This window comes from Cornus florida, unplaced genomic scaffold (assembly GCF_030987335.1).
Source record: "Cornus florida cultivar Cherokee Brave unplaced genomic scaffold, ASM3098733v1 CherokeeBrave_3.0.0_Hap2_Chr11, whole genome shotgun sequence".
Lineage (NCBI taxonomy): Eukaryota > Viridiplantae > Streptophyta > Magnoliopsida > Cornales > Cornaceae > Cornus > Cornus florida.
In genome coordinates, this window is record NW_026775581.1 from 74,038,061 (window position 1) to 74,091,440 (window position 53,380).

Sequence of the window (53,380 nt, forward strand, 5' to 3'; positions counted from 1 at the left end):
CGATAAAATGGTTTTTTTTTTTTTTTTTTTTTTTTTTTTTTTTTTTTCTTTCTTACCATTAGACAACCATCACACCTTTTATTATTATTATTTTTTTCCAACAAACAAACTTAGTAAAATAAGGCAAACACTGTCACAAAATTTTTCAGGTGGTGGAAACCAACCGAGGAAGGAGAAAATAGTCACTGTGGTGGAAGAATGAAGAATGAGGTCGTAAGCATGAGAGAGGTGTCACCGACGTTGACTATAAGTAAAGCAAAGGAAGCCTCTACAACCAAAGGCGAATTCGGAGATGACGCCGGATATTTGCTAAACTGAACGGCAGCGAAGCGCGTAAAAACGTGGAGAGTGGCAACCAAGGACTCGGCTGGTGATAACATAACTCACAACGACTAAAACATAAACAACCTCTTTTTAACCAGGAATTGGAACGATGGTGAGTTGGTCACCGCTTCGGAGGGTTGACTACTGTCGATGAAAGAGGAGCGCGTGGGCATGTGTAGCGCAAGTAAATCTATTCGCAGAAGCGTACGACGCATGTAGCACGAATCAAATCCGTGGGAAGTGATGCGCGAGTCAGATCTACTTCACAGGAGCATTTCCGCGTGACGGTGCGGGATGTCGCTTGGAAACAAAGAGAGATCTGAATCAGAAATGGATCAGATTAGATTGGTCTTCTTCTTCACTACTTTCTGCAATCAGTAAAAGAAAGGGAAATAAAAATGGCAGAGCTTCAAATAGAGCCATAGAAAAGACAACGTAAAAATTGGTGCAAACAATCTAGGATCGTTGCTCTGATACCATGTTAAATTTAGGATGCGAAAATATAAGATGTAAAATAGAAAGATGGAGAATACAACATATACATGGTTCGGCACTAAGGCCTACATCCATCGATCAAGAGCCACTGAGGCTACATTTCTCTTATTGCTTGTATTTCTTGATATGTTTACATTGTATTGATACACAATATATAGGAAATAAAGTTGCAGACAAAATGAATAAATCAAGGAGGAAAGAAGGGAAACAAAAAGAATAAATCAAGAAGGAAAGAAAGGAAACAAATATAATATATATGTATAATATATTATATATATATTATACATATATAAAACATCAGGATACCCTATGCTCCCTGGATGTTTTATAATAGGTTCTGTAAATTAGTCCTAAGGGTTGAGATCCAGGGAGTATAGGGTATCCTGATGTTTAATATATTATATATTAAGAATATATAATATATATATATGTATGATATATTATATATATATTATACATATATATGATATATATATTAATATTCTCCTGCAAACTCAAGATGGGTTTCTCGAAGCCAACTTGAGTTTGGAGAAGAAATCTTGAAAACGGTGGTGGAGTGAAAAACATTCGAAAGGTCGGAACAACGCCGAAAAATAGCCAAAACAACGCCGAGAAATGGGTCGGAATAAAGCTGATAAATTGGCCAGAGCAACACTGGGAAACATCCGGGTGATTCATCTGAGAAATGAAAAAGATCTGGAATAAAGCCGGAAAATGCCGAAACAAAGCCGAAAAATGGGTCGGAACAAAGCCGAGAAAATGGGTCGGAACGAAGTCGATAAAATGGGCGTTTTTTTTTCTTCTTCTTACCATCAGACAACAATCACACTTTTTTTTAAAACAAACGAACCTAGTAAAATAAGGCAAACACTGCCCCAAAATTTTTCAGGTGGTGGAAACCAACCAAGGAAGGAGAAAATAGTCGCTGTGGTGGAAGAATGAATAATGAGGTCACTAGCATGAGAGATGTGTCATCGACGTCGACTGTAAGTAAAGCAAAGGAAGCCTCTGCAACCAAAGGCGAATTCGGAGATGACGCCGAATATTTGCCAAACTGAACTATGGCGAAGTGCGTAAAAATGTGGAGAGTGGCAGTGAAGGACTCGGCCGGTGATAACACACCTCACAACGGTTAGAACATAAACAACTTCTCTCAAACCAGGAACTGAAACGATGGTGAGTCGATCACCGTTTCGGAGGGTTGACTACTGTCGATGAAGGAGGAAAGCGTGGGCGTGTGTAGATCAAGTGAGATTTACTTGCAGGGGCATGCGGCGCGTGTAGTGCCAATCAAATCTGTAGGCAGTGATGCGTGAGTCAGATCTACTTCCCAGGAGAGTTGACGGGTGACGGTGTAGGACGTCGCTTGGAAGCAAAGAGAGATTTAAACTAGAAACGGATAAGATTTTACTGGTCTTCTCCTTCACTGCTCTCCTCAATCAGTGAAGGAAAGGGAAATAAAAATGGCAGAGCTCCAAATAGAGCCACAGAGAAGACAACATAAAAATTGGTGCAAACGATTTAGGATCGTTGCTCTTATATCATGTTAAATTTAGGATGCGAAAATATAATATGTAAAATAGAAAGATAAAGAACACAACATATACATAGTTCGGCAGTAAATCAAGATGGAAATAAAGGAAAACGAATATAATATATATGTATAATATATATAATATGTATTTTAATAAACTAACAAACCCAAATTTGACAAATCCAACTCAAACATCATGTCACCGGTGGTATCACACCAACAAATACAAATACGCATATAGTGAGAGAATGTTGAGAGAAGGAGATTGAGAATTGGAGTTACGGTGAAACCCATGAGTTGAGTTGTGCCAATAGAGAGAAAAACAGTTTGAAATCTAGATCGCCTTCTTCCCCGTCACCGTCCTCCTTCTCAAACTGATTCACTTCGTCGACTTTCTCATCTTTGCCAGCAACTTCGTGGAATTCCTCATTCTATCCATAGTTGGTCGCCAAGTGTACAACACAAGAACTAAGTCGGTGAAAGGTATACAAGGGTCTCTAGATTTTGACTTGTTGAAATCATATAAAAAAAATGGAATAGAAGAACTGAAACAGGATTTGAAAATTAAAGTTGCAAAAATCAGAGAGAATTATATATGTATTGAAACTATTCGTCTCATCCTTTCAAAATAAATCCATCATCCCATGTTCACTCTCTCTGCATATATATATGGAAAATGATATTTTTGACGATAATTTTTAACCCGACTTATAACCGACCTACGTGGAAAACTTATGTGGCCAGACGCCTATTCTCCCATCCTCTTTCTCATTGTCCTCTCCCATCTCTAATTTTATCACAAAATTTGCCCTAACCTGGGTCACAAACCCCCTTTATCTTCCTCGTCATTCTCTCCATTTTTCTTCTTCATTCATTTTTTCCCACTCTATTCCCAAGTTTATCGCAGAATTTTGGAGTTCTCTTCCCTTCGAGACCCTGGCATCATTCTCAAGTTCCTCCAATTCGTCGCCGGGTCACCGTCAATCCTGACCTCTAAGGTACACTATTGTTCATTATCTTCCTCTCACCTCTAATCTAAATCTTCCAGAAAACTGAATCAATTAATATATGTGTTTGTATATGTGCGTGTGACCTTTTCCATCACGTTGTGTGAAGGATTTGTTGTGGATGTATTGGTTTATTTGGTTTCTGAGAAATGGAGTGAGAAATGGAGGGAGGAACAGTAAAGAAAAAATTAGGGATGGGAAAAAAGATCACATGCACACATACAAACACATATATTGAATTCCTGCCTCTGTAGAGATTTGTTGTGGATTGATTGGTTTGTTTGGTTTCTGAGAGATGGAGGGAGGAAAAGTAAAGAAAAAATTAGGGATGGGGAAAAAGATCACACGCACACATACAAACACATATATTGAATTCCTGCCTTGTAGAGATTTGTTGTGGATGTATTGGTTTGTTTGGTTTCTAAGAGATGGAGGGAGAAAAAGTAAAGAAAAAATTAGGGATGGGAAAAAAGATCACACGCACACATACAAATACATATATTGTGCCTCTGTAGAGATTTGTTGTGGATGTATTGGTTTGTTTGGTTTCTGAGAGATGGAGGGAGGAAAAGTAAAGAAAAAATTAGGGATGGGGAAAAAGATCACACGCACACATACAAACACATATATTGAATTCCTGCCTCTGTAGAGAGATTTTGCAGAATCTGAAGGGGAGCTCCCCCTATTACGAAATTCAATTCCTGAATTCAGATCACAACATCTTCAATTTCTCATTTTCTTGCATTTCAATACTTGTTCAACACTATATATGTTTCTTTTGGACTTGTAATTTATTGACTCTCTTACCTATTCATTGTTGGTAAATAGTGTTTTTATATTTTCTTAAGCTAATCACAAGAAAAGAGTGAATAATATTTTTTAAAATGAAAATTATTAGTATTGTATCAATATATTTAATGTGAGATGCCTGAATTTAGCGATTTCGCTTTAGGCATTAAAGTGCATTAAGCCTGCTCTGGCCAGAAGGTTTTTGTGTTAAAGCTTGCTGCTATAATAATAGTACTTTTCAGAATTTCAAAATTGTTTGTGTGTGGTCTTAGACTGTAAACGGGCTTAATGTTTTGTTGCTTTGATATGTAACAGTGTGGTATCAGTTCTCTTTCAACATTCATTAAAAGAGCCAGAGGATCAAAGAGTGCAACATTGGATCATATAGACCAATGAAAATAATTAGCCATTCAACTGATGTTGACAGTGCACTAGCTTTTAGAGTTTTGGAAGGATGTTGTCTGCTCCACAGAGAGAGCACCATTTTTGGCCCATATTTACAAGGCGATTCAGGTTTGTTTTTCTACCTCATATGAGCTCTCGTTTGTGACTATTTGAATTATGTAATATTTTTTCGGAACCTATAAACTAACGAGAATTATTTACAAAGAATGATGAAAATATATTGGATTTTAGTACAAGTTGAAACTGAAAGTGGAAAATATTTATTCCAAAAACTTGACATTCGAATGAATAATGTTGATGATCCCCATAAATTGTATGTAATGGAATCCTATAAAATTGATGTAAGCCTTGACAATTCCCACCCTTTATTCAGCCATGTAAAATTATCAATGATCTTCTTTCAATAGAAATCACATTGATGCAAAAAAATTTAATCTTCACATTAATCAGTGCAATAAGATTTTTCTTTTTTTTTAATGCATTTCTTAACTCCAAGCAAGAAGAATTTTTTATTTGTATAGGGGGACATGCAATGCTATGACAGTGTTTTATAACACCAGTAACACTTATGAAATCATTCGGTTAATATCACAGAACTTCTAATATGACATTTAACAATATTTGTTGGCCATTGAGGGGTTTTATATATATATATATATATATATACACTTCAATGACTGAAAAAATGGAGATGGAGTCAAAGTGTCTCCTTTTCTTAACTTTATATTATTTATTTGTATGCAATTATTTAATTCTTGAGATCATATTTTTATTTGTCAAATCATTTTTCTGTAACAAGCAGGTTGTTACTAGTATGAATTCAAAGTTTTGTTCACTTTCTGATTTTTTAACTTTTGAGATCACATTCTTATTTTCCTATTTCTTTGATACTTTTTAGTTAAGTTGCAGTTTAATACTCGACATTATCAAGTGCTAAACTTGGTTGCTTATTAAGCCATTTCATTACGTGGTTTAATTGTTTGTTGGGATTTTTTTTTTATTCTGCTGCTTGAATCTATTAAATATTGTTTGTAGGAATGGCATATTTGTGTTAGTTACGGAGCTATGGCTGGGTACTTGGTTTCAATGGCATCTTTTGGATTTGTAGTCTTGTAAGGTGGGAGGATCGTGTTAATGAAGACTAATCAGCAAGGAGAAGTCATCAAATTGGAGGAATTGTGAACTCTACACTAATTGTTGGCCTATAGGAGCATGAATTTGGCCATGTTTAGCTTCAATTTTTTTTTCCATGTCCTTGTTTTAAAGCTGTAAATTTTACTTAGATTGGTTTTATGTGACAAAACGTTTATGGTGAATGGAAAGATTCATTGGATATATATATTTGAACCAAAAGAGCTTAGACATTGGTCTATAGCACATTCCACTTCTAATATGTAATACAAACTAGTACAAGCCATTGTATTATTCACAATTTTTTTCCTAAGTAAGATGTCATTGAACCTAAATATACCGTCTCTAGGACCTAAAAATGATCAAAAATAATAAAAGTTAACACAAATACAATTAGCCGGCCTAGCAATACAAATTGGACAAAACCAGCACAGTCACTACCAACATTCTGTTGACAAAGATCAGAACACAGAAAAAAAAAAAAGAAAAAAGAAAAGAAAAGAAAAGAGACTATCATCATCAACAAATGGCAATCAGGCATGGAATGTATGAATATGAGTTGAGTCCCACCAATATCATCGGTTCCTAGAATTCTTTCATCAATAAGTGCACTCAGGCATTCAAAAAATAGATGATCAACACCTTAAGTAAATATTCAAAAAACAGGTGATCAACACCTTAAGTAAATAAAAAATTGGTATCATTTAAACACCATCCAGAAATAGTACATGGAAAACAAGGGCATTCCCTTGAGCAAACAAATGAAAAGCAGAACGTCACCCGAACGTAAACACCTAAGGCTTCCACACTACAAGAGTCAACAACTGTAACATATCAAAAGGCAACATAGTAAGTGTGATACCCCCGGATTTCCGGATGCGGGTTGGCCAGGCCCATGCCCGATAACCCGAGGATATCAAATCAATTAGCAATTTAACGAACACAGAATACAATATAGGAAACAGGAATAAATAAAATTTTGCTGAAAAGAACTAAAATGAAAATCCTTTAATGGAAAAAAAACCCCCGAATAAACTTTATATGCAAGAACTAGTTTGAATACACCAACTTCTCCTTTACTTCTAATACAACTCGGGAATCCATCTCGTGGACCCCTACTAAAAATATTCCAATACTGAACATGAACAACTGCAAAGAAAACCAACGATCATAATGAGAAGAAAACACTCCTACGTCGTCGGTGGAGTGAATAACTGTATCTGCTCAGCACGATCAAGCTCTAAGCCTGGAACTGACGAACATCTGTAAAAATAAGAGTGGGTCAGGCCCACATGCAAGTTCTACCCTAATTGCAATCCAGATAGTGACCCGATACGCAGATACACCATAGATATCTCAGCAATAGCTATCTAGTCCATACATATATAAATATCCACACTAAGGGACATTCACTGGACTATGTAGGGGGTCTCAACCTGAATAGAAAGCAACATGCAAAAACGCACCCAAAGGTGGGCATGAGTACCTAGACCTAACAGGGTACACCTCAACCTACTATAACCGGCTACGCATCCACTGCATATACACACCCTAACCAACGAGTCTGAGACTCAAGCTCAACTTGTGGTACCATAAACATATATATAAAGTCCGTCCAAATCCAGGGTATGCAGTTCAACTATTTATTAAACTGACACACAATAAACCAACTAGTTAGTCACTCAATTTACTCAGTTGATATGACTTAACTACCATCCGTTAATCCAGGAAGTCATCCAACTTGGTTATAGCTGATCTGACTTAGTCACAATTAGGATTCGATATCGTTCAATCCATTCCATTAATCCATTAGGTTAGGTTTATGCATTTTGAGCTAAACCGTCCCTAGTATGTCACCGTCCCATACCAGTACATACAATCCTCCATATCCATATAAATTACAACATATATAACAGTTCAATAATTTACAGACCCAAAAACCACCATCCAAATAATTGCAGAAAAATATTTAAAGCTTCAGCAATTTAAATCCAAGCATTTAACCATATAGTTGCAGGAGACGATTTAATAAATCAACAACTAACATCCAGAGCATGCATAGACCAAATTTAATATGTCAGGGACTCCATCATGCATGTGAATAGGTTAAATAATCCTATTATTATCCAATAAATTGCTAAAACAATTTCAGAAGATTGTTTAATATTTCAGCAAATTTAAATCCAAGCATTAACCATATAGTTGCAGGAAACGATTTAATAATTCAGCAACTAGCCTCCTAAGCATGCATAGATCAAAATTAATAATTAAATGACCTTATCATGCACTTGAATGCATTCTAAAACAAGTTTTATAAACACATTATATTCCATCAAATTGTTGAAATTTAATTCAACAATTAATTTATCTTCCATTTGTTAACAACCTAGGGAGTGTCTTAATTTTTACACTGTTTGTCCCGACAATTTAGAATTAAACCCTAATCAATTTAGGGTCCTAATAACACCCAAATTCAGCCTTCTAAACTCTTTGTGGAACCCCAGACCCAACAGATTTAAAACCCATGCTCCAATAGTAAGCATAGTACGTAGAAAATAAAAATAAAAATTAAAACAAATCGTAAAATAAAAAGGGAGCCTGCTCCAAATTTTGGAGCAGACTCTTTTTTCAGCCTAGAGCCGACTCTAGGACTCCTTAGAGCAGGCTCTACTTGTTGTGGGAGCCGGCTCCCATTTCTATGGAGCCGGCTCTCACCTCCTTTGAGAGCCTTCAGTCCCCGGTGCTTCGTTTCAGTCTGTTTGCTCTGTCTCTGGACCATTCCTACCACTTTGTTGATTTCTAAAACTCATCTTAAAAGTCTTATAACACCCTAGTAACATTCCCATGATTCGTTTACAGAAGTTGAAATCAAATTAAAACTAAATTTGTTACCGAAACGAAACATGCTTTAGGAACAAAACTGAAACTATTTTGCAATATCAATTCCATTCCAATCCCCTCTGTTCCTCTTCACTACTGAACTTAGGAGTCTTATCTAATCCCAGTAGCATCCCAATTATTTGTTTACAGTTGTTGAAAAAAAATACAGTAACTAAAATTCCAATAGAATTTACATGCTTTAAGAAAACAAAACTAAACAGACTTGCACGAATTGTAACGGATTTAATTTCAACAACGAACAGCCATCAATATAGCATATATTAACCATGTAAATTCCAGTTCCTGATTAATTAAACCCTAGAGACTATCTAGGTGCACAGAACACAAGCCAAAGGGAAGGAGGAAAGAAAGAACTTGCCTTTCGGTTTCGGTTTGAAACCTTTCAACGTCGTCTTCTTCCTAGACTTTTCGGCGATCGTGATTGCCGTCAAGGATTCCTCTACTCCGGTTCTAACCCTCAAACAACCCTCAAGCTTCCTCCTTAGTCTGGCTTACAATCTTTGGCTCAAACCCTACCTTCCTCTCCTTCAGTTTTTTCCCTTAAACTCTCTGTTTCACTCTCTGTATTTTCACTATTCGTGGATAAGGTTTGTGCTTACAACCCTAAGCAGACCCTTATTATTTTATTTATAGGCTTAGGAAAAGATATTAACCCTAATTCTACTTTAATCGTAGAGACGGAAATCAACAATTCCTTACATCTCTAAGGCGGCTTAATTAAACAAGGCGGCTTTATTCAAACGTGACAGTAAAGAGACAAAACCCTAATAATTTAACCTATTTAATTAAATAAAATAAAAAACACAATTAACCAATTAATTAAAACCACAATTAAATTACATAAAATAATTAACCAACAAAAAAATTCAAAAACAACCTAAATGACACTTAAATTAATTAAAGACTAAACAATTAAATCAAATAAAGAACGAACAAATAATTTAATCAATTAAACCTAAACACATAAAACACTTAAAATAAATAGTAAAATCTCAATTATATCCTTTTTAATTTTAGGGGTATTACAGTAAGAGTCACCCGAAGCAACCCAGAACTGTTGGCAACAATAGAATCTAGAACACCAACAACCCGAGTGGTAGATTACAACAAAAGAATCATCTACTTCTCCGGTCCCAATGTATCAACGCTGTTGTGTCCGTATCCATCCCAAAAAGAACCTGCAAACAAAATAAAATAAATAACTTCGTATACGTTCAATATTTTGATCAATTGCGTACTTTGTCTTAATTAGATCCAATACCTTCATTAATAATCTTAGGTTCAAGATTTTTTTCACTAGGAAAAGAACCATTCATTGAATTGTTGGAACCAACTCTTTCATTGTTCTGCTACATTACATTCAATTAGCATTGAATAAATTTTTCTAAAATATGGCATAAATATACAAAAAAAAAAAAAAAAAAAAATTACAATCAAAATGAATATCAACCTATAGAAGATGGCTGAAGTAATCATATTGCCCGGAGGGGTTGCTCATTGACATGTAGTGTTGTGGGTACACCTATCATCATTATAAAAGAATCACAAAAGTAAGAAATAATGTCTTGTAATGCCATACATCAAATTCCCAAAGTCTTGAACAACGAGTAATACTGTTTTTGACTGTTGATGAGGCAAAATCAAGCTATAATTTGAATCAGGAATACTTCAAAGCGACACATCGTATCCAACATTTTGGTTATGACATATATGTCCGACACTTTTGGTTGAACACACACTTAAAACCCAGGTCCAATAATTTAATTTTATTATATTATTGCTTTAAAATGAATATAAGATGCTCTGGGAAGAATGCCTTCCAAAGGCTTTTTATCCCACTAAGCTGTGGAGAAAGAGAATACATGAATTGAATGTGGCAAGCATGGTGGTGATGGGCCTGATTGTATATCACATAAGTAGAAAAAGCAAGCAGTCAATTTATTGAGTGTAGCAATGCACTAACTGAAGATGAAAGGAAGGAACTTGAGTTGGCAATTGAAATTGAACTTATCAAAAAAAAAAAAAATTACTTTTTAAATTACCTGGAGTGACTTATTTCCAAAATTGCAATAATTTATAGCTGTCCCAGAATATATGCCATTCCAAAGATGAGTTGGAGCAATCTAATTAACCACGAAAAAAAATATTTCACATATGAATCAATATAATTATGAAGTTTACACTATGGTAAGTTAAATAAATATACAAATAATATAATGATTATAACACACACTCTAGTTCACCATGTGACTTTCTTGGATTGAAATTTTGTCAACATTATGTGAAGTAGTCGAACCAACATCATTCATAACTGTTAAAGAGCTTTGACATACCTATAGATGCAATACTTTTAGTAACAATAATTAACATATGACAATTGAAGCAATAATAAGATATGCCTATGTACCTTTTTTCTTTTTCTAACTCGCGAGTCAGCATTTTCACCAAGTGACTCCATTTGTGTTGTTTGAGAGACCTATTAAAATGCATTTTAACAAAAATGATACAAATAAAGAATATAATATAATTAAATATAAAAAACTAATGCAAGAAATTAAAGTTTTTCAATACCTTTTTCCCTTTTTTTTTAATTGTTTTGCCAACTTTACTTTCTTTTTGTTTTGAAGGAGGACGACCTTTAGCTCGTGCCTTTAATGGAGTAAGTAACCTACTGTGAACATTCAGAACTCCATGTAGCTTATCATTACATTCAACAGTAGGTATCGATGAAACTTGATTAATTTGTCCACTCCCACAATTTGAGTCCATGGCAAGAAAATTTTCCTTTATCTCTTTCAATAATTCAATTAGAAGCTCAAATTTATCATCAGAGTATGCTCCAAGCTCTTGAAGCTCATAAAAAAGTGGATTTAGCTTATTGCTCCGATGCCTTTGCTCACTGTTGCTAACATTATTATAAGTATTTTTCACAAAAGTGTACCCACGCTTAATGTCCTTTCGCCAATGTTCTAAAATAAAATGAGATGGAACCTTATTCACCTTTTCTTTTATCAACACGAAAATTGCATGCTTGCACAAAATCCCTCGAAATTCAAACAAGTGGCATAAGCATGTCACTTTACATTCAGTTTGGATGTAAATAACCTCAAAATCCACTTCCTTCCAACATATTCCATCTTCTCCTATAAAACTTTCAGTGACTATAAATGTAGAAATTAACCCCTCTTAATTTTGGAGACATTACAATACATTAAATCCCTCAACTCATTCTGAAACAACTTAAACATATCATGGGTGTAAACTTCTCGGAGTTGTTCTTCAATATGTAACTTAGTTATTATTGGAATGGAGGAATTAAAAGAAACAAAATCTGCCTTAATTTCTTTCTCAACCTTACTTTTCAAGGCATTGTCATATTGTTCAACAAATTGCTTCAACGTGGTTTTGAGTGAACATACCCATCAAAAAAAGCATTCATACTTTCACTTCGTTGGGTAGTTGACATTCCAGCCCACAAAGTAGTTTTCAAAAATACTGGAACCCAACGATGACGATCACCATATAATGACTTCAACCATTCATTATTCTCGAGGCCATATTCATCAATCATTCCCATCCAACTTCTTTCAAACTCATCAGTCTTAATCGATTCGTACACAATGCTTTTCATGGTCTTCTTAATTGCTTTAAATTAAGAAAGTCCGCTAAGTTTCACAGGAACCTTTTGCATGATATGCCAAAAGCATAAACGGTGATAAGAATCTAGAAACACCTGTGCAACCACTGCTTGAATAGCCTTACATTGATCTGTAATAATAGTTTTGGAGGACATTCATGCATGCATGTTAACCATGTCTCAAATAACCATATATAACTATCACTATCTTCCTTAGATAAGAAACCACAACCGAACAACATAGATTGTCCATGATGATTCAACCCAACAAACGGGGCAAACGACATGTCATACCTATTTGTGAGGTAAGTAGTGTCAAATGAAATAACATCTCCAAATGACTCATATGCAACACGACACCTTGCATCAGCCCAAAACATATTTCTTAAACGCCCTTTATCATCCATGTCAATCATGTAAAAGAAATTTGAATTCCTTTTTTGCATGCAAAAAAAATAGTTACGAAGGGATTTGGCATCTCCAATTCCAAGTCGAAGTTGTCTTGCTTTTACAGTGTAATTCCTACACTCCTTTTCACCAAATGGCAAATTTTCATACCCACCGGCCTCAACAACAGCTAAATGAAAATTCTTATTCAACTTTATACCCGTTAAGTCATTTAATTCCAATCTTCTTTTGACATGAGGATCTAATGCCTTGTTACACCTAAAGTGTCGTACCTTTGTTGGACTTAATGCATGATTATGGTCGAGGTAAACACGAGCAATAATGAATCTTCCATCATCTTTAGCTGTAACGTTGATTTTAGCCTTGCAATTAGTCTTAATTAATGGCCTTGGGTGAAAAATGTCTTTTGCAATTGATTTTTGCTTTCCATACCGAGCGCATGCAACTGAAAAGTACCTTGATTTTCTGTCACTTCCATTATTTGCACTGACTTTTATTGCACCAAAACCTTGACTTCTAGCATAGTTGTTATAATAACTACGAACTTGTTCTTCAGAACAAAAAACCATTCCAACCACAGGTTTTTCAACTTCATCCCCAGGTAACACTCCTTTCAACTCTTGTTCGTTTGCTTTATCATCATTAGAACCTTCTTCTATTTCTAATAATATAAATACATGCATGTTAAGTACTTGATTATACAAATAAAAAGAATAAAATAAAATATTGCTCCAGATATCAACTAGTGTCGAATTTCTGGGTTTCAAAAAGTATTAGTGCATGTCTTCAAAAGTAAACTTTCCCCCCCCCCCCCCCCCCCCTTTTTGGATTATCATGCTCATATTGATAAATAAAAAAATAAATAAATCAACAAACATGTTATAAAATCAATTTCACTGCTTTTATATCTCTTAAAAAAAATCAGAATAAAAGGAAAATACAGAAAGCAAACCCATCTATCAATTTTATTGCTCATATATTTCTTAAAAAAATAGAACAATAAGAAGAGAAAGGAAATATAGAGAGCAAACTTATCTTTCAATTTTATTGCTCAAATATCTCTTAAAAAAATCAAAAGAGAAAGGAAATACAGAGAAAAAACCCATCTTGTTTCAATATGAAAAAATATATATATGAAGAAGAACGATCCATACAAAAAAAGAAAAAAGAAAAAAAAAACATATTATGTAAACTAGAATCCATAGTTGTTTCATCAATCACTTCCATCCAAACTTTCCTTTTGGTCTGTTGCGTGAGGCTCAGCAAGACAACTCAAAAAGGAAACTGTGATTAGTAAGCTTGAGGCAAGCAAGACACGATGACCACATATAAGAACGAAGAGAGAAAACAAAGGAGATGATGAATAGGCAAGAAACGAATAAGAAGGAAGTATTATTTTGGTAGAATACGAAAAGGTTGCAGCTTCTTTTTTTTTTTTTTTTTTTTGATAAATAGATGTTGCTATATTTTAAGTCAGGCCCACAATATTAACACATAGGCGCCAAATAGACTCGGTACAAAGTAGGTTTTTTTCTTTTTTGGTCGGGGGAAATAGCAGTGCTCTCTATATATATATGTAATATACATACACCTTCCCTCTCTAAAATGTAACTTCAAAACTGACTATTTGAGAACCCTCTTCGACATCAGCAATAGCTAATTAGATCTTCCACTCTCTCTCTTTCGCGATTGAAGAAGATGATGTAGTAACGGTTATTATGTGAATGCACAGTACTCCCGTCTCTCTCTCTCTCTCTCTATTGGAATACATTAATATTGAGTGGGGATATTTCGGTCTACTAATGCATGATATTTTTTTGTTATTTGATGACACTTAAGGGTAATAGGATTTTTTTAGACTTAGATGATGGGTATTTTGGTCACTTAAACCATTTTTTTTATTCAAAAAATGATTAATTTCTGAACAGAAAGGAGGTCTTTGTAAAAATGGGCCAACCTCAAGTGGACACGTTGCAATAAAATAACAAATCTCAGATTTAGTTACAATTAGACCAAACATTAGAAGAGGTCATTATAATTTATTCAAATTTTATTAGGTTGTAACGCCTTGGTCTGGCCACAAAATTAGCAGTTTGGATTCAGTTGAAAATGGTTCTATTCCTCCCTTTCCACTGAAGACCATAAAATTGCATAGACCTACATATCCAATCACCCACCAGTTGTCGAAGACAACCATGCATAGCCTAACAGATGCTTATTTCCTCAGCAAAGTAGTCCTTATTGTGAAGGCAAAAGGATGAAACAAATAACAGTAATAGAAGACCTTATCATTTCAAGGATCATTTGCAAAAAGCAAAAGAATATGGAAATGAAATCCTTGTAATCAACTTAGAAAAAGGTTGAATATATTTTACGGTCTGAACAACAGAAGACTTGTTGTTTGATAACTTAATTTAAGCGCTTATTCAATTAAGTGTGTTTAATAACGCAATTTGAATATAACTGAAAACGACAAACACCGCTTAAAATGGAGTAAATTTTTAAGTAACAAAAACATCAGTTATCACTTAACGGTGAATAGGATGTTTTTGGCCTTTTCTTGTTGAGCTTGGGGTATGCCCCAATTTTCTTTATAATTACTTTTGTCTTTTTAATTAATCTTATTTACTTACCCAAAAAAATATATATCATAAAATACTTATTTTTTAATTAATACTTGAAAATTTCAGCACTTAAAATTCTAACTCTTAAAATTTTCAGTTTTTTTATCAAATAGCACCTTAATTTTACTTGATAACTCAATTTAGCACTTAGGGCCTATTTGGATTGGCTTTTCAAACTATGCTTTTGACTTTTGTTACTTGGAAGCTGTTTATAATGGTGTTTGGCTGATCAAGCATAAACAAAAGCTATGTCAATCGAGACCTTAATGTTGAACAGAATAAGCGTAAATTATCCCGTTAAGAGTGTATGATAACGCAATTTAAGTATCACTGAAAATGATTAGTACCATGTGCACTGAATGCAAAACACTGAAAAAATAATAATAAAAATCCCCCTCAAAATAAAACTTGACACCTGTGTGTATGCCCAATCTTAGCGGGACATATCCAATTGGAAGCTTGGTAACAAAGACCAGACAAGGCCGGCCCAGTCCAAGAGAGGAAAGCCTAACGCGTGAGGTCCAGGTCCGATTCTGCATTATGGGCTAAAATGAAGGAGATGATTCATAAGAGCAGGTTCATCGGCCCCTAAGAAGTCCGTTTCAAACCTATAAAGGACCCTCTCTCTCTCTCCTAGGGTTTTTCTTTATTAATTTGCGACTGTTCGTTCCATTGCAAAAGCGTCTTCCTAACCATGACCAAAGCACAAGAAGAAATCAAAATCAAAGAGCTTCAGCGACAAAATGACGTCCTCCGCCGAGAAAATGCTGAACTGCGGGCAAGGGTCGAACGAGCAGAACAGTCGAAAGGGCCAAAGAAGGGTACAGCCAGTTACTTGGCAGCACAAATAAGATGGTGGAAGTCACCGTTCACCGATGAGATCTTGCGATTGGAGAAGCCAAAGAAGTTCGTAGTGCCCGACTTCACGCCCTACGACGGGACCGGAGACCCGGTGGAACACATCTATCACGTGGAGCAGAAGATGGTGTTCGATACGGAGAATGATAGCCTGATGTGCATGGTATTCCCCGCGAGTCTAGCAGGGCCAGCCCTCCATTGGTTCATGGACCGGCCACCGGGATCGATATCAAGTTTTCAGAAGCTATGTGATTTGTTTATCAGTCAGTACTTCTTCAATTGTCCGGCCGGTAAACGCCTTCCCATGGAGAATTATGCTCAGGAGCCGCTTTCAAAAAGACAAAAGACCTATCAGAATTTCGGAGGAGGTTGAAGTCTTCAAATTCTGAAAAAAGGGAACAATTATGTGATTTCAAATATTCTTTTCCTTTATTGACAATTCTATGTGAAGCAATTTCTACGGCAAATTAGCTCTAAGCCTTCATTTATCATTTGCTTCTGAAGATATGTAAGCCTTCAAATTAGCTCTAAGCCTTCATATGGTGGTTGTGAACACTACTCAAAGATATAAAAAAATAGGGTTAATTAGAACGACATCCCTGAGGTTTGCTATATTGATAGTCATATACAACTTAGCCATTTTTTGAACAAAGACATCCCCTAGGTTTACAAACTTGAACAATGACAACCCATTTTAAAAAAACGGAGCCAAACACAGTTCCTCACCTAAAATGACCAATGACCAAACTACCCTCGCAACTCATCTCACTCTTTCAACATCTCATTATCTCATCTCATCTCTCTCTCTCAACCCAGTTCCTCCTCTTCTTCCACACCCTCCCAATCCGTAAATCAAACCCAAAATTCTCTCTATCACACACACACACACACACACAGTATCTCTCAAACCCCCATCTCAAACCCCTAATCTCGATTCTTGCTCGCCGATTCCATGTCGCAGTTCCTCTCATGGCCGACCCCTCCACCGGTTGAGCCGCCCGCCGTCGTCGAGTGTCATGGAGTTGGGTTTTAGATTCGTGTGATGGGTGACTATCTCGATTCGAAAAGCACTTTTAGGACGACGGCCGGCAAGCAAAATGGAGTGCTCATCCGGTGGAGAGCTTGACTGTGGATAGATCGGTCGTGGAGGACTCGCGGCGGCCGATGAAGGTTTGGCTGGTGAGGGCTTGGCCGTGTTTAAGATGGCCTCGGCTGTGGGCGACGGGAAAACGGCCTCGGTTGTGGGCGACGGGCTGTTAACACTGAACATCGGTGAATAGCTTGGCTGGATGGAATCGGTGGCAGTTGGCTTGATTGACTTCGAAACGGCGATGAAGGGCGCGGTTGACTGACAGCGGCGGTGACGGGCATTGACTAGTCCGAGTTGGACTCGGTGGTGGCAGAGCTCGGATGTGGTGAGCGAGGTTGGTTCAGCTCGGCGGCGGTGGCGATGGCTGTGAGTAAACGATGAAGGAATGGACTGCGGTTATGGATGGCTCGGATGAGGGCAACGGCGGGACGGTGATGGACTCGGCTGTGGGCCTGTGGCGGCTTGATGGACTGCGGCTATGGATGGCTCGGATGAGGGCGACGAGGGGACGGTGATGGGCTCGTGGCGGCTTGATGGATGGCGGGGAAGAAGGGCTCACAGAATGAATGGGAAGATCTAAAAATTGGAAGAAGAAAGGATATTTTGGATGAGGGTAATTTGGTCATTTTACATGGTCAAAGGGTAAACATGTATTCTCATCATATTTGGGGTGTCATTGTTCAAGTTTGTAAACCTAGGGGGTGTTTTTGTTCAAAAAATGGCTAAGTTGTATATGGCTGTCAATATGGCAAACCTCAGGGGGTGTGGTTGTAATTAACCCCAAAAAATATTTACTTTTAAATTTGAAAACTTTAGCTCCCATACTTAATTTTCAAGAAATCGTGATTTATTGAATTTTCTTCTTAATAATAAAATTAGACAGCAAAAGCTCAAATGGTAACACTCATCTGCACCAGCCTCACATCAACTTTTTCGAGAGTCACATCAGTAATTCCAAAAGACACGTTAGCACTTTTTACTTTCTAAAAACATGCACTCCATCAGGCTCTCCGAATTTTCGCTCTAAAAATAATAATAATAATAAATTAAAATTAATTTTTAATTTTTTTTTTTTTTTTTTTTTTTTTTTTTTTTTTTTAACTTTTCCTAAAGGCTATATTTTTCATCTTATATAATGAAACTTATTTGCTTATCTGAAAATCATCAAACTTATTTGCTTATCTGAAAATCATCACTATATTCATCTCTCTCTATTATAGCAAAATATCATCATCTATCTTTTTCAATTTCGAAATTCGAATGGCTTCGCCATCACAAGTTTTTCCTTTGGCAGACTTTAATTCTTCATCTTCCTCGTCATCCTCTTCGGAAGATGATCATTTTGGGGCGTTGACTCAATAGGATCAAGACGAATTCTATGAGATTATGAATTCAGTGAGGCCAGAGATAATTGAGCAAGTATTTCAAGTTAGTAAAAAGAAGCGGTACATTCATCGTGACTGAGAGGGAAACCACTATCAGCTAATGAAAGATTACTTCGACGAGAATTGCACATATCCACTGGAGTACTTTCACAGGCCATTCAGGATGCGACGAGAACTTTTTCTTCGTATTCTTAATGATATCAAAACTTATGATGACTACTTTGTCCAAAAAAAGGATGCGACTGGTCGTCTGGGGTTGTCTTCTATACAGAAGATGACAATTGTTGTCCGTATACTCGCATATGGTTGTGCAGCTGATTACTATGATGAGTATATTAAAATCAGCGAGAGCACTGCTATTAAATGCTTGAAGGCATTTTGTAATGCTATTGTTGCTGTGTAAGGGTGCACACAGTTCTGGTTCTCACGGTTCTGGTCGGAACCGGAACCGAAACAGTTCACGACGGTTCCTTGAAAACGGAACCGAAACTGGAACCGTATAGTATGGAACCGAACCGGAACCAGAACCATAGAACAGGTTCGGTTCCGGTTTGGTTCCATAAGAACCGTTAACTGTTTGATTTTTTTTCCTTTTTGCAGTATTGTAAGTTGTAACACTGAAATGTTCCTCGAATTTAACACTGAAATGTTGTAAGTTGTAAGTTGTAACTTGTAACTCAGTAGTGTTTCATAAAATTAAACATTGATATTAGCCAGCCACTCACAGTAAGCTCAATGTTTACAAGCAGGTTTGGATTTATGAGGATGCTGATGATGATTCAAATATGTATGTTCACCATGATATCGTCATTCCAGCATTTCCCCTGTGCATAACATGGCTTGATTGCCCACTTAAAGGGTGGAGATAAAGGTGTGACTTAACCAGATTTTTTGGTTGAAAACTATTTTTGTGCAAGCACATATACTTAGTTTCACCTTTCCTTACTTAAGGGCATGGCGAATATGAGACTAATGAGAGATGCATATCCACTTTCTTTCAAGATTGTGTTTGTTTTATGCTTTTTGTTGCCTTTTCTACCGAAAGTTTACATGATTTTTAAATGTGATGTGTTTTATCATCTACGATAAATAAAAAAAAAAAAAAAACAAATTCTTATTTTTAGAGATAAAGAAGCTATTATTAATGTATTGCTGAATGGTGATTACAATTGGAACATAAACTATGTATTTAAGACTCTGAAAGGCTAAGATATAGCATAGTTATTTTGATTTTGGAGGTTCAACTGGATCAAATGTTAATTTTCTATGACTTCATTATTACTCGGTCCATGGAAGGGGAGGTCATCACTTAAGGAGACACCTTGCTCAGAAATTTGACCTCCAGCCTTATCTTTACTTCTTTTTTTTAGTATAAAATTAAATATATAATACATATCATCTATATATATATATATATATATATATACACACACACACACATGGTTTCAGTTCTTACCGGTTCCCACGAGCTGGAACCGGAACCGTATGTACACGGTTCCTAAATTTGGAACCGGGACCGAAACTGGAACTGTGAAAACCGGGAAAAACGATTCCGGTTCCGATTCTTTTGTGCACCCCTATTGCTGTGTATACAGAGGAGTATATGCGCCCACACAACTAAGCTGACATAGCACGGCTGCTTGAAAAAGGGGAGCAGAGATGATTTCCGGGTATGCTTGGTTCTATCGACTGTATGCATTGGGAGTGAAAAAATTGCCCAGTGGAGTGGCAAGGCACACACAGGCCGGGGACGATCTGGCAAGAATACTCTCATATTGGAAGCAGGTGCCTTACAAGATTTGTGGATCTGGCATGCATTCTTCAGAATGCCGAGTTCACACAATGATATAAATATGTTGGATCATTCCTCGGTATTCAACGGTATCATTAATGGCCAATTACCTCCGGTTAATTATATAGTGAATGGATATGACTATAGAATGGGGTAGTACCTGTCTGATGGTATATACCCTAAGTGGGCAACTTTGATGCAGACCATCCCGCACCCAACCACTACAAAGGAAAAATTATTTGCTCAGCGATAAGAGGCAGCAAGGAAAGATGTGGAATGGGCTTTTGGGGTATTACAGATCAAGTAGGCAATAACGCAAGGACCAGTGCGTTACTGGGAGAAAGAAGACTTGCGCTTCATAATGACAACGTGTATCATCCTTCACAATATGATCATTAAAGATGAGCATCATGCAAATGTTGGAAGATGGACTCTGCCACCGGAGGATGCAATCCCGATTCCCACTTTAAGTAGATGCCCATCAGTTTTAGCAGCACATATATCCTCTCGCCAACTTCAGATTCGCAACAAAGAGGCAAATACGAGGTTAAGGAATGATTTGATGGAAAATTTGTGGAACCACTATGCTGATGAAGATGTTTAATTTATGTTGCATTTTGTTTGTTTTTAAGATGTTATGACATTTCGTGTACTATAATTTTTATTATGTAATGGTTTTTTAAGATTAAAAATAATGAATTGGAATAAGAAAATAAGTATTACAAAATTCTATGGGAATAAGTAGACGAATTTGTAATTTTAAATTTTTTTTTACAAAAATTGTTAAAAAAAAAGTTTTTTTTTTAATTTATTTTTGCCCCAAATAAATAAAGATTACAAAATAAGGATTAAAAATAATGAATTGGAATAAGAAAATAAAGATTACAATTTAAAGCAAAAAAATTTTTAAAAAAAAAACAACTTTTAAGGGAAAAAACAAAAAAAAAAAAAAAAAAAAAAGCTTTTTGAATTTATTTTTGGCCCAAATAATTTTTTTTTTTTTTTATAAACAGTGCCTAAACAATATATTTTTTATTTAATGAATTTTATTTTATTTTTTTTTTTCTAAATGGAGCTAAAAATAACCTATTTTTAGGTTTTTTTATTTAAAAAATAAAAATCCTGCCAAACAGTGCCTTAAGACACTGTTTGCCGACAAACAAAAAAAGGCAGCAATCGCGGGCCGGTTTGCTGAATACCGCAAGTCGTCCCGCGAGCGAAAATGGGCCCTACCAATTTTAGCTAGCCCGCTGCAATTGACACAGTCCATTGACTCGCCCAAAATGGGCTTTGAAGAGCCCGCTCCGGATGGCCTTAGATACTGCAATAAGCCAGTAACAACCCTTCATTAGATAGCCTCGGTCCATTCAAGAAATGGTCCATAGTCACACAGAGTCAATGGACTGTATAGTAGAGAGGACGTCCAAGCTTTAACACATGAAATGAATCTTATGATTTGAAAGCATGACAGACTTTTGTGCGCCATTTAGATTATCTAATGATCACCTAAATTCAAGATTTAAAAGCTAACAAGCCACAAAATTTGCAATTTGGAATTGTTCCATTCATTTCTTTCCACTAAGACCCTATAATTGCATAGGCCACCAGTTGTTGAAGACAACCATTGCATAGCCCAACAGATGCTTGTTTCCTCAGCAAAGCAGTTCATATAGTGAGTAAAGGGATGATGAAACAAATTACAATAATAGAGAGCATGACCATATCAGTTCAAAGATTCCTTGCAAAAAGCAGAAGAATATCGAAATGAAATTCTCATAATCAACTTAGAAAATGGTTAAATATATTTTCCAGTGACAGCAACAGAACACTGACTACTTCAAACAGACTTTATGGTTTGCAAGTATTTTGAAATAATAATATTAGGATCAGCATGCAGTTACATAGTTTAGAATAAAGTCCCAGAATGCTCATATGAATAGCACAGGTGACATATAATGCACCCATAAGTGACAGACTTCCCCCAATTATATCTCACTCGCTATAATTACAATGACATTTAAAAACCTCTCTTTATATAATTTTCTAATCCATCTTTGCTGCATCTTATAACACACATCAATAAATAACAAAATCTTAAATCTCCAATTACAATTGCAAGATGCATTGGGCATGCCCTGACTATGTTGGTGTATATATATATATATATATATTTGATAAGTAAAAGTCAATTAGAAGAGAAAGGAGAACGCGTCCCTAATACTAAAAACCAAAAGTTGAATCTAACAACGAATAGAATCCAAATGATCAACTAAGTCATTTGTCGAGGAGCAAGCACTTCCTTTTGTTAGAGTGTTTCTCAATTTCATCATAGTACTTTATTTGAGGTGGAGAAATCTTTTGTTAAAGTGGAGCTATGAAGAGATCCTTGTTCAAGGTGGAATTTTGAAGAGATCCTTGTTCAAGGTGGAGTACGTACGTGAAGACATATTTTGATCATGTGTTAATTACGCGAATAATTGGGGTGTTCAAACTTGCGGATTTTGGCTACTGACAAAGTTGAACAAGTTCAACTAGGGTTGTATCGGATCAACTTGGACAGCAAATTATTGAAAGTTGCGAGAAACAGTACGTTTCCTAATCTTGGGAAAAAGCAAAAGATTTGGGAAAGACGTTGTGCATCTATTTTAAAGTTGGAAACTATATGGTAACTCCTTGTAGGTGTTAGAGATTGATATGGTAACTGCTTGTAAGCAAATTAATCATTGTCCAACAAGGATTTGAGTTTGAAAACTCTATAATTAAATATGGGCATGAGAGAGAAAGAGAGTTGAGTGAGAGAGAGAATAGTATGTAATCAAGTTTTTGAAGTAAAATTAGTTGTTCTTCACCCGTGAACTAGGCAATTTGCCAAACCACGTAAATCTCGTTTTTTTTATATGTTATATTTGCCAATTGTGTGTGTGAAACCCTAACACCTTTCACATAACAGAAAATAGAACGAAGAATCATTTCCTTCGAAATTTCTGTTATTCCTCTCTCTCCATATGCACCATTAAACACAGTGTGGAACTATCCTCCAATAGTCACGAGCGTGACTTTTCACTGGGCATCTTTTCTGCGCATTAATCAGTCCTATAGAGGACTGAGGCATTACCCAATGTATGCCAGAAATGCCGAAGATGAGGTTCCAACAATCATACGCCACGGGATAGTGCATAAGAATGTGATCGACTCACCATCTGTTTTACATAGACAACACCAATTAACAATAGTGTTACCTCTCTTTCTCAAATTGTCCAACGTCAAAATCTTGCCCCAAACGGAAGTCCAAACAAAGAATGTGACTTTAAGTGGAGCCTTAGAACGCCATATAGTCTTACATGAAAAATCATGACCAACGAAATTGGACAGACAAAAGAACATAGACCGAACATCAAATCTACCATGGGTGGAAGAGACCCACAAAATGTCATCACTACCTCTGCCAACATCATTCTGCTAATACAACAAATCCAAAAAAAACACATACCCCTTCCACCTCCTAATCCTGAAAAGAACACCTAAAACGCATATCCCACGTAACCCCACTTCTATCAAGCCGATAACAGTCAGCTACGCAGGCGTGCCTATTTTCGGCAATACTATAAAGTCTAGGAAAGGAATAAGACAACAACTGATCTCCACACTATAAATCCTCCCAAAAGCGGACACGCCTACCATCACGAACCTTGAATCTGATGTGTGAGGAAAAGACATCCCAACCCTTCTGAATGAATTTCCACACGCCGACACCTCCCGTAACAGAGACTGGACGGGAGGACCAGCCACCACTCTCCTCCCCAAAACGACACGAGACAATCCTTCTCCATTGGTGATGTCGTTCCCTACCGAATCTCCATAACTATTTTCCCAATAAAGCTCTATTAAAAGGAACCAACCTTTGTATGCCTAAACCGCCTAACTTCAAGGGTTTGCAAACTTGCTCCCAGTTAACAAGATGATACTTGAACTCATCTCCCCTTCCACCCCATAAAAAGTCCCTTTGAATTTTTTCAATCCTTTCAGCGACAGAGTATGGGATTTAAAACAAAAATAAAAAGTAAGAAGGAAGGGACGAGAGAGTACTCTTAATAAGAGTGACCATCCCCCCCTTCGACAGATATTGCTTCTTCTAGGGGTGTTCAAATAATCCGTTAATCCGTCAAACCGATCCGAACCAATCCGATCCGTATGGTTTAGTTCGGTTCGATTTTTTAATCTAATGGTTCGGTGATGGTTTTAAAAATTAGCAATCCGTAATGAGCGGTTCGGTTAACAGATTGAACGTTGAAAAAACCGAACCGATCCGTTAACCGATCCGATCCATGATTATATTTTATATATATATATATATATATATGTGTGTGTGTGTGTGTGTGTGTGTGTGTGTATATATATGTATAATGTAATATATTATTTCTATTTATTTATTTTTATTCATTATTTGCTTTTAAATTTTAGCCCTACATAAGCTTATCGACTCTCTCTTCGTCCCTCATCTCCAGAAGAAACTATATTATTAATTTATTACTATAACATCTGAAAAATTCTTGCAAATCTCCATCACTCACTTTATTACTGTTTTTTTAAAATTGAATGTGTTACAACACACTGTTTTGACAGATTTATTGTTTGGCTGAGTCATAACTAAAATAGTAAAATATAATCATAAATTGGGTTGGGCATAACTACAATATATTTATATTGGGTTATTTGAAAAAGCTCAATCCGTGGGAACCGAACCGAACCAATCCGTTATTTCATGGTTCAGTTTGGTTCGGATTGATAGTCTCCACAGATTGGTTCGATTTCAGATTTAGCCAATCCATGAGGACCGGATTGGTTTCAATTTTACCCAAAACCTAACTAATCCGATCCGTGATCAGCCCTAACTTCTTCCATCCTGCCAACCTTTTCTCATACCTATTGATCACCGGATCCCAGCTCCCCACCCTCTTAGAGGAAATCCCTAAAGGCAATCCCAAATAAGGAAGAGGAAAAGCACCCACCCCACACCCAAGAACTGCAACTAAGGAGGAAATATCTGGAACGCCCCTACCGGGACAAGCACACCCTTTCCAACATTGATCTTTAGCCCAAAAACCGCTTGGAAATAAACAAGAATGCACCTCAAATATCTAAGTTGGGAGACATCGACATCACAAAAAACTAAGGTATCATCCGCAAATAGCAAATGGGAGATCTTCATTTGATGAGCTATATCTCTACCGACTCTGAACCCCCTGATATAACCCAATTCCTCCGCTCTCCTCATTAGTCTGCTCAAACCCTCCATGACTATAAGGAATAGAAAAGACGACAAGGGGTCTCTGTAATACCCCTAATTTTACAAAAGATAGTTCTGGAATTTCATTAATTATTTAATTGCAATTTTTAATGGTTAATTGTTTAATTGCTTAATTTGTTTGAATTACTTGTTTTTATTTGAAGGATGTGTCAGTTTACTTGATTATTTGTGTGATTGTTTTTATTTGCATTTCATTGTTTAAGTTAATTAATTAATTAATTATTCTATTTTAATTAGTTGTCTCAATTGTTTTAATTTAATTATTTTAATTGAATTAATTTTGTGGGATTTAATGCTTTAATTGTTTTAAATTAATTGTGTTAAATGACTGGATTTAGTTACATGGATTTAGTTTTTAACGTGACTGTTATACAGCTTTTCATAGGCAGCCGTCATTATTTATCACCTAGGTTTACCTATGGGCCGAGTTATATATGGATTAGGGTTTAATATCTAAACCTATATATATGTATATTACATTGGTTTAGGGTTAGAAACAAAACCTTTTTTCACTCTATTCACTTATACCGTGAAACAGAGAGAAACATAGAGGTATTATAGAGAGTGAGAGAACAAGGAGTGAAACTTGAGAGCATACTGAGATAGGAGGAGGAAGGAGAGGTTGCTCGTAGGAGAAATCAAGGGCAACAGAGGTGGAACTGCAGTGATATTAACGGAGCATTCAGAAACTGTGGTTTAGAGTTTCAAATCTGAAACTCAAAGGCAAGTTCTATCTTTCTCTTTCCCTTTAATCTGTGTTCTGCGCATGCCTAGCTAGACTCCAGGAGTTTAATTAATACTAAAATGAAATAATTGTGCATGCTAAGTCGGAATTAAACAGAGAGTTTCATGTCTGTATATGTTTATACGTGATTTATTTATTTTAGATCTTTATACATGAACTATGGTATAAGTTTAAATCTTTGCATGAAAAAAACACCTAAAATAACTTAGAATGGACGTATAGGGCTTAAGTTGAAGCTTAGAGGCCTTAACAATGGAGTTTTAGGGTTTACAGAGGCTGAACAGACGGAGAAGACGAGTCAGCACGAACTCAGCCGACTGAGTTGGGAACTCAGCCGACTGAGTTGGCAATCCAGCCGGCTTAGTTGGACAGCGACGTGGATTTTAGTTTTTAATGTCCAGATTTGTTTTAAAACCTATTTTAATTAAATCTAATGGGTTAAATGGACTATGGAAGGTTTTAGAGTGAATAATACACCTCTTAGGCCTAAGGAATTGGACAATATGGATTTGAGAATAATTTCTATAAATTATTGAGGGGTTGTTTAAATGGATCCAGTGGCTAAGGATGAGGAATTTGCTTGTTACAGACTTATGAATACTATTGGAAAGTATGTTGATGCTAATAGGTTAAAGCATGTATTAATACAAGGTTAAACGATAAACCTGTAAGTGGAAAATTGGATAATGAATTGAAGTTCTTTACTGTGGTTCTAAAACGGTTTGGATGCTTTACATGATTTAAAATTGTTAATCATGTTTCCCTATGTTATAAGCATATAGTTATTTATCTGCAAAGAAATAAATATGCTTAGATGGAAGTTAATTGATGTTTTAAATTTACTTTACATTGCATCAGTTATGGTACTATTTGAAGGAGTTATATGCGTAGTCCTACTTTATAAATTTGAAGGACTGGAATAAGATTTCTAAGTCTTATATTGTGTGTATAATTTGATCATACACATGTTTGACTGTATGTATGCTTATTCTGGAGTATGATTGATGAGTATTTATTCTTATTTTATCAATTATACGGACTTGTGTTATCCGGAGGATTGTATACACCGGTATGGGACGGTGGCATACTAGGTTTGGACTAATTCAAACACTGTGTTCTACTTAACCTGGATTGAGTCATGGATTAACCCTAAATGTTAAGTCCATCTCATATTTGTATCATGTCAATAAAACAATTGAATGACCTACTTGGTTTCAGGATGGATTGACTATACATATATTAAACCACTACACAGATGGTTGATATTTTGTATTAGGAGTACGGATTTTATATATTTATGATATAGTGCCATGGTATGAGCTTGAGTCTCAGGACCATGGTTAGGGCGCGTATATCGCCTAGGATAGATAACTGACAGTAGTTGTTGTTCTCTGGTAGGTCTAGGTACACATGACCACATTATGTGCGATTTGCATGGTATCTCTACTCAGGCTGAGACAAACTTACTGGACTAGTGAGCGTCCTATAGTGTGTACTATATATACATATATAGACTACTCTAGATATTGTTGAGTCTATTTAGGATGTATCTGCGTATCGGATTACTGTATGGATCATAGTAGAATAGGACTTACATGTGGGCCTGACCCACTCTCTTATTTTTCAGGTGTTCGTCAGTTCCAGAGTTAGAGCTTGGACGTACGGCGCATATACAGATATTCATTCCTCCAACTACGTAGGAATCTTTTCTATGTTTAGCTTTAGATTCTTTCTCAGTATTTTATTTACTTTCAGTTTAGGATTTTTATTAGGGGTCCACTAGAGATAGATTCCAGAGTTGTTAAACTTATGGAGTTTTGGAGTATCGGATTTTAATAATTATATTTTAAGGATTTTATTTTTAGTTTCTTTCAGCATTATTATTTATTTCTTCTTAATTCATTTTGTAATCTGTGTTCATTTTAAAGTATTAATTGTTTAATATTTTCTCGGGTTTGGGCCTAGGCTTGATCAACCCATGTCTCGGATCCGAGGAGTATCACAGTCTCTTTGTCTCAAACCTCGAAAGCTCGCAAAAAAACCAACAGGAGATCCTTTCACTAGAACAGAGAACTTGACGGACGAAATATATGTTTCGATCCATTTCCTCCACCTATCTCCAAACCCCATCCTCTGAAATAAGTAAAAAAGGAATTTCCAATTGACGTGATCATAAGCTTTCTCAATGTCAAGTTTACATAAGACGTCAGGATCCCATTCTTCAACCTGGAGTATACACATTCCCATGCTATAAGAACAGAATCCAAGATCTGTCATCCTCCAACAAAAGCATTATGGGACTCCGAAATAATTCCATCCTATGCATTACTCATCCTAAGAATAAGAACATTGGCAATAAGCTTGTATATGCATCCCACTGAGCTAATTGGCCGAAAGTCCTTAATATCAAAAGCGTCGCCCTTTTAAAGAATAAGGGCATTAAAGCGTTTAATGACTTCTCGAATATGTCATAAGAATGAAATTTCAAGGTGCCCATCACCTCACTGCGCACTACCTCCCAACTCTCCATAAGAAACCACATAGTCGGGCTATGTTGGTAGATAAATTATTTAAACTGAAAAGTCTTTTGAAGACTTGCCCTTTCTCCCTTGCTACCTGATTTTTTGACATTTTTTGTTTATTTCAAGATTGATTATTTACCATTTTTTTCTCATTTTGACTTTTTCTCTATTTCTTAATGCTATTTTCCTATGTTTTCTTGCTTTCTTTAAGATGAAACTCATCCATCATGTTTACTTAAACATCTGTTCCTACTCAATATACTCAAGTGTCATTATGATAGATATAAAAAATCATTTAATCCGCTATGCTCATGTGGCATTGGCTACCATCACATACTCGGGATCAGGGATGCAGTAACCTAGCTGCGGCACTAGAAACAGATGTACTCCCTCCGTCCCACAAAAAATGTCATGTTTAGGGAACCGTGACTCACAAGTACTCAAGTGTCATTATGATAGATATAAAAATCATTTAATCCGCTATGCTCATGTGGCATTGGCTACCATCACATACTCGGGATCAGGGATGCAGTAACCTAGCTGCGGCACTAGAAACAGATGTACTCCCTCCGTCCCACAAAAAAATGTCATATTTGGGGAACCGTGACTCAAGTTGTGAGTCACGGTTCCCCAAACATGATTTTTTATGGGACGGAGGGAGTATATTAGTAGGATATACTGGCAAGTGACAAATGGATGCACACGATTGGATTCTATGCAGAGTGAGAAACATGGGAGTTCAAGGAAGGAATATAGAGATGTGAAAAAATGAAGAAAGAGATGTGAAAATGGGAAGGAAAAGAGAGATGTGAGAAGATGGTAGCAAAGAGAGAAATAGTAATAAGGACAGAAAAAAAATGAAAATGCGAAGAAGTCTAGTTATTTTTATCAGCTTTATTTTAAGTTGTGATTTTAGCCCTCTGAAAAATCTCCTTTAGCCCGCCTTTGTTTTTGATTTATCCAGACAACGGCCGTTTCAACACATTGTAATTTAGAAACCATGCTGGATAAATATATATATATCATAAGAGTCCTGATCTCTTGCTCCCTATGGAGCAAGAAAATTAATCCACACTTTTTATATAGACTGTTAAATTAAATCTAACGATCATTTTTCAAATCCATCTATGATATTTCTTTTTAATACAAAACCACTCTCACTCTATTTTTAGTTTCTATATTTAATTTTTCATTACCACCTATTAACAATAAAAAGTAATTATCAAAATAAAAATAGAAACATTTGAAAAAAAATAATACCAGTATATTTTAGTTAAAAAATTATTTTTATGTAGATATTTTTTTGAAAGAAAAACAATACTCTTATCTTTCAATTTTGCAACAACAGTATGATATTATAGCATTTTCTTAAAAAAATCTTATTGTTCTCAGTATAAGTAAATTAATATACTTCTCTAGTATAAGTATTTTTACCAATAAATATACAGTAATATTGCATTTTGGAATATCGAATTGATTTATTGGACTTGAAATTAAAGAAAATTTCATTTAAAGTTTGAACAAAAATTCTTTCTATTTCAATTTGAAGTTGGGCATTTGGTGAAATTCATTATTGAATCTGTGAATTTGATGATATACTGATTATGGTGGGACTGTAGAATCCACCTCAGAAACAACAAGGTAACCCCAAAAAAATGGGTGAAGATCTTCTCACAGCCTTATCCATGGAGAGTAATCATTTGTCGACACTTTTGTCCATGGATTCAAATTTAACGCACAAAGAAATGGAGAGAGTTGATAATTACCTTTTATTGTTACGTAAGTGGTAATGGTAAAATTAAATATAGAAACTAAAAATAGGGTGAGAGTGGTTTTGTGTTAAAAAGAAAGGTCACGGTTTATATAGAAAGTGTGAATTAATTTTCTTGCTCCATGGGAAGCAAGAGATCAGGACTCTATATCATAAAATACTTATTTTTAATTAAAATTTAAAAACTTCAGTACTTAAAATTCTAACTCTTAAAATTTTCAGTACTTAATTTTTAGTTTTATGAAATAACACCTTAATGTTGTTTCATAACTCAATTTAGCGCTTAGGGCCTGTTTGGATTGGCTTTTCAAACTCTGTTTTTTACTTTTGGTACTTGGAAGCTGCTTATAATGATGTTTGGCTAATCAAGCAAGAACAAAAGCTATTCCAAACGAGGCCTTAATGTTGAACGGAATAAGTGTAGTTTATCCCATTAAGAGATAACGTAATTTATGTATCGCTGAAAATGATAAGGCAATTTAAATATCGCTGAAAATGATAAGCACCATGCACACTGAATGCAAAACACTGGAAACTCGAAAAAATATATTAAAAAAAAAAAATCCCCCTCAAAGAAAAACTTGACACCTGTGTGGATGCCCAATCTTAGCTGGACATATCCAATTGGAAGCTTGGTAACAAAGACCGGACAAGGCCGGCCCAGTCCATGAGAGGAAAGCCGAACGCGTGAGGTCCTGGTCCGATTCTGCATTACGGGCTAATATGAAGGAGGTGATTCATAAGAGCAGGTTCATCGGCCCAGAAGAAGTCCGTTCCACACCTAAAAAGGACTCTCTCTCCTAGGGTTTTAACCTAACCACACTGCCCCCAATAAAATTCCAAGTTTTTTGTTTTTTTTTTTTCGGAAAGTAAAATTCCAAGTTTTTCTGGTCTCTTTTTCTTTGTTAATTTGCGACTGTTCCATTGCAAAAGCGTATTCCTAGCCATGACCAAAGCACAAGAAGAAATCAAAGAGCTTCAGCAACAAAATGATGTCCTCCGCCGAGAAATTGATTAACTTCGGGCAAGGGTCGAACGAGTAGAACAAGCAGCCCAGTCGAAAGGGCCAAAGAAGGGTACACCCCATGACTTGGCAGCACAAATAAGATGACAGTCGAAAGGGCCAAAGAACGGTACACCCCATGATTTGGCAGCACAAATAAGATGGTGGAAGTCACCGTTCACCGATGAGATCTTGCAATTGGAGATGCCAAAGAAGTTCGTAATGCCCGACTTCACGCCCTACGACGGGACCGGAGACCCGGTGGAGCACACCTATCACGTGGACCAGAAGAGGTGTTCAATACGGTGAATGATAGGCTGATGTGCATGGTATTCCCCACCACTCTAACAGGGCCAGCCCTCCATTGGTTCATGGGCCGGCCACAGGGATCGATATCAAGTTTTCGGCAGCTATGTGAATTGTTTATCGGTCAGTACATTTGGTATGCATGTAAGGAACGAAACAGAATAGCTTCTGAAGATGAGCAATAAAGAATTTGTCTTTTATCTTACTGATCCTCGTGGTGATTCTGAATGTACCGGTGATTCAGAATAATAATTAATCTCTCTATTACGAAAGAAATCTTTTACACTTCACACAATCCATTAGGCTTCGTTTGGTTACGGAGGAGAAAAAAGAAAGGAAAAGATGGGTATAATTTATATTCTTGTTTGGATAAAGAAAAATATAATATTCTTGTTCGGATAAAACGGAGGAGAGAAAAAAACAGATAATAATTAAATTATTGTGTTACCCTTTTGTAAATTGGTCAGAATGTCACTAACATTCTAACAATCTAATTCTGGATCCTAAAGTTCCATTAAACAGTGGATTTAATTTAGATTAAAGGGCCCAAATCCATATCTACAAACAAAAGATTCAAAATAAAGACAACTTGAAAATATAAGCACTACCTTTGCAAGCATTTCTGCAACACGTTCTCTCTTTCTCAGGATGATAAATAAAAAGTGTTCCCATGCACCCTTATATAATATCTCTAGAAAAGAAGATAAAAACAGCTCAAAACTAACTAAAGAAAAAACCCCTCAATGAAAAAGATCATCATTCTTTGCGGTAAGCTTAATGAGATTTCACATACTCATGAACTATGTGAAGACCCTGAGTTTCTGCCCTGTAATCCTCAACAACACAAGAACAACCAACCACCCTCCTTGCTTTCCCTTCAGAATCAATCTTACAATCAAATACATTAAGAAATAACACTGTTGAAACATCATCAAATTTAATGTCAAGCTCCATAAAAAAATTAAAAATATATAAAAAAAAAAGAAAAAAAAAAATGAAAAGAGAGACATTCAAGCTAGCAACAATCAACACACCTACAGTAAACACTAACAACATCAACCATTGGTTACATCATAGAGTTTACATACTAAAAACTCCATAACAAAAAATTAAAAATATATATATAACTAAACTTCGACATAATACAAAGTTCTACTAATTGTACCAAAATATTACCAACTTAAAATACATTGTCAAAAGTCAGTATAACCGAAATCATTATCAACATCAAGAATCATTGGACATCAGTTCCTCCAGAAGTGTCTTGCGAAGCACAGGTGGGCAACCAAGAAATTGTGTCATTCTATCAGGATGGTCATGCTTAGTCAGAAAAATGAAGGCCTTAACAATTGCATGCCCCTCTAGTCCAATTTCCGCCAAAATCTTAAAGATTTCTTCTTCATATTTTCCCTTTTGGTTGCACTTCTCATAAATATGGTTGAACTTCTCATAAAGATTATTGAATGTTTTATGAAGATCATTTCCCTCTTTAAGAGCTCCAGCCACACCTCTCACTACTTCAATTATTTCATTATCTCCATCAACGGTCGAATAATTTCTTTTTCTTTTTCCTTTTAAAGAAGTGGAATGGGAAGGTACACTTGAAGGTGTTTCAGAAGACATCATATTCACATTTTCAAACTCATGATCCATAAAAAATGTATTATCCAAACTTACTTCTTTCCGTGACACCATGTGATCAATACAATCAATGGTCTCCATCAGATCATCATTAGGACTTGACTCCCTTTCATTACTCTTCTCTTTTCCTTTTGTTGCCCAATCATTAATCTTCTCCTCAGCAGTTGCTGCATTAAACCCAGTTGCTCTATCCTTGCCAAATAAATCCAGCAACTTATCATAGTTGGAAATTGGAGTAGTCTTCCATTTCTCAACTGTTGGATTTGACTGTTGGAGAAACATAAAAAAAATACATTATCACTATTTCAGGTTGAAACAAAGGCATAATAAATATATCTCTTAAAAGAATAAATAAATAAATAATCTCAATTAAAAAACTAACCTTAATTAAAGAAGCCCAAACTTCAGGTTCAGCATACCACATTTTTGTTGCTTCACTCCAAGCAAACCCACTCAAACCAGTTTTGAATAAGTTAAAACACTCGTTAAATATTTTCTTAATTGTTTTCAACCGATTCTTCACTTTATCTTTGTTGATATCGATACCTAGTCTTTCTTTCAATTCGTGAACAATCTCATTATAAGCTTTTGTTGTAAATGTGCCATCAATCATATTCCCCTTCACAAATTGATTATGCAATGCATCTACAAAAATATCATCCATTTGTGCAGTCCAAACACATCTATCCCTCTTCGACCCACCACTTATGTTTGATTGATTACTCATTCTTATATTTACATAAAAACAAGTACAATACAAAGAAATGAACAAAAAGATAAATCATTCAATTAAAGGTAAACAAAAACTGTATGCAAGGTAGGAGTTTATAACAATCTATAATTAGCATTCTACATCTCCAAATCAAGCACTCTAACATAAAAGAAGTTACAGAAAAATTAAACAAAAGCAAATAAATTTTAAGTTATTGCAACAAAATAAACATTTCAAGTATCACACATGATTAGCTACATAGTCATGCCACATATGGGAAGCTATTGAATCTCTCAAGTATTCCCCCAAACTATGATCCTCACTTCTCTCCATTGGACCACGCTCTTCATTTCGAGTTTCATTTAAGAGCTCCCGATCTACTTCATTAATAAGGCTTTCATCCGGATCCATGCCCATTAAATAATTGTGTATGATGCAATAAGCTAAAATGATATCAACTTGAGTTTTAACATCATATGGTGGTTCGGTACCGCTTCCTATGATAGGAAATCATTTCTTCAACACACCGAAAATTCTCAATAACATTGCGCAGTGATGCATGTCGAAGGTTGAACTATCCTTCCAATGAGATTACTGCTTTTAACACACTATGAAAATGACGGCTTATGGTTTCACCAGAGCGACAAAAGAAAAATGACATTGTCCGATTCCTCACATTGTGTGATATAATGTGAAGAAATTTGGCAACTTGCTCTTCAGCACTTGCACGTTTTGTGGGTCGAAGACCACCATCTCTTATAAGCATCTCACAGAAATTTGGAAAAGCTTCAGGTCCCGTACGAGTAATGTTACAAAATTTCTCACTTACCCTAAGCTCGTTCATTAGTTTATCCCGTGTTATTTTGTCTTTCAATCTCTGATTTTGTAATAGGTTTATCTACATAGTTTCTACGTTTTCAACGCATAAACCAACACACGGCAAGGAGAATGACTAGAGTTGCAATTTGACGTCGTCTTTGTACCCACATAAAATGGAAATGCAGTATCTCATTTTGTTGTTTGTCCATCTAAAATTGTAAAATGCAAAATGATATATTAATAACCAGAAAAAAAATGCAAACAAAAAATGCAAACTTAGTATTAGATAGTTCTGAATCCATGTAGTTGAACAAGGATTACTAACTGATTACTAACTGCTTCAGTCACACTAATCTTATAAAATACTCTGCTGGATTTGTTTTGTGAACTGAGTGAGTGAAAGGACCTCCCAACTTTTTATTTTTATATCCCAAAACATTTGTGTGACTTAGTGCACAACCACATATGTGGCCAATGCCATCTTAGCAAGATATATCAGTACTATAATGTTCACACCAGCACCAGAAAACATCCTGTTTGGCAAGAAAATATACTTATAAGAACAAGAGTATGCCTAAAATATGGAATTTTGAATACATTATTCAACCAGTAATCCTTTACTTATCTGGGTACACCTCCTGGAAAGAAAGCACAAGCAAGTTCTAGAGAGTTGATTTTTTTTTCAGTACAGAATGCACCAACGAAAAGCCATTTAAAACCTATCAGTGTTTTAAATACATGCCTGCCAAACAGTTCTCCCACAACAGAGAAAATGGTCCTCAAACCCAGTTTTAGAGGAAGAATCATCTTTCAGAATAATCTGTGAATCTAACTTGTAGAAAACTTGTCAAATTCACCAATGACATCATTAGAGATTTCATTACCCTTTCAATGCCTTTATACTCCTGTCATTGGGTATTCAGTAATATCTCAATAGCTCAATGCTGGTGTTTTGGTATTTGAGATGAGTTGACGAAGGTTGGAGGCTCTACGGCTTAAGGTGGAGGATCAAAACAGTAAACTTTCATGACATGGTTGATGCTCATAGCCAATCAAATCACAATGAAAGACTCAGAGCTCAATATTTAGAAATCGTGCCTAATATTCAATATTGTGAGTTCAGTATTTCATATTTTCATTAATACCATTATCAAATTACCGTTTTACTACATGATTATCATTTTAATTGCAACTCTACCAAATCAACAAACAACAACAGATACAAACCTTAGTAGAACTAGATGGTAATAATAGAAACAACAAATCCATTTTCCCAACAGAAGCAAAAGCTAATATTAGTCTAAATAATTTAAACCTGAAAATAATTTACAGAGAGTATCATTTTCACTAAATTTGTATAATATTCATCTTTCAACAGCAAATGATTTCAACTTATGTCATATGAAAACAAATATTAAGATATACGGAAAGGTAAAATGCAAAAACACCTCTGATCTATTTATTTTTCTTACAAATAAATCTTTTGACTTGACTAATAATCTCCTGAACTTATATGGAAGTAAGTCCTGATGTTAGCTTTATGATTAAAATAAGAACTTAACAGAGATAGGAACTTAATCCACTAACTGAAATCCAAAAATTGATTCAAAGATAGCAAAACTCTGACCTGAATGTCGGAGCTGGAGAAGAGGCGAAGCCAGAGCTGGAGAAGAGCCGAAGCCGGAGACGTGAGAGAAGAGGAGATAGAGAAGCGGCAATTCCGATTTGCAGATGCGAGAGAAGAAGAGATAGAGAAGCTGCGCCCTAATATTATTTACCTAGAACTTGAATGTAATATAAATTTTGTGTATAGAATTTGGAAGGCTAATTTTGTTTTTAATGAAAATTATACTTAAATTGTTTCCTTTCCCCTCAAATCTTCTCAAAATTGGAAGGATTTAGTTTTACTATGTTGGAAGGATTTGGAGGGATAGGTTATCCCTCCAAATCCTTCCCAATCCTTTCTTTTCTCTTCTATTCCCTCTATCCAAACACACTTAACACTATCCTTCCCTTTCTTTTCTCTCCAAATCCTTCTAAATCCCTCAATCCAAATGAGGCCTTAGGGTTGGCAATTTGTGTTCGCGATGTAACCTATTATACTAAATAGGTAAACCCAACCCCCAACTCATTTAATAATCGTGTCACCCAACCCATTTATTAAACAAGTAAATGTGTGTCACCCAACCCGTTTATTAAACAGATAAACGTGTTAACACTTTTAATGACTTTTTATCAAATAAAAAGTTAAATGGGTCATAAACAGGTTAAATCCCTCAACCCTAACCCGACACGGTTAAGTAAACGAGTAAATCGTGTCGACCCTTTTATGACCCAAACCCGTTTATGTCAAACTCACTCGTATCATGTTGTCGTAATTTGCCACCCCTACAATCCATATCTCTAACTTCTATTTATAAAAATATACATTTGCCCTAAACCTCTCACAAAACTCTCAATCCTGAACTAAACTTCAATGGGTCATTATTTGGGCCGTGATGAAAGGAGGGCCCCTTTCATCACTGAAAATTCAAAAAGATATCAAAAAAATATTTACTTTTTAATTTTCAAGAAATCATGATTTATTGAATTTCTTCTTAATAATAAAATTAGACAGCACAAGCTCAAATGGTAACACTCCATTAGATAGTGCAATAAGCCAGTAACAACCCCTCATTAGAAAGTCTCGGTCCATTCAAGAAATGGTCTACCCACACACATTCAATGGACATGAAAATTTATGTATTGAATGATGTACTTCCTGTATGGTAGAGAGGTCCAAGCTTTAACACATGAAATGAATCTTATGATAGCATGGTCTTTTGACAGACTTTTGTGCACCATTCAGATTATCTAATGATCACCTAAATTCATGACTTAAAAGCTAACAAGCCACAAAATTTGCAATTTGGAATTGTTCTATTCATTTCTTTCCACTAAGACCATATAATTGCATAGGCTGCATAGCCCTACATATCCAATCATCCACCAGTTGTTGAACAACAGATGCTTGTTTCCTCAGCAAATCAGTCCATATAGTGAAGGTAGAAGGATTATGAAACAAATAGCAATAATAGAGCATGACCATATCATTTCAAGGATCACTTGCAAAAAGCAAAAGAATATCGAAATGAAATTCTCATAATCAACTTAGAAAATGGTTGAATATATTTCCCAGTGTCAGCAACAGAACACAGACTACTTCAAACAGAATTTATGGTTTGCAAGTACAGAGTATTTTGAAATAATAGCACTAGGATCAGAGTGTGGTTACATAGTCTAGAATAAAGTCCCATGATGCTCATATGAATAGCACAGGTGACACCAATTCGATGCAGCAAGTATTTTTTTTTTTTGTCTGTTAATGTTCGAAGCAACAAATTATGAAAACGACGTGAACACCAATGCCACCATGACACTGTATGCATACGGATGTGTGCATTAACATCTTCCTCTTTCCCCCTCTAATCAAAACCCTCATTATAAAGGAAAAGAAATTCAATGCAACAGTCATACACAAATGACTGCCTCTCTGAACGCATAATTGGTTCATGCAAGGCCACCTGTGATTGGAGCAATCAGAGTGGCATTCAATAGACTCCTGGATTTGTGTAATTGTAGTACTAAGATGAGAGTTTCTGTTACAGAATATGCAGTTCACAGAAAGAAGAGAACTATGTAATTTATATAACATGAACAGGGCAAGCCAATTCGACGCCTTAAAACCTTGGATTTTCTTATCTTTTTTCTTCTTTTATTTATTAGTATTATTATTATTGATAAAGTTCGATAAAAAAATACTAGAAAAGGATGCAAACATAAAGGTGATAAGTGCACATACGTGTGATTGAACATCTTCCTCAATTACTTTACTCTAATTGAAACCCTCATAAATGGGGGAAAATCTAACATGATGGTTATTTGCAAATTGACTGGAGTTTCTCTGGCTAAATAGTTGGTGGGACAAGCCCACCCTGATTAGAACACTCAAAGCAATGGTTTTCTAAAACAGCCATTGCAAAATATTTCTTTGGCATAATATTTATAGACTTTTACCTGTAATAGTCCCGCCAATGCAAGATACTGGGAGGGTAATACTATGCACAAAACGATTACACTCGTATTCAAATCCGTAAGTTCAGACTTTATTGCTGAACTTGTGCTATTGCACGCATAAGTGACACACTTTTCCCAATTATATCTCACTCACTATAATTACAATGACATTTAAAAACCTCTCTTTATATAATTTCCTAATCCATCTTTGCTGCATCTTATAACACACATCAATAAATAACAAAATGTTAAATCTCCAACTACAATTTCAAGATGCATTGGGCATGCCCTGACTATGTTGGTATATAAATTATTTAAACTGACAAGTCTAGACCTCCTTTTCTCCCTTGCTGCCTGGCTTTTTAACATTTTTTATTTATTTCAAGATTGATTATTTACCATTTTTTCTCATTTTGAATTTTTCTCTTATCTTCTTAATGCTATTTTCCTATGTTTTCTTGCTTTCTTTAAGATGAAACTCATCCATCATGTTTACTTAAACATCTGTTTCTACTCAATATATTCAAGTGTCATTAGGATGGATATAAAAATCATTTAATCCGCTTTGCTCATGTGGCATTGGCTACCATCACATACTATGGATCAGAGATGCAGGAACCTAGCTGCAGCACTAGAAACAGATGTATATTAGTAGGATATAGTGGCAAGTGAGAAATGGATACACGCGACTGGATTCTATGCAGAGTGAGAAACATGGGAGTTCAAGGAAGGAATATAGAGATGTGAAAAATATGAAGAAAGAGATGCGAAAATGGGAAGGAAGAGAGAGATGTGGGAAGATGGTAGCAGAGAGAGAAATAGTAACAAGGACAGAAAAAAATGAAAATGCAAAGAAGTCTAGTTATTTTTATTATTTTAAGCTGTGATTTTAGCCCTCTGAAAAATCTCCTTTAGCCCTTCCTTGTTTTTGATTTATCCAAACAAGGGCCGTTTGAACACACTGTAATTTAGAGACCATGCTAGATAAAAAAAAGGCCTTCAAATTTAATTCAATTAAGCAACATATAACTTCTATACAACTTGACCTATTGACATCATAAGGCACTTTTCTTATTCATTTTCTTTAGAAAATTCTACTTGATTAGATTTCAATTCATTACTCTATGATGTTCCTTTTTATAAGAAAGAAGGTAAGGAAAACTGATAGTTAATTCTAATAAATGCACAATTGCAGTAAAGAAACAGCTTCAAGATGGGAAGCTTAGAACGGTGACTTAAAATATTGAAAAGATTGGCAGTAAAGGGATTAAATTGATACACTAATCAGAAGGATGGTTAAAATAGTATGCTTGCAATAAATAAAGTGGATATTTGAGAAAACTAGGAAAACTGCATTACAAGATGTAAACTCTAGTACTTATCAAAAAACAAAAATGTAAACTCTAGTACACTGAAATAAAAATAAAAATAAAAAATAAGACTGAGTTTGGACAATAGCTGATAATAATATTTTACTAAAAAATAAAAGCTATAATCAAAACTATAAATAGAATGATAACAGCCTTACAGGACATGTTTTAATTCAGTAGTTCAACAAGATTTACTATAAATGATGTCTTTCATAATGTTCAAAACAATTAATACTCTAGCATTAGTCGTACGTTCCAAGAAATTAAGAAATATAGCTCAAAAGAATTGTCTTGTTTAACTGGAGATTTTAAAAATGCAGAAATACCATGTCTAATCAGGTGCGGATAGGTGATTTAACTCCATATCAACTTATTGATTGATTAGTTAATATATTTCAACATGACACATTTATCTGAAAAACTTGATCCCTATGAATGCCAAGGGTGTGAAATTAATCAGGGCAATATTATCTCTCCTAGAGTTTCAAAAAATATCAAAATTACATACAAACTAGAGATGACGCCAAATGAGGGTGATACAAGAAGATATAATGTAAGATGGCTTAGTTGTGTGCAAGGATGACAAAAGATAAAAAATAATAATAACTGACTTGGGTAAAGTTGGAAGTGCTACAAATACAATGAAGGACACAAATAACATGTACGGTTTTATTATTATAGTTTTTTCTAAACAAAAAATTCATGGCTTGTTGGTCCTCCATCATTCCTCTGATTTTTTTATTTTTTTTATTTTTTATGAAAAGCCAATGTAGTCATTGATTTCTAAAATCACATGTACCTATAAATATAGTGTACTTCGTTGATCAACGATACTAATAAAGCAGAGGAGGGTTGAATCATCACCGAGTGTCCAAAATCCATAAATCCATTTCATTGCACATTTTAATATAAAGGTGAGGGATCTACTGAATTGGTAGAATGTCTTTGGCATAAATTGGCTCAACAATCATGATAACATTTTGTAATACAGGAGAGGATGTAGTTTATTAATTCACAATGCATTATTCTTTCCCCCAACTTGAAACACCAGCTTTTGCATGAATCAACAAAAGGAGAAGACAGAAAGAAGAAAAAACAATGTAGTCTTCCCAAATATATCTATAAATTAAGCATTTTATTTGAACAATTAATCAAAGATGAAACTAAAAGTGATTTTGCACTACAAAATTAATACAATCCATCACTTACATAGTTTCAACTTCTTGAAAAATGATGAAACAATGGATTTGGGGTAGGGCTTTGTGGCAAGGCATGTGGGAATGTTCTCAGGTTGCTCGATCCAGAGCTTATGAGCAATCCCGGCAGCTTTGAGCTTTTCAGACAAGTTCAATATCTGTGGTTCTCCCTTTACTTCAAGAGTAACCTGCATAAATGAAATTAAATTGCCAATTAATAAAGGTTTGGTTTGAGTTTCACGATTTGTTCAATCAATTACTATAAAATCGAATAATATTGATACAAAATTATATATAATCAAGACAACGGTGATATATATATATACACACACATGCCTTGTGCATTGAATCGAGATTTGTGGGGCTACAGTAGGCGAGAGTGTGAGGATCGTCCTTGTGAGACCAAATGGCGGATACGGAGGCATGGCAACCCTGTGTGACAACGCTCCCCAGCGGCCAGGTGTCGATGAGATCACGCCGGAGAACTATATACTGTACCAACACGTCGTCAACCGGGGCGGGACTGCCATCTGCTTCAACGGCCGTTGCGGCGGCGGCGGCGGTCAAGGAGGGGGAGCTACTCATTCGGGCGGAGGAGTGGCGAGGGCTCAAACCGCAGAAGACACCTCCAATCCAAGAAACCCTAAGATTAAGCGTACTACTGATTAATAAGTGGGCAATGGATTGTCTCGATTGACTACTGATACAACAACAGCTGGGTACATGTAGAACCGCCGCCATTAGTGGTGTGGTGTAACTGGTGTTGGACTATTGTTATTTGTGTGTATTGGCGTACATGATTAAATGGTCAAATTTTGGTCCACTAGTGGAATAATGTTAAAATGACTCAAAAAAAGACATGATAATGTTGGTTATGAGAGGGAAAAAATAAATCTGTCAAGGAGGATATTATAATTTCAAGAGTAATGTATTTAAGAGAGGACACTTTACATTTATTCACATTTAATCGCACAATATAGACACTTTTTTAAAATATATATATATATTTTAAAAATCGATTGAATTATCTAATATATTTTTAATTTATCAGTTAAATGTGTAAAATTCATGACAAGGTCATCACTATTATTGATCCATTATATTATGTTGAGTATTTTTTTTATTAAAGTCTCATAATTTCATATAAGTTTTGACATTGATTTTTTTATAAAAACCTATTAGAAATTGATCCTAATTTTAGAGAATTTCTATTAGTCAACAAATGGTCCATTAAACACCCTTACGGTTAAGAGGTCTTTTTATAAAATTTCAAAACTACTTAAAGCTCCCTGGAAAAAAAATTGATTATGCAAATGATAAAGAAACCCTTATGTTTAGTCTAATCTTCTTTTCATATCCTTCATTTTTCTCTCTCTACGATTTACTCCTCCCCGCTCAAATTGTTCACAGTTCACTCAACTCTCTCAAATTGTTCACATTTCACCCAATTCTCTCTAATTGACATCCTCATCACTCTCTCTCAAATTTGGGTTTAGGTCTGAATTCTCTCTTTTCCATCTCTCAAATTTAGTAACTTTTTCTCTATTTAAAAATTTACCCATCTCCTCTCTTTCTCTATGAAAATTTTCTTTATTTTTACTTTATAGGATTTAGGTCTAAATTTTCTTCCTCTGCAATCATTTTTTCTCTTTAAAAATTTATCCATCTCTCTCTAAGATCTTGCACATAAACCCTAATTTCTAAATTTCATCAAAATATATCTATTAGTCTATATCATGGTGGCTTATTAACTTAGTCTGGTCTTATTCGAAGAGAGAAGACAAAAGAAAAAAATTAAGTAGTTCAAAGATTTCCAATATGATACATAAGGAAGATAATTTTGGAAAGAGATTTGATAAAATTTGAGAGCTCGAAGAAGTGGGTTATGCAATAAAAATAAGGGCAAGTGGGGTAAGTAATAAATACAAGGACAACAATTTGGATTAAAAACGTGAATAAGAGAATCTTTGCCACGTCTATTTCGGTGTTCATTGAGTGTTACTGTATCGTTACTCTTTGCTAAATTATCTTAATTTGCTTCTTAGTCTCGGATAAAATATTGAGATAAGGCGAGATAAAAACCCGATTGAGTTGTGAAAAAAAAAAAAAAAAAAAAAAAAATCATATCTTTGTTCCACACAGAATCTATTTAACAGCACACCACAATATTCTTATTCCCCATGACAACTTCAGCAGCTCCTTCTGTCCTTTACGTTACTTCAGCTGCTCTTATGGTCATTAAACTCAAGGTGGTCAAAATGAACTGATAGCCTGAGTAATTGAAGAAACATCACAGAAAATTTCTTTACAGCCTTTTTTTTCTTTTTACATAGATTAAGAAATATGACTCCATGAAAAAGCAAGAAGCAAATATATAATGAGTATATGACGTGGGAAAAAAAACGACAATTGTTTGCAGTTTGATCAGAGTTAAATAGAGAGAGACAAAAATAGAGAGGTAGGGTTTTAATTGTCGGCTAGGGTAATTTGGAAGAAAATATATTAAGGGTAGCTTTAGAATTTAGAAAAAAAATGGGCTCTTAACATTAACAATGTTTAGTGGACTAACGAAATATCTAAAAATAGTATCGATCTCTAATTTTTTTTTAAAAACAAAGAAATAGATGTCAAAACCTATGCAAAATTATAGGACTTAAAAAAAAAAAAAAAAAAAAAAAAAAAAAAAAAAAAAAAATCCTATTATATTACATTACAAAAATATATTTATTTAGTGGTCCTATCACTACATATTATCATTAAATTAATTATTGATATCATGTCATATCAAAATAACAAAAGCATTAAAAGTATAACTCTAATTTTAATCAGTCTCTTTACAAGATTTTGAATCTCCCTCTCCCTTAATCAACAAAATAACTACTTACAATATAATAAAATAACAATGTAACATAGTTTATGTATAAGCAATGTAAAATGGAAGGACGTATGACAGGATATGAGTTCTTAAAAAGGAAAGATCAGCATGTGTTTGAGAACAATGAAGGGAAAAAATTAATGATTTATTTTATTTTGTTAGTGAATAGGTGTAAAACTCAGATTTTTTTTTTTTTTTTTTCTCTCAAGTTCCCTTCCATCTCTCACTTCTCTCTCCAAAAAATCGCTCCCAAATTGCTGATCATGTCTATTGAGATTTTTATTTTATTTTTTAAATAATTTTTATTTTGAGAAATTAGGGAGAAGGGGGTCACACACCGGCTCAAAATTTTAAGCACGGTCATTTATGAAATGTCTCCCATCTTTATAGAAATTTAAAATATAAACTTTTAAGACAATTGCTCTTTTAACTCTTTCACCTCTCTTCCCTTTTCTTCTTTTTCCTCAGTTTTATCCCAATATATATACATATACAAATACTCACACACACTTATATATATATATATATATATATATATATATATATATATATATATCAATAACATTCTTAATTGCCAAAAAAAAAAAAAATTATTTGGAGATATATTATTTTCTCTCTCTTTGGAGTAATATTATGGTAATGGATTATTTTCTTTCCTTTTTTCTAATTATATTCTAACTATATATATAATTATATATATCAATAACAAGTGATATGTGTGTGTATATATATATATATAAAAGGGCACATATTATATATTATATATATACATGTACATCGAAAAAAAATAGAAATAAAAACTTATATGGTATATGCATATACCATCAATTAAGAGAGAAAAAATAGTTAAAGGGCAATTTTGTCTTAAATTTTTTTATTTAATTATATTTTTTATTTTCAAAAAGATATGAGACATCTCATAAATGAACGTGTGATTAGACGCGAAGCCAAAGGGTTGTCTCAAAATATAGAGTTTGAAAATTAATTTTACTTGTATTTTTTTTAAACTTATATAAAATTTTAACATTGACCATTTTTAGTCGTACTCTTGAAAACTCAAATCTTATGAAACATACCTTCCAAAAATATATATATTGGTTCAACCACCTAAACTAGGTTGTGGTATGAACCATCTTCCCTAGGCATGGCCTATCAAGGTCCTTCAATTGTATGTTGCAACACATGAAATTAATTAAATATCATAGATTATGTTCAGTAGGTATGGACCATTTACCTAACTACATTAATCTAAAGATGTAGCATAGTCCATCTTCCTTAGGTATAACCTATATAAATGCTCAATTTCATGCCAATATAACCATTCCATAAATTCTTTCCCATTGTCACTATAGGAAATCAAGTGTAACATAATTTTTTATTATTACCAATGTAGTACAATCATCATTACTTCATTTACATATACATTGATGTCCCTCATTTTTAATAAAAATGCATTCACTTGTTTTTTCTTTTTGTCACACATTTTAGTCTTGCGGTTTCTATAATTAAAATATCTAAAATTATATACAAATAACCATTTGCGAGTTTTTGATTCATTAGAAAGGAAGACATAAATGACAAAACGCGAACAACCACAATAAATGATATTGTACATATTAGAGTGCTCCTATTTACCCCGACAAATAAAATTAGGGATCATCTCCTTGGGACATCTTTATCCTGCTCTCTTCAAAACTAATCTGAATTTTAATATTAAGACACGTCATTCATTAAGACACATCATTTGTTACATCTCCCCTTCCTTATCCTCTCAACCTCTCTCTCTCTCTCTCTAAATCTTAGATACTAAAACCAAATTTTTTTTCTTCCCTTTTTAATAACTTGTGCCTGGAAACAATAATAATAATAATAATAGATGGTGCAAAATCTAAAACCTTAATTAATTTTCAAAGAGACCCAATGGATTCCTTGATTGATTTATTGGTTTATTAATTTGTTCCGATTTTTTTTTTAACTCGACATATATTTATGATTATTCCATGATGAACTGAGCAAAACCTAAAACCTCAATAATTGGTTTTGAAGATGATACAAAATCAGGAGCGCAATATCCAAAGAAGATTCACGATCTAAGAGAAAGGGTAGGTTATGGATAGGTTAATTACATGAAAGTTACTGAAAGGAAAGAGAAAATTTTGGTCTTGTATATATATATAAGACTTAAAGAGAGAGAGAAAAAGAGGGAGAGGGAGATGTGGCAAATGACTTGTCTTAATATTAGCTTTCATATTAGTTTTGGAGATAGCAGGAGAGAGATGTCCCCATGAGAGAATCCGTATCCAATAAAAGAGTATTCCTATTTACTCCAAAAAATAAAAACCTACTACTTCACTGAGTCTCCGCGGCTACCTGTGTGTCAAATATAATAAGATCAAGTAATTAGCTATTTGAAAATTTATAGTACATTTTTTATATTTCATCTTAATATAGTATCTTTATTGACAATGAAAGTTTCAATTACCGTATATATCAAATTATATATGTGTTTTATGTGTACATCACATTCTATCTTTCTAAGGCATAGATACTTAAGATTGCATCTAATTGGATAGGCATTTGTTCATTACTAAAATGATCAAAACTAATGATTTATGTAACTCCATAAACAAAAATAAAGAAAGGAATTTATAGAAAAATTGCAAAGCATTGAAAATTTGAAAAAATTTGCGGTTTTTGTTCTAAATTTTGTACCAATCAAATTCTTATATTTGAGTATCATGAAAGTTGCTTTGAAAACAAAAAAAAAAGATGATACCATTATGGAAAACTGAAAAGATAAGAAAAAGGAATTATGGAAACTGAGAAGATAAAGAAATGAAAATTACGTATTTTATGGAAACAAACAAGAATAGTAATGATATTTATATAAGTTGAAATTTTATAATAACACGTCATATTTTTAATTCTGTCTGTTTTAAGTTGGGGTATTAAAGTAGTCAATAATATTATTTCCCTATACATTAATAGTTATAAGTGTCACTTGGTAAATGACAAATCATATGGCTATTAATTTTTTGTATCAGTTACTAAAGCTATAGAACCAGTGTAATTTTATTTAGTTAAAGTTATTATTTTTTTGAATCTTTCATAATGATATTAAAAAAAAAAAAAAAAAAAAAAGTAAAATCAAAGTACTCAAAAGGTTGTTCCAAAATGATTTGTTTAATCTTGTTAAAAAAATAATTAGAAAAAATTTATGATTTAGAGTTTGGACATGTTTATTATTCCCTCCGTCTTAATTTAAGTGTCGATTTTAAAAAATAGTAATTTTTAAGACGGTCTCAATTTAAGTGTCGCTTTTAGGAAATAGTAATTTTTAAGGAGATATGTGGGATATGCATTGTCTCCCTAAAAAGTAGCTAAATTGTTTTTTTTAATTTTAAACATTCAAGTTTAAAATTTAAAATTAAAATAACATATATAAATACGAAAAATATTGTTTTAAAAAGTGAAGTAAATAATTACTTCTTCCTTAGGAACTGTCCATCTATTATGGAACAGAGAGTATTTCAGACATGACATTTATTTTGAGACTTTTCGCCCATAAATCTCCATTTATGGACTCAATTGATAAGTGGGGTGGGAATCCAAGAGTTGTGCATTTAGACTCGTTTAATTAAATTTAGTCAACTTACCCATATATTTGATTGTCAAAGTATTTTTTTATTTTATTTTATAGTCAGCATCCTAAATGAAGACTTTTCTCAAAGCAACCAAGTCACCAAAAAAAATAATAAAGTAAACATATAGACCAAGAGTCACGTTCGAGCTGTTCAAACTTCCAACAGTACCATTTCAATTATCAACATTGACTATCATATTAAAGCAAAAAGCAGACAGAACGAATCTTAAACAGTTAAAATTGAATAAAATTAATCAGATGATTACATTGAGAATCTAATTATCTAAACAATTACTTGTCCTATTATGCCGTCTATTCCTTCCAAAATTTCCATTGGTTGGAAGCCCTACTTTTTGCTTTTCTAATTTTTTTCCACTTTATTTTAAGTTGACTCGAGCACGAGTCCTAGATCTAGGGCCACATTCTCCTGCTTCGCAGGTTGTGAGTGACGATGCTCCCCCTCGTACGTGACTACCAGCATCGCCGGATCATCTTTGGCCCTCTCCACGTGTTTCCTCGCGGGACATCCTCTCACGCTACTGCACTTATAATAGCCCCTGAAATAACAAAATCACACGGTCAGATACGCATGATCAAATTTATAACAAAACCAACGGTCAGATGGCGATTGACCATATAGTAGTGGTAGTTGTGTATTACCGTGGGTATGGCGATCCTTTGATTGGCTTTTGGCCGTACTTCCTCCACGAGTATTCATCCGGAGGAATGTCGGCGACTTTCGAACTAATTGCCGGGATTCTGATTGTTTTCTTCACCCGCGATTTCCTGAAATTAATAAACACATAATTTAATTATATTTAATTTGAAGAGTAATAAAAGACAATTCCTCTAAATAATTAAATATATATAGTTTTCTGAACATTTTTGTATTTAAATGCGGAGGTGAAAACACCACATACCTCTTCTTAGAGCAGTGATAGCTGCTTGAGCCGGACGTTTTGCCGGAGACGTCTTGTGAGTGATCATCGCGACACCTCTTATGCGACGCCGAGAGCGGTGGTTTCCCGCCGGAAACGGCCGGTTCAGGAGCCGCCAAGAAGAATGACGATCCTAGCTTCCCGTTCGATACGCTCCCCTCGCCGGTGATCGACGACATGAACATCGACGAGTTTGTCGAGGACATGCTCAAAGTAGTCTCCTTTGTGAGTTGACTCGCTGAAACCACCATCTCGGCGCTGTCAGGCTTATCTGAACTCGTCGGATTAGGTTTTGTGAAGTCCAGAGTCAACGCCTGACTCTGATTTTGACCGGAGCTCGCCGAACCTAGGGTTGGGGTTTGAGGAGATGAAGAAGGATGAGGGTAAACCGGACCGCGACGGAAACGGGCGTGGCCGGTCCGGTTCAAATTGGAGACGACTTTGTTGAAATTAGAGAGGGTTAAATCAGTGAGTTCTCTGCAATTCATCATCAAATGATCTGAGGGTTGGGGTTGTTGAGATTGGTGAGAGATGAGACGGATCAGATGTTCCATACTCTTCAAGCCGGCTGAGGCAGCTTCTTGGAGCTCCATGGATGATACTGTATAGGTATAGACCTAGATAGAGAAATTGTGAGTTTTTTTTTTTTTGTTTGAATGGTAGAGAAATTCTAAGTTTGATATTAGAGAAAGTGATGAGGGATGAGGAGGGGGGGTGGGGGATTATAACGATGGATTGGAGGAGTTGACCAGGAAGCAGAGTGGAAAGTGGAAAGAAAGGGGAGGGATCCGAGTCAAAGGGAATATGTAATCAGACGGCTGAAATTGTTCAATTGAGAAGAAAATTTCAACGTGTTACCGAGTGGAAAGAAAGGGAGAAGTGATTGTGTGGGTCCCCTAAAAAAGAAGAAGAAGGACGATGAAAAATTAGGGAAGATTACTGTTACCTTTCGGGAAAAAAAAAAAGGTGAAGATCTTCTGTTATGGTAGTAGCTCGATCAATGATTTGAATTTTCTAGTGTGGTCAACAAGGCAATACTTTGACAAAACTCGGTGGCACAATTCCAGGAATAAGGTTATGTTTGGTACGGTAAAAAATAAATAATGGATAATATTAGCTGGGAGAGATGAGAGAGAAAAAATAAACAAATAAAATAAAGAATAGCTTTAATAATTTATAAAGGAAACGATTTTAATAAATTAACAACCATTTTTTTTTTAATCCTCTCAATTTTCACCCATTTGTAAAAAACTCTCTTATGAATATCTTCAGTAATTAATTTCCTTAATTATCATGAGGGGTCATTTTAACTAACCTCTATTAGAGTGATTATGTGAGAAAAATTTTCTGACAAAATTACCTTTAACATGAAACATCCCTTTGAATGATTGTGTGATGAAAAATTTCGAACGAAATTATCCTTAAAATCAAAACAATATATTAGTATTACTAAAGTACTCACCATTCACTTAAAAAAAAAAAAAAAAACACTTGTACCGTGATTTTTTATAAAATAAAATAAAGAAAGAGATATATGCCATGATTTTTTATAAAATTTAAAGTAAAAATTTATCAAACTATGTTGCAAAATCATCTCATAATTAATAAGAAGTGGCTTTTTTCATTTATATATGTGTGTGTATCACAATTTAATAGAAAAGTATTGGGATTAAGATTTATGATGTTAAAATAAATCAAATTTTATGTCCTAATAAAAGCTTTTTCTATATAATAAATAAATAATTAAAGATAGTCCAAACAAATATTTGTTATTTAAGTGAAATATCTTTTGACGGTAAAAAAAAATAAAAAAATAAAAAACAAGTGTGAAATATGTTTTGGGGAGTGGGGGAGGGTTTGTTTTCGTATTATGTGAACAGCACTGGATTTTTTTGGGTATGCTATATCTATAATTTTTTAGAATCTTATAAATTTCTACTTTTAAATTTTATAAAAAATCATGATTACTGATATTTTTGGATCTCTCGTGTATATATCTATTTCTTTTATCTTATTTTATAAAAAATTATGGTGCAAGTTTTTTTTTTTTTTTTTTTTTTTTTTTTTTTTTTTTTTTTTTTTTTCACCAAAATCAATTTAAGTTAACTTTTGATAAATTACTACCATATTACTCTATATATTCCAAATGCAAGAACATTTGGAAAGAAAAAGTCAAAGGCCTCGTTTTAGTATTTTATACCGTTAAAAAAAAAAAAAAAAAAAAAAAATTGGTGGTGGGTACTTTAGTAATACTAATATATTGTTTTGATTTTAAGGGTAATTTCGTCCGAAAATTTTATCACACATTCACAATAACAGAGGTTAGTTAAAATGACCCATAATAGTTGAGAGGGATTAATTGATAAAGATATTCATAAGGAATTTTTTTGCAAAATGATAAAAAACGAGGGAATTTTTTGCAATTCGCCCTTATTTTTATGAGGACAATACTTGGGTTCTTTTTTTTTTTTTGGAGGATAAAGTCTATCCTCCCTATTTATATAGCCCAATACAATTTAGAGATGTTTAAAATTTTTAATGAATTAACAACTAAACTCATTTTTTAAGCTTACCCATTAAAAATAATAATAATAATAAAAAAAACTCATTTTTATAAGGATAATATGGGTCCTCTTCCTAAAGGATAAAGTTTATCCTCCCAATTTATGTGGTACAATACAATTTAGACAAATGTTTAAAATTTTAAAATTCATAAAAATAATCATTACCCATTTTTTTACAGGTTCAACCGAATTTCAAAAGTTTTTTTTTTCCCAAAAGAATACTATTGTTTCTATGCCCAAATTGAAAAATTACTAAATTTATTTAAAGAATGTTTTATATACGTATATTTATTTCTTAGTCAAAATTGACTTTTCTGGTAGATCTATTTTTTTGTCAGAGTTTAGATTTATCTTTTGCCCTTCCAGTACGAGGGATTCTAAAAACTTTAAATAGAGAAAGAAAAAAATTTGGGTGTAGGTTTAAGGGATTATAAAAAAATTAAATAGGGAAAGAAAAAAAATTGGATTTGGATTTAACCGGTTAGAAGTTTGATAATAACTATTATTAAAAATTTTAAAAATTTAGAAACGTGTATAAATTGTATTGGGCCATATCAGCGGGAAGGATAAAGCTCATCCTCCCATTAGAGGACCCAAGTATTGTCCTTTTTGTAAATTTTATTTTTTAAAAAAACAAAAGTAAATTTGGCATTAGCAAAATTTCATTAAAAATACTAGTATTTTCTTTTATTTTTACAGGATAACAAAAGTTACCATTCATGCCTATCCCGTCCGAATCATTTATTTTCCTTCCAACATTTTATACCAAACATAATTTATCATTTTCCTTCTTTTATCATTCCATTTTCATTGTACCAAATGATTGAATTTACATTTGATAATTATGCTAACCTTAATTGAATATGTTGTGCTCATATTTGACCCACCACCAATGCATTTATAATTTGATTAGAGTTGTTTAATTGAACCTGTAGTTTGCCTGTTAAAAAATCGTCTTGTAATTAAATGTGTCATATTTGTATTAAAAATGACATTTTTTTAATTAAATATGTGTTACTATTTTACATAAAATCTTAACTCATTTATTAAACCTATTATACGAATTATCATTACTTATTTAATAATCGCTTTATATTCGTATCAATTTACATAACATCGTAGATATGTTATAACATGAATTGCAATTCCTAAATTGTTAAATTATGTTGTTTGTTGGCCTTATTCTGAACTGCAATTTTTTTTTTTCTTATTTAATTTTATTCTATTTTATTGTGATATTGTTTTTGGTTGTCCTAGCAAGTAACTCCTACCCCCATTGTGCCCACATGAAGCCTAAATTATCAACCTTTCATCTCTTCACTTTCTTTATTCTGCAAATCAATGGTGACTGAAATAAATTCTTAAACTTAATTTTGAGTTCATAATACTAAACATAGAGCTCGTAGGTGATTTGATGATGAGATACACTTATATATAATTTTTCTTTTTGTATTAGTATGAAATCAAAGTTGCAATTATTTTGGTATCAAAAAACTGTCTATGACATGCATAAAAAAGAAAGGATAGAATT

General features: G+C 34.3%; 4 protein-coding genes and 1 long non-coding RNA gene across 6 annotated transcripts; 2 read left to right on the forward strand and 3 right to left on the reverse strand.

The window, feature by feature from the left end:
• Positions 1 to 2,892: 2,892 nt before the first annotated feature.
• On the forward strand, positions 2,893 to 5,891 carry LOC132284328 (uncharacterized). The gene is made up of 3 exons (XR_009472249.1): positions 2,893 to 3,351; positions 4,465 to 4,662; positions 5,590 to 5,891. It is a non-coding gene; the product is annotated as an uncharacterized LOC132284328 (long non-coding RNA).
• A 6,418-nt stretch (positions 5,892 to 12,309) lies between these two features.
• On the reverse strand, positions 12,310 to 13,314 carry LOC132281300 (protein FAR1-RELATED SEQUENCE 5-like). The gene has a single exon (XM_059783016.1). It carries the CDS (start codon positions 13,312 to 13,314, stop codon positions 12,310 to 12,312), a length of 1,005 nt encoding a protein of 334 aa, XP_059638999.1.
• A 5,374-nt stretch (positions 13,315 to 18,688) lies between these two features.
• LOC132281301 (uncharacterized) lies at positions 18,689 to 19,457 on the forward strand. The gene is made up of 3 exons (XM_059783017.1): positions 18,689 to 18,987; positions 19,189 to 19,192; positions 19,302 to 19,457. The coding sequence occupies exons 1-3, from the start codon at positions 18,689 to 18,691 to the stop codon at positions 19,455 to 19,457; spliced, it is 459 nt and encodes a 152-aa protein (XP_059639000.1).
• Positions 19,458 to 33,134: 13,677 nt separating this feature from the next.
• On the reverse strand, positions 33,135 to 42,641 carry LOC132282621 (uncharacterized). Of its 2 annotated transcripts, XM_059784360.1 has the most exons (3): positions 42,166 to 42,641; positions 41,843 to 42,017; positions 33,135 to 33,943 (listed from the first exon to the last, which is right to left on the reverse strand). In XM_059784360.1, the coding sequence occupies exons 1-3, from the start codon at positions 42,568 to 42,570 to the stop codon at positions 33,927 to 33,929; spliced, it is 597 nt and encodes a 198-aa protein (XP_059640343.1). In that variant the 5' UTR covers positions 42,571 to 42,641; the 3' UTR covers positions 33,135 to 33,926. The 2 variants fall into 2 exon arrangements, with proteins under 2 accessions (XP_059640343.1, XP_059640342.1); XM_059784359.1 differs by lacking the exons at positions 41,843 to 42,017; positions 42,166 to 42,641 and adding an exon at positions 34,059 to 41,827.
• Positions 42,642 to 48,564: 5,923 nt separating this feature from the next.
• LOC132285221 (probable WRKY transcription factor 17) lies at positions 48,565 to 50,002 on the reverse strand. The gene is made up of 3 exons (XM_059787390.1): positions 49,268 to 50,002; positions 49,008 to 49,133; positions 48,565 to 48,904 (listed from the first exon to the last, which is right to left on the reverse strand). Exons 1-3 carry the CDS (start codon positions 49,876 to 49,878, stop codon positions 48,730 to 48,732), a joined length of 912 nt encoding a protein of 303 aa, XP_059643373.1. The 5' UTR covers positions 49,879 to 50,002; the 3' UTR covers positions 48,565 to 48,729.
• Positions 50,003 to 53,380: the final 3,378 nt, after the last annotated feature.

What these genes read in the sequence shown, in the direction of transcription:
- LOC132281300 (XM_059783016.1), bottom strand. Translation starts at nt 13,314, where the DNA reads ATGCATGTATTTATATTATTAGAAATAGAAGAAGGTTCTAATGATGAT.
- LOC132281301 (XM_059783017.1), top strand. Translation starts at nt 18,689, where the DNA reads ATGAAAGATTACTTCGACGAGAATTGCACATATCCACTGGAGTACTTT.
- LOC132282621 (XM_059784359.1), bottom strand. Translation starts at nt 34,403, where the DNA reads ATGAGTAATCAATCAAACATAAGTGGTGGGTCGAAGAGGGATAGATGT. An exon ending in TTTGGGCTTCTTTAATTAAG is followed by an intron (nt 33,944 to 34,058) that starts GTTAGTTTTTTA and finishes TTTCTCCAACAG; the next exon opens with TCAAATCCAACAGTTGAGAA.
- LOC132285221 (XM_059787390.1), bottom strand. Translation starts at nt 49,878, where the DNA reads ATGGAGCTCCAAGAAGCTGCCTCAGCCGGCTTGAAGAGTATGGAACAT. An exon ending in TATCACTGCTCTAAGAAGAG is followed by an intron (nt 49,134 to 49,267) that starts GTATGTGGTGTT and finishes TATTAATTTCAG; the next exon opens with GAAATCGCGGGTGAAGAAAA. An exon ending in AAAGGATCGCCATACCCACG is followed by an intron (nt 48,905 to 49,007) that starts GTAATACACAAC and finishes TTGTTATTTCAG; the next exon opens with GGGCTATTATAAGTGCAGTA.